Source organism: Corvus hawaiiensis, chromosome 5 (assembly GCF_020740725.1).
Source record: "Corvus hawaiiensis isolate bCorHaw1 chromosome 5, bCorHaw1.pri.cur, whole genome shotgun sequence".
Classification (NCBI taxonomy): Eukaryota; Metazoa; Chordata; class Aves; order Passeriformes; family Corvidae; genus Corvus; species Corvus hawaiiensis.
This window is the reverse complement of record NC_063217.1, coordinates 25,815,039-25,887,127: the sequence shown is the minus strand read 5'-3', so window position 1 is coordinate 25,887,127 and position 72,089 is coordinate 25,815,039. Positions and strand designations below refer to the sequence as shown.

General features: G+C 38.6%; 2 protein-coding genes across 7 annotated transcripts; one reads left to right on the top strand and one right to left on the bottom strand.

The window, feature by feature from the left end:
* The first annotated feature begins 29,418 nt into the window (after nucleotides 1-29,418).
* On the top strand, nucleotides 29,419-37,128 carry GNPDA2 (glucosamine-6-phosphate deaminase 2). Of its 4 annotated transcripts, XM_048302854.1 has the most exons (7): nucleotides 29,431-29,570; nucleotides 30,967-31,130; nucleotides 31,439-31,540; nucleotides 32,010-32,192; nucleotides 32,507-32,691; nucleotides 32,785-32,959; nucleotides 36,112-37,128. In XM_048302854.1, exons 2-7 carry the CDS (start codon nucleotides 31,007-31,009, stop codon nucleotides 36,168-36,170), a joined length of 828 nt encoding a protein of 275 aa, XP_048158811.1. In that variant the 5' UTR covers nucleotides 29,431-29,570; nucleotides 30,967-31,006; the 3' UTR covers nucleotides 36,171-37,128. The 4 variants fall into 4 exon arrangements, with proteins under 4 accessions (XP_048158809.1, XP_048158812.1, XP_048158811.1 ...); XM_048302852.1 differs by having other exon boundaries at nucleotides 29,419-29,570; nucleotides 32,507-32,959; XM_048302855.1 differs by lacking the exon at nucleotides 31,439-31,540 and having other exon boundaries at nucleotides 29,428-29,570.
* Nucleotides 37,129-40,309: 3,181 nt separating this feature from the next.
* GUF1 (GTP binding elongation factor GUF1) lies at nucleotides 40,310-60,935 on the bottom strand. Of its 3 annotated transcripts, XM_048302849.1 has the most exons (17): nucleotides 60,665-60,935; nucleotides 58,988-59,099; nucleotides 57,949-58,097; nucleotides 57,663-57,743; nucleotides 56,158-56,235; nucleotides 55,257-55,340; nucleotides 54,733-54,797; nucleotides 52,732-52,935; nucleotides 51,075-51,214; nucleotides 49,745-49,868; nucleotides 49,238-49,370; nucleotides 47,702-47,845; nucleotides 46,639-46,772; nucleotides 44,695-44,796; nucleotides 42,594-42,713; nucleotides 41,669-41,705; nucleotides 40,310-40,645 (listed from the first exon to the last, which is right to left on the bottom strand). In XM_048302849.1, exons 1-17 carry the CDS (start codon nucleotides 60,797-60,799, stop codon nucleotides 40,508-40,510), a joined length of 1,980 nt encoding a protein of 659 aa, XP_048158806.1. In that variant the 5' UTR covers nucleotides 60,800-60,935; the 3' UTR covers nucleotides 40,310-40,507. The 3 variants fall into 3 exon arrangements, with proteins under 3 accessions (XP_048158806.1, XP_048158807.1, XP_048158808.1); XM_048302850.1 differs by lacking the exons at nucleotides 58,988-59,099; nucleotides 60,665-60,935 and adding an exon at nucleotides 58,690-58,957; XM_048302851.1 differs by lacking the exons at nucleotides 52,732-52,935; nucleotides 54,733-54,797; nucleotides 55,257-55,340; ... (3 more) ...; nucleotides 58,988-59,099; nucleotides 60,665-60,935 and adding an exon at nucleotides 52,245-52,327.
* Nucleotides 60,936-72,089: the final 11,154 nt, after the last annotated feature.

Here is a 72,089-nt window from a genome sequence, read left to right as displayed (position 1 = left end):
GACTCAGAATTCCAGCTCACTGTGGCTCATTTTTGTTTCTTTTGCTCTTCATATTCTGTTTTGTAGTCTAATGAGTTTCAAAGATATGCATTCCAAACAAAATATCCTTATCTAATAGGTACATGTTTCAATGATAGCCAGTTCACTGTATGTCTTCTATGAAGGTGTCCATCTCCCTTGATACTGCTCAAATTCACTGCAGCTTTTCTTTTGACTGGGTAAAAAGGTCTGTAGGTATACATGGATGCATTGTACCATTCTGTCACAAGTACTTTATGATTTAAATAGGCTATAAAAAAGTCAGTAAGCTCTTAAAACGTGTTCTACAGCATGTTTTTCAATACTTTATTAATATCCCTCTGCACTGTTAAGTCCAGTACCACTAAAAAACCAGGAGGGTTATTTCTTCTTTTCTATTAGTGAATATGTGGTTCTTCTCTAAATAATATTTTCTGGCCCTTAAAGAACAGTATTAGTTCAAATGCCCACTTGCCTTCTTCCTCTGGACCAGAAAGACTCTAGGGTGAGCAGTAGTCAGGCATTTATTCCAGAGGTGATAAGGACTCAAATCCAGTAAACTTGCTTCTTGCTGTTATCATCAGTCACATCTGTGAGGAAATAAATTAATGTCACAAATATACGAATGTCCCATAAAACAAAATGCAACCCATTGAACAATTTTTTTCCAGGTATCAAAAGATGAAATTCAGCGAAGACTTACAAAATACAGCCCTAATTCTAACCTATGCACAATATCTTTGTGCACGATAGTTTAACTGTGCCTGAGGAAGACAGATAAACAGTATTCTGGGTTGGATACAATTATTAATTCTTTCAGATATTTATCTGAGTTATCATAAAGCAGCACAAACTCTTCAGCTTAATGCAGTTTTCTACTGGGAGACATCACTATGTTTTGACACAAAGTACCTGGAATGAAGGAGCAGTGTGACACAGAAGGGGAATAATGCTGAAACATGGCAAAAATAAATGAGAAAGAAAATTACAGGGGGAGGAAGATGTCGAAGCGATAAATATAAATCAAAGGTGAGAAAAAGAAAGGAGTTAATGTTTAATGGTATCAATTAGAAAGAAGGAAAATGCTTTCAGTTTGGAATTGAGATTTAATCTGACAGCTCAATTCCCAGATAAAATACAATCACCACTGTAAAGCACAATATTTGTTCAATGCACAAATTATTAAGGAGTGAAACACAGATGTTAAGTAGTTTCTTAAGATTTTTTTAATGAGCTTGAAGTTTTCAAGACGTCATCTGCTTTATTTGTTGCTGATGGTAACTGTGATTTTCATCTTGTGTTGAGTTTAATGTCTTTGAGGATATACTTTCAGAAGATTGCTAATACACAAAAGCAGATATAAGAGGCTGCACTTTAAGATGGATTTTCCTTCCATCATTTTGCCAGCTGGTAGTGAATTTGCATACTCTGAAGCATTTGCTTGTTTCTTCCACATCTTTCCCATTATGAATGCAAGTTGCTGACTACTGGCAATATAACTGCAGGCTGGAGCACATACTACACAAAATCCAGACTGAGCACCTGGGACACTATGTTTTAAGTAAAACAAAATATAGAAAATGTGCATTTCAGGAGCATGGCATATGGCAAAGGACTTTGGCGCCTTGCCAGCATCCAGATTTCAGTTTGGATGTGGCCACCATGTTCTGAGGTGAAAGGATTTTATGTCTATATTTCTAAAATAAAGGGAGAAAGGATTGTATCCAAGGATGTTAGCTGACATGTGCTGAGGAGCCAGCATCCCCTGAAAGGGATTGCTTACCCCTCAGACCCGTATGCCTTTCCTCTACTCAAGCTGATATATCACAAGGCAGCAAGGTCACATCTCTGGTAGTTTTTTTAGAACTGCCAGACAAGCAAAGATACCTTTAACATATACTTATCTGAAATTAATTAGAAACAAAACAACCCAGAGTGCATATATGGTATCACTCTGTAATAAAGAGGCAAAGTCTATAACATTATTGCTTAGTTTGACATCAGTACTGGCAAAAACAACAGACCAAATGATAAGGAAATTAATCTGGAAACACAAGACAGTACAACTGCTAAACCAACAACAACAGCATGGGCCTGCATAGAGCAGGTTTTTCCTCATAAGCCTGAATGACTTTTTTGTTCACACCCTGGAAAGGGGGACCAAGCAGAGAGGTGATACAAACCAGTCAGCAGAGAAATGGAGTAAACTTCAGAAAGACCTAACAAAGACAGCCAATTAGATAATATACCAGCAGATTATCACTGTGTAAAATTTCACAGGGGTGTGCAGAGAAAGAAGCAATTTCACCTGCACAGATGGCTTTTGAGGTACAAATGCCTTGCTGTGAGTGTCACTGTGAAGAACTCAGTAGACCCTAAGTTAACTTAAAAAAACCCCAGCCCCCAAACTAAGGATAGTTGCTACTCACAATAGCAATATCCAGCCTTTCTTCTTATTGTTCATATATCTACACCTAACCTCAGGAGTTTCATTTTGGTAAAATAAAGAGATTTTTTACAGTTAGAACAACTATTCTCTAGAACAACCTCCCCAGGGATGTGGTGGAGTCTTCATCAACAGAGATTTTCAACTGGACAGGGTGCTAGATAATCTCATCTAGACTCCCTTGCCCATGAATGTTGGAATGGATGATTTTTTGAGGTCTCTTCCAACCTGAGTGTTTAATCATTCTAACTCACATGCCTTTAATTAAATTTTACTTTAACTGAATTGACTCTAGCATAGGGAATGGTATTTTCTGCTTAAAATTGTAATTATTCTCCAACTGTTCTGACATTTCAAAGTGTATTAGAAGACCAAGTTTAGAATGTGACCCTGTCAAAACAGACATCAACTGACTATAATATATTTGACTTCAATACCTGCCTTGTTATTAATTTCTCTCTCAGTCTGAGAGAGCTTGGACAAAATAATCCAGATACTCCCTATTTAAATATCAATCACCTCATTGTCACCTCATTGACAAGTCATTTCTTCAGAGTAATACTAATAATAACTTCTTCTGGCTGTGCACTCCTGTCACCTGAGAACAGACTGGCCTCAAAAAAAGAGCAGGGCTCGCTTCTGGTAAGAGGGCAGTTGCTTTGGCCAGCAGATCAGAAAGCCCACCCTCCCCATTCATTCCCTCTCCCTTTTGCCACCATTTGTTGTTCACTCCAGAGCTGGTACAGAAGGCTGCCTTTCAGCAAGGACAGAAACAGTCTGCCACCACACTAAACACTGCAATCCCTTCCATGGCTTTGATGCTTGACCAGCTGCAGCAGTGCCCAGGGCTGGTGGGTGTTTAACAGCTTCACAACTCTGCCAAGGCCTGCTGCTGCCTGGGTCTGAGGTGAGGGCTTTTTCTCAGCCACAAAATGAGGAAAAGGGACCTATTTACTGTGTGCAAGCACATCTGTGGAGAAGATGACACATTTATTGGGAGTGAGGTCAGTGTTAGCCTTACATCTTATTTATCCAAGTACAAAAATTTCTAATAGTTACATGAGGTTTACTGAGCTTTGTTGAGTTACCTTTTCTCACTGTTTGCCTCTTAAAGTGTGCAGTGCTCTCCAATAAATTCACCTGCTAATATCTGTATCTAAAGTCACCTTCCAGTTACTGGGAGGGGGTTGGTATGTTTTAGGAGCAGGTCAGGCAGCTCTTATAGCTATCAGAACTCCCATGTCTGCAAAATAAATGTTTAGATAGCATAACATACGCTGCTCTGAGCCTTCCAGTTTCTAAGTGCAGATAAACAAGATGTCATAATAGTTGTCATGTGAAATATGACTTTTACCTTCTATGTGGGTGCACTACCAACATCCAGACCTGGAGAGCCTTGTAATTTACTGATTGGGTAAACAATGGAAGAAAATAAAACTTTTCCTTTACAGCTAGACTTTCTCTTGCAGCTTCCTTAGCTGCACAGGAACCACTGTGGCTGAGAAGGTTTGTGCTCAGCTGCATTAACAACAACATCTGGGTGCATGAGGAATGCCTGGGTAACTCTGCACCGAGGACAGTAAAACATGTCACTACGAGCGTAGGAAAGGGATTTTTAATGCCATGAAGTTAGAAACATAAGAAAATATGGGTTTTATCTTAGATGAATTTGACTCTCTTTAGTCAAATCCTCCTTTTGAAGCCTTATGAAATCACAGTGCAAAAGGTCTTGTAATATTTCTCTTCATGGGTGTTTAATGGAGCAGTGAAAAATACAGTGACTATAATATTAAGGCAAGTGTGTAAAGGATAAACTTGACCTCTTCTTTATTGGTAAGGAATCAGTATGAGTGTTTAGGGCACAACTGCAGAATCAGAGCAAAATTTTTTGCCCAGTTTCTTACTAATGCCACCCTCAAAGGTATGCTACGTAACAGCCCCTTTTTTGAATTTGCTGACATCAGCTTCCCTGACAGAGGGCTGCCTGGGCATATGGAGAGAATATGATGGATAACCTATATTTCAAAAGGCAGTGATCAATCTAGCAACGAGCTCCATGCATCATCCAAGTTTTGCAGAAATGGCATAAATCCTTTTGTCCTCATTGTAAGCACATTGATCATGTGTCAGAGATCAATGAGGGGGTTCATCCAGGTAGCTTCACACTTCACAGTTTCCAGGACAATTCCGTTAGTTATTTGGAACTGAAGCCTTATGAAGGAGGAAAGAAGGACGTTGGCCTTTGAGGTAGTTGTCTGATGATATATTTCCATATGCTGCAATCTCTTGCCATACAGTGAGGAAGAGAGTATCTGTCTAGGTGATCTTCTCAGAAGCATCAGAATTTTCAGACGAGCATTTTCAGAAGTTTTGTTTCTTCTGCTTATTGCTGGCAACAATAAGACCAAAGGTGCTCTACAGACTGAAGATGGCATTCACTTCCAGAAAAAACCCCAGATTTTTATCAAGTGTCCATTTGGCTCCTCCAGAACATTTACCATTTCTGAGAACAAGTATGATTGTGCAGTTAATTCTCTAGTACTAAAAGAAATGTGTCAGCACTGTGAGCTGTCCTTGGTTGCAGAAAAGGTCTCAAGGAGTTGAGGTATGTTATAAATTCCTAAACAAGCAAGGTCATTCTCTCTTCCAGACACTGACCTGTCTCTTTCATAATCAGAACTGTGCCTTTGTGTACAGTTTTATGTGCTACCTTCTGAGCTGGTTAAGCCATGATTGGTTAGTGTTTCTCTAAACTTTGGTGTAGAAAAGAATTAGCAGTGTCATCATATGCAGTGGTATTTTGGGTTTTTTTAACCTGTTTGCAAGAAGACAATTACAATGCAGAAAGCTGGTACTAACTAGTCTGTAGCAAGGTTCTGAAGGTCCAAATCACCTTTGGACACCAGACTGCAGGCTGGTTTTTCAAGAGCAGAGCTACATTATCCACATTACCCCCATTCACTCACATACTCAGGAGAGATAATAAGTTATCCTGTTGGATGTGGCTGTGAGAGAGACTTGTGAATGCTCTGCCCTTGACAGCACAATTGAGGGTACACCCATGTGCAGTAAAATCAGGTTAGGATGACCCTGAGCTCACACATTTTCAGTCCTACAGCAGTCATCCTTCAAGGCTGAGACATTCACACTCCCAAGCTCAGCTGCAATGCTAGTTGAAAAATATTTATGCACTACAAAACCAACCTTAATCACAAAGGATTTCTGTTTTCTGTTGGTTTTTCAGCATACAAGATATTATAATGCGACTGGAGAGGAAAATCTTCCCTCCACACCTTGAGAGTGCTGGTCAAGACTGGAATCCCAGCAGGGGTTACAGTCTGCCTTACCAGGTTCTCAGTGACACATCCTGCTCATCCCCCCTTTTTCCAGACTGTTGGTTTTCCTATGCTGGCAGACTAGACAAAAAGCCCAGGACTGCCAGGCCCATACACAAGCCCAGTAACAGCTGAAATAAAGACAGATAAATACTGGTATGTGATCCCATGACAATTTCTATATGGGTCTTCTAACACTAATGATCCGGAGCAAACTGCCCCTTTACAATCCCAGAAAGCTTCAGCTTTTAATTTAACCCAAAGCATGTAATTATCCACATAGAAACAGGAGCTTCAGGGTCTGGGTTTTTTTGTTTGTTTTTTTAAAAATTAACATGGTCACTCAAGCAAATCTCAACTTATGTACTCTAATAGAACAGAGCAAAGAATGCTGGGCACAAAGCTGTCCATTATTTTCATCTGTGATTTAGGAATAAGCAGTAGAACCTACATAATTTAAAATGTAATGCTTTCAAACACAGGAAGAGTGTGAAATCTTTTGGAATGGTTTGTCCTTTACAAAAAATCTTGAGAATTTAGCAATCTAAATACATCTTAATAGGATCAGATTTAGTTCAAGTAAATCTCCTTCCAGTGCTTCAACCATCCCTTTTTTTTTGTTGTGTGAAAAGGCTAAATTATTTGCTGTAGCGAGATTTTTTTAAACCTGCAGTAATTTGATAGCAGGGATAACCTCCAAGCCCTCTTGCTCTACAGAGACCAAGCTCTTACAATCCATTATCTGTCAAACAATTTCTAAATGCTGCCAAGCAACTAGTGTCTCATTTTGTCTAGCCAACAGTCAGAAACAGACACCATGTGCATCTGCTCCAAGCACTGAATATGAGACAGCATCAGCTTTGCCATTAGTAGGTGAATCATGTCATGTCACATCATTTATTCAAGCCATCACATAAAAAAAAAATTAAAAAATCATAGTTCTGTCTCAATAAATCAAATCTGTTAAGTCGAAAACCCAGGAAGTTAATCAGTGGCATTGAAACGTAATGGTTCCCAAAGGAAAAGCTTAATTTTTCCAAGCCTCTAATGGGCATAGTAATTTCTTATTTCACAGGCTGTAGCAGATTTGCCAGCTAAATTAAAAGCACATATTGCTGGACTATGAATGACAATAAAAATATTGGCACTGAAAGACGAAGGAAAGTCATATTGTCTTCTTCTAGACAGAATCTAAACTCTTGCTCTAAACAACTGAATTGATATTCTGGATTGTTCATATACAACCAATCTATGCAGGAGTGTATATCTTGTATGAACTTAAGGAAAAAAGAAACCAGTTTTGCCTTTAAAACAAAACATTATTAAAGGATATAAATTTCTAAACCATTTCTCTGTGGTGATCAATAATAAGCTGATCATTCACATGCTTACCAGTGCTAGAGACAGCCCATGCAAGTCATCAGAGCGAGCAGTTACCAGATGTTCAGGGCTACCTACAGGTACACCTACAGATTGCTTAGTCAAGTTCATTCTAAAACTAAGCTGAAAGACCATTAACCTATGCTCCAAATCAATAGCATAAATCAATGCTTTACTCCAAGGAATTTTGGAAGTGACATAGTGCAAGGCAGCAGGGGCCCATTCCCTCCTGGAGCTTTCTCGTCTTGGTGGTGCAGGTTGGATTCCCATTGTTCAAATCAGCTCCGTTCTCAAAAGTGCTTCTTCATGCTCACTCATGAAGGGATTAACCCATGTTTTATGATTTCTTAGATGACTCTTCCTTCACAGATCTGGCATGATTTTTTAAGTGATCTGATTTCTTTCCCTGCCAACTGTCATAACAACATGCCTGCTCAGTTTTAAAAGATGTATTACATTGATAAAATAAAACTAAAATCAGGATTAAAGTCATCTACAGAATCAGTACTTGTATAAAAATATAAAGGTGATAAAATCAGAAACACATATGTTTTGCACACATATACATATATAAAAATATTCTAAAACTATTCCATCCTAGCTTTATCAATACATATATTACCTTGAAAGTTTACATTGGTAATATCTCGATACTTAGAGTTACATTGCCTAATAAATTAGATGTTCCACTCTCCCTTTGTATGTCACTTTTTTTCAATCTTGAATTGCAAAGAACTAGAGGGATGTGAACTATCTCATTTTCCAAACTGCAGTTCAGATACAAGTGTGGCTCTGTCTTGAAGGTGTTTACTTTAACTCGAGCATCTCTTTTACAAGGAAAGGTTGAGGTAGCTGGGCCTGTTCAGTCTGGAAAAGACTGAGAGAGGACCTCATCAATATACAGAAGATTCTGCAGGAAGGGATGGATCCAGGGTCATCTCAGTGGTGCCAAGCAATAGGAGAGAGGAAATGGGTAGAAACAGATGAACAGGAAGATCCACCTGAATATGGGGAAGAACTTCTTTACTGTGGAGGTGACCGAGCACTGGAACGGATTGTCCAGAGCACTGGAACAGATTGTCCAGAGAGGCTGTGGAGTCTCCCTCACTGGAGATATTCAAGAACCATCTGGACACAATCTGTGCAATGTGTTCTGGGATGACCCTGCTTGAGCATGGAGGATGGACCAGATGACCCACTGGGGTTCCTTCCAACCTGATCCATTCTGTGGTTTTGCAACTCTGCTGTTACAAGATTCACACAAGCCTGTAACGGGGACAGCACAAATTGGAATCTCCTGATTCTGCTGACATAAAAAAGTACATGTGACCCTACTGTGCACTGGTCAGGATTCAGCAGCTTACTATTTTCTAACAAACCATTTAAAAAAAACATAGATTTTTGTTGCCGTGCCTCATGTTTTTTAATGCTGATGCTATCAGAAGAAAAGTATGTGAACAAATTTAATGTTGGGTGGGAATTCTTCTCACTTCATCTGGAATTCTTGAGGAATTCTTGAGTAGTGACACTATTTCTAGAAGTCTAGAGAACTAAAAAAAATGCTAGCCTGCAATACTGTGAATAAGAAAAGCCTCAGGTGTCACATAATACTTGTGACAGAGAAAGCAGGGCCATACATGTGTGATACTCAAAATACTAGTGGGACAGTACCATTTTTAGGATTTCACTCAAGTAGCAGATGGGAGACTTTAAATTTCTATTTATATTGAATGTACTCAGCCAACATAGCCATTGAGGGAAACCCAGAGAAGTAACCTTGGGAATATGATTTGGGCCCCATTTATTACAGAGGTGGTGAATTGAGGTTTTCTGTTTCCAAAATGAGTGAGTGGGTACTGCAGAAGGTACAACAGCAGGCAGGAAAAATGGATCTCTACAATCACTGCCTGTCTGGCTACTGTTAAAACTAAAGAAGTATGTATCAGTTTAATTAGTCATTTTCTGATCATAATCCCTAAATGAGATGTTTGTGGGCATTTGTACCACATAGCCCCACATGCAAATCTGACAACAGTTTCAGCAGGACCTAGGAGCTTAGCTACTCAGGACAGCCACAGCTTAATGCATTTTTAGGCCTAAAATGAAGAAGCCTAACAAATTTAGGATTATACAGTTCCTGTGGATCATTTGATTGATAGAAAATAAGAAAAAAAAATTCTCTTCTAGATGCCAAAGCACTTTTGCAGTTAGAGTTTCTAAAATGAGATTGCATCATTGCATAAAGTACCAGGCAATAACAATTTTGCTTGTCTTAGAATAAGGCAGAGATTTTTCTGCGCATATTTATTAAACTGTGTGCCACACCTGTCTCCTTGTACAATTCCTAATTCAAAGGTAAGTGCTTCAAAATTAATGGTTTTGCCTCTCCATGTTACATAGTCATTATATTCTGATATGTGACCTTAAATAGAACTCCTAGGCAGATACTCTGAGAACAACTAAACTGATTTGTCAACTCTGAATTTGTGAACACTTTTCTACTCCACACATTCATAGTTCTCAATTTTTCCCTCTTATTTATGACCCTACTGCTTTAGAAGTTCTACTTCTTCCTTTAAGATTATCTGAGCCTGGCAGCTGAGGACACTGGCCCTGAGCTTCACCTTCTACGTGTACCTGCCCTCCATTTAAGCAGCTGCTGCCCCTCTCAGCTGTGGCCACTGCCAAGTTCCCTCTCCTGCCCCCATTGCAGGGGGTGGATGGGAGATGGCCAAGCAGATGCTGTCCAAACTGGCCCCAAGACAGCAGGCAGGGAGGCTCCACGTTAGCCCTGCTTTTCTCAGTGCTCAACAGTAGAAAGAAAAAGACAGAGTCAGGATCACAGTGCTGCAACTGCTCTGAGCTCCCAGTCATGCCTGGACTCATGTCTATTACACTGGGATGTCACCACACCTACTGTGCCAGTCACGCACACCTGGAGAAAAGGACCTACACACATCTCCCCACTACTTTTGCAGCTGTGGCAGCAGCTTTACCAAAGGGTGATCCTTGCTTAGCAAAATAGCATGCACTCTTCTTTGCTCATAAGCACATGAAAAATCTTATCCACAGTATCTGTGATTTTCTTCCAAATCTGTGGTTCTGTTCTAAGCCCTGCCCACAAAGCGTAAGAAACGGATGTCAAATGACTTCCTAAAATTACTACTGCAAGTACATAGGCTGTAGTGCTCATTACATTTCTAGTGACCCACTTGGGATTATTTTTTTCAAGTATTGAAGGTCTGTTGTCTTTACTGATACAATGTGAATCTGCAGAGTACCAGGGCTGTTTTCTGAAACAAAGACCTAACAAACATATACCTAAAGTCTTGCCTTTTAAGGACAATTTCCACACAGAAACTCAAGCTCCATGTTATTATTTTCTTAGCACTAGACACCGGGCAAGACCTTTCATCCCCATCACTCATTCTTGACTTACACAGTAGATTTATCATTTTTATGGGATGGATTCTCTGGCAGTACTGTTAATGAAACCTGCTAAAAGAGCCAAATAAAACAGGTTGGGTGAGACAGGAAGGAGTAATGTTTTTTTTTTTAACTTTCTAAATTGATTATTTAGCAATCTGGATGCAATCAAAGAGTTGAATCAGCCCAACTGAGGGAACTGATATCATCTCAGAAGTGATGATGAAAAAGGCTTTGGAACCTCTTAAACTAGGTTGGTCACTGAAAGAGTTGTAACATGGATCTGCAGTTTCTTTAATGCTTCTGTAATACAGAATGAAATAGTGCCTCAGACAAAAATTATGGATAAAGCAGTAATTTATATTCATAGGGTTTTATTATGTCTTTGTAGATGTGTGTCAGTCACTCAGTGATCCCTATAAATTACATTTCAAAAAGTAGTTGGGCGTGCAAATAGGCTCTCTAAGGGGAACTAGTAGCACAGCTTACAGATGGCATTAAGTGAAGCAAGTAAGGAAGCTATTACTAAAGAAATCACTACTTTTTAACTGTAATATTATCCACCTCTACATGCAAAGATAATGTGTTAGATTTCTGTGGCTGAGAGCTGCAAAAAAGCAAATTGAACACTATTTTGAGATTTAAATGTACATATTCTTGTAGCAGAATGACATCTTCTCCCAGAAGTCTGAAAATGTCTTCTGTTTATTCTGCTGTATATACCATGGGATTAACCTGAAAAATCCCATAAAAACACTAAAATGCTCTTATTTCCTGCTAAAAGGCAGTGTTATCACTATATATTGGTGTGGAATTGCCCCTCTGCAGACCCCAAGTGGCAAGGATACAGCTGCCTAACTTAGGCAGCTAGAGCTGGTTTGAACAGCCTTTCCCTCACGTTACGGCTGCCCTCTTAGGACACGTACCTGGAAGTGGAGATTCTTTCTGATCATATTTCACAATCCTCTCCTTCACCCAGAGAACATGTATGTTGTGCCTAACATGTGATTAACAGTTCCCAGCCATCTTCATTCGTGATATTACTGTTTACAAGCCATTTTTTCAGGTGAGCCCAGATCACAACCTGGCTACCTAAGAGGTCAGAAAGCCCAGTTCTGGATGCAGCACAGCACTGCTCACCCGGTGCTGTAAAAGCATGAGCTTTACACAGCAATAACCCTAAAAGATGACATGACACGGCAAGCTGCTCTCTAAAGGTCTTTTGTAATACAAAATATTTCTACGCAGTTTTCTTCATCAGTGTGTGATGAAACAGTGTAGAAATGCCTGTGAGTTGAACTCAGGTGTCTGGCTTAGAAATACACTTCGTTCAAGTGCCAAAAAGTCCATGAAGTCTAGCAAGGAAGAAACCCAGCAACTGCATGAATCACTTTGTACTGAAATCCCAAACTAAGTAATATGCAATGGGGTCTATGGCATGATCTCTCCAGCAGGGGAGAGTTAGTTATTAAGGCCTGAAGTTAAGATGTAACTTGAATAATTCTGGAGAGAGAGTGTGAGTGTGGACAGTGCTTCTCAATGCTAATAAACTATAATTTAGGACTGGCATAGCTGACAGACAGAATGGGAAAGTGTAACAGCAGATATACAATATTTTTCTTAGATTCTCAATTGTATGCAGTCCCTGTAAGTAAAAAAAGTCTTCCGTTTTATCTCCTTACTCGCTCATTTCATTCTCTTTCTCAAAAATGTTCTGAGGTCTTATCTTGCTACCCTTTCAATCCTTCTAAGATGCTGTTGCTATGTAGGTGCTGCACTGGGACTGGACCTTGAAAGTTGTTCCCTACATTCTTAGTCCCATTTGTTTCTTTGCTTTCTTTCCTGCTTTATACAAACCACCATCCACATTATGTATTATTCTGTTCTTCAGTTTGGCCCTCTCCCTGACGGGATATCTTCATCTCTAATGTTTCTAAAAATTAATGCTTCTGTAGTGCTTTGTAATATATTTTTCTCCATTCCTGGACCTTCATTAGCATAATGGTAGGATAGATGCATATTGAACTAGAAGTTGATTTAGTGCAGTGCTCTCAATTCCTATTGTAAGGTCACAACTGGATTTCATTAGAGGCTATGAGTAAAGCTGCTGGCATAGACTGTCATTGTTTGGTTCTTATTTAAACTTTCAAAAACAAAAATTAGCATTTAAAATACTGAAAAGTGTAAATTACTAAGCCCCTAGGCACCAGAAATATCCACAGAGTAGGACTCAAGGTAGGTCAGCCTTGCTGGCTTACCCTGGATTACCTTGGCATCTGCATTAGTGATACACCATGCCGTGGGATTCTTCCCACACACAACTGTGTCGATGTTAGCAGCCAAATAATTATGCTTTTGCACAGCAATGTTACACTCAGATTGGATTTCCTCCAGCCAGATCCAGGGCTGGCACTGAATCACTACCACAGTGTGGCTGTTCCTGAGGAAATCTCTGTTTCACACATCAGTACGACCCCCGTATCTAGAGGTGATGACACACCAGTGCCGAATCTTCCACTGACCTCAGGAGCTTTCAATTTACTTTTTCTTTGTTTCTTTCAGAATACAGGGAATTCTCCTGTTAGAAATGTAGTATAAATAGTGCCTTAATAAATATTTCTGGCTTCTATTTCAGGCTTTAGTATTGTCCAGTTACTTGTTTAATGGCTTTGACTTATGACAAAGAGATCGGTAAAATGTCTCATCCTTTTTCATGACCAGGTAGTAGCTCATTGACCTTATAAAACAAAACTGAATCATAGAATGGCTTGGGATAGAAGAGACCTTAAAGGTCTCATTCTAGCCTCCCTGACACGGGCTGGCACACCTTCCACTAGACCAGGCTGCTCAGGGACCTATCCAACCTGGCCCTGAACACTTCCAGGATTGAGGCATTCACAGCTTCTCTGGGCAACCTGTTCCAGTGCCTCACCACCCTCACAATAAAGAATTATCTAATCTAAACCTGCTCTCTTTCATTTTAAAACCGTTACCTCTTGTTGTATCACTACAAACCCTTGCCAAAAGTCCCTGTCCATTGGCATTTCAATGATTGGCATCTCAATTATAGCTTCCTGCTGCTGATAGCTTGAGAAGTCTATGCTGCACCTTGCAGCATCATGATGAAGAGACACTGTCAAATTGTTGTCAACAGTCTGCCACTGTCCAAATATAGCCTCATTATCCAGCATGAAAGTGGACATGCAGGTGCTGCCATGAAGCAGACTGTCCTGATGACAACATGTATTGCCCTCAAATTCTGAATTCTGGAGCTGGTGCTCCCCACCTCCTGCCCTAAGCATGGTACAGACTGGAAGATTTGGCCCAGATTTTGCTGTTCACATGAGATTAAGCAAGCTGTATGGCCATATATTCAAACCATATGGAGTCCTTGATCCAAGACATAAGTTTGCATAAAGCCATAATATTATTCATGACACTTGATTAAAAACTCTTGCCAGTCTTCCTATAAAAGTGTTCTGAGTCTTGAGGATTAGGATCAATTGGATCCTTGAACTCTCTAATCACAGCATTGTCCTGAGCACATGGGAGCAATTAAATACCTACATAGTAACATCAAAGTGAGGAAGACAGCAAAGGTGAGTTTTCCTAATGCTCAAGAGACTGAACAGACTGCAGAATACACCAGAAAGGAAAACAAGCTCTGGCTAGAGAGACATGAGTCAGAGGCTGACTGCCTCTGAGCAAGGCACACAGATGACTGCTTTGCATTGCTTGTTACGTGGAAACACATGGTGTGCACCCAGGGCAGCTGCTGGCACACACTTCACTGTTGAAAAATGTGCAAGGAGAACATAAAGTCCCCAGATCAAAACAATTCTCACATAACTGAACACAGGTCATTCCACTGCCTAATGCACCCTCATTGACACACTGCCAGCTGTTTAGTACACTACTCTTACTTTAAATATTGGATTTTTGGATTGTTTTTAAACAGAAAGGACTCCACTACAAGTTGAAGTACATACATCAGAAGGAACAGAAGTTTCATCCATTGCAGCTTGCACGCATTCATCATTTCTAGAGCACAGAAGAGTTAATTCTTCAACTTCTTTACTTAGATCTGCAAGCTGAGTCTAAAGGATTAGTAGATTTTTAGGAAAACCTGGCATATATTACTTTCTTTTTTTGCAATTGTCAGTGGTCTACCAATTTTTTATTTTAGAACAAATCCCTGACCACTTCTCCAATATGTACACGTAATTCACATTTTAAGTTTTCAAGGATGATTCATTTCTATCAATATACTAGAAATACCGTCATTTGCTTATTTCGAAATAGATCTTAAACTCAGTTCAATGCAGTTTTGTTAGTAAAGGACTTAACTAAATGGCAAAGGCTTCCATCAGAAACCTCAGCTCTGCCCTTCAGAACAACACAGTTGATGAAAAGGCACTCTTTGATATATCTGTGTAGAAATAAAACATTTGTTCCATCTTTCAGTACTCAATCATGATCATTTTCACTGCTAGTGAAGTGGAAATACCTGGAAATGCTTTTCTGATGGTGCGAAAGAGTGATTTCATCTTATCTGAGTATCACCCATTACTTTCCCTAGCTTTGTAGCTATCCTGAATCATTTCCTTCTATTCTGTGCTTTCACCAAAATTAGAGAAATGGAAATACTTTGAAGGATCAAACTTAAACACCTTGCACTGATACTTGCTGTTACAAAGCTTAGAAAAAGAACTCTCCTATCTATTTGGCACTCACAGAAAATTCCTTGTGTCATGAAGTGGCACTAAATTTTCTTTTCCTTGCTTCTCCCCCTCTGGCTTTGTTGTCTTTCTGACATACACTTTTTAACTCTTCAACAGTTGGAGAGGAAGAAAAAACATTGTGGTTTTTCATCACAAGGTCAAAAGCACTATATTTCTCCTATTCTTTATAACAGATTTGCAATTAACTTGTTCTGACTGAAACTTTCTGTAGCTTAACCATAACTCTCTTGCAGAAATGTTGCCAAGAACCAGAATAGTTCCCACAGAAGACAGGAGAGGGATGGGTAAGAGAACCATTTTAGTGCTGAGGCTGTACTTACCTCCCTCTGAGATATCCCATGCACTTCTTTTCATTTCACACACAAATCCTTCTTAGATGTTAAACTAAACTCTACATCCAAAGCTTGTATGTCCTAGTTTCTTTTACTATGACTTTTGAGCAGTTTCTGCCTCTATCCTGCCTTTGTTAGGTGGGTTTCTGACCCACTCAGAAAATTATACCAAATGGTTATTGAACAGAAAAGGTGAAACATGATTAATATTCTGAACATGCAGTTAGCCAGAAAAACGGGAGAAGCAAGCTGTTTTCTTCTCTTACACAGAAGCAAGGAGAAAAAAAATCTATCAAGACTGAAAGACTGTAGACTGTTTTGTCTAGGGATGGGAGAACTGAGAGGAAACATCAGAGTGGTCTTCAAAGAGAAGAAAGGCTTCTACAATGACAAAAGGAATCCTTGATGCCACGACCTTTGCGTAAGAAGCAAATGTAATTGTATCAAATTATACAAGCTGGAAATTTAGGTTAGACATCAGAACAGACATTACAATAGCAAGGATAATTGAGCACTGGAGGAGACTATGAAATAACCACCAGAGAAGGTTTTAAAAAACAGTCTAGACAAGAAACTGCCTGGAAAGATACGGCTGCAACTGAAGTTGAGTAATGGACTAAACGCTCTCTTAAAAACCAGTGCTTTTTAATGACTTGGTGATTCCCTATAGACTTATGGCCTATTCATGCCCTGAATATTCCCTGGAAATAAAACTAAACACCCAGAAGTAATTAATCTGTATTTTAGAATAAAACAACAGATACTGAAATTTTTTCTCCTGACCAAAAACGTAAGTGGGAAACCTTGATCCATGTTTTGCATCTGGCAGTACCAGCAAGTACCCATCCTCTTGCTGCTCACCTGTAACCCTGCAGTGTTTCACAGTCTGCTGTGTTCTTCTGGCACAAAGACCTACCACAATGTTTTCCAGAATGTCTCATTTAGCCCAGAGTGGTCCACATTTGTTCCTAGAATGGAAATGAGGTAATTGGCAGAGACAGCAGCAGAACTGTCAACAATTTAGTCATTTTATTAGTGACTATACAAGTGTTTCATCTCATATATCATGCAACTATACTTATGATTGCCTAACTTCAATGACACCAGAAGAGAAAGGACAGCCCAATACAATGGCAAAAGAAGAAAAACAAGCTCTTCCTTTAAACATGATCAAAAGATTTTGATTTCATGGCTGGGTTGCTGTTGTCTGTGAAGAGATCCTTATCATGCTGCATGTTACATAAGCCAGCACTGGCAGCAGAAAACAGTGGACTAAAAAAAACTCTGGAAGAAAAATGCACAGCTTTCATGCACTGAGATTGCACAAAAATTTGTAGGTAGAAAAAGCATTTTAGGAGAACAAAACCCTCTATATTCAGAAGAACTACATGCAAATCTCTGGAATTCTTGCCTTGGTTCTCAGGAACTGCCAAGCACAGCCTTCTAATGTCTTGATGTGCATTTTCTGGCTGGAGCCAGAAAGTCAGCATTCAGAAGCTGTATCTCCTAAGTGCCCAGTTTTCTCGGCACACATCTGTCTGCATTTTGCGTTACTGAGGGACTCTAGACCAGCATTAACACACAGAAAAGCCCACCTAGCTTTTGAGACACGACAAAGTGATTATCTGTGATAAAGGTGCTGTGATTTTACCCAGCTGTAGAAAGGAGCATAGGATATTTCTGAGAGATCATCCCAGACAACATGTGTAACTGGGAGCCAGAGAAATGTGGGCACAGCAAGTCAAGTCTTGGTGAAAATCCTGAACTGCCTTGCACAGATCACTTGACAGTTTGAGAAGAACTGCCCCCAGCAGCCTCTGTAATTTCCTTTGTAATATTTCCCAAGGGAAAAAAATTACTTTATCAATTAAAGATCTTATCCTAGAATTTCTGCTGCATCTCCAACACAGACAAAAACCACCAATATGAACTTGCCTGTACCTTCAAGGAGTCTGAGTAAGTTCCCATGTGAAATAAGCCTCCAGCAACAGTGTCTGGAATGCTTTTGCCTTCCTACCTGCAAAGCAGCAGGAAGAGTGGTGTGTGATTACGTGACTTTTCACTGGGCTGTGGCCTTCCCAGCTAGGAGCACAGGCAAACACAAAAAAAAAGGCCAAAGCTTGGGTCAATTACACCATGTGTGATGGTCTCAAATGACTGTGACATATTGTGTATGATATGTAACTGGGTCAAGAAGAAAGTGTTTTCCTCACTGTCCAATATTTGGCTTCCACAGAAGTTCTTAAGTTCTGGCCATTTTTCTCTAACAGCTGTGAAAAAACCAAACCAACCAAGCAAAAAAAATCCACTCTTTTTTTTTATTGCCACACTTTACTTCAGAAATATCCTCCTAGGATGATGTGTGCATTCCACTTTTAGCCAGCATCTCTGCCATAATAATATCACAGTGACATAGCATTTATTGAAAATGACAGTCTGACAGATGGTAGGGCAAACCCTTTAATCCTAGTTCTTGACAGTGTAGTACATTGCACATCTGATGCCAAAGAAAGTTCTGCTCATGTATGCAAAAACATGTGCTCCCTGAAGCCTTCAAACTCCTAAAGAAATGATGGAGGTGTTTCAGTTGCAAAAAACACCATGCACTCTCAGATGATCAATAAAATGTCTTTGGTTTGATAGATATTACATGATATAGCACCTTACTAGCTGAAGAGTTAGACAGAAGAGGGAAAGAAAAAGACATATTTTGAGAAGTTTTCAAAAAGTTCCTTCCATGCAGCTGTCAAGACACAGCAGCTGACTGCTGTAAGAGGCTACAGGAGATCACACAGCACATACAGGAGAACTGGGGGATCAGGTCCAGCCAGCATGAGTTCATGAAAGGCAGGTTCTGCTTGACTGACCTGATCTTCTGTGACAAGGTGACATGCCCAATGGATGAGGAAAAGGCTGTAGATGCTGTGTACCTGGACTTTAACAAACCCTCTGACACCATTTCCCACAGCATTTGCCTGCAGAAACTGCTCATGGCTTGGACAGGTGTGCTGCTCACCAGGTAAAAACTGTCTGGATGGCCGGGCCCAGAGATGGTGGTGAATGAAGTTACATCCAGCTGGCAGCCAATCATGAGTGGTGTTCCCCAGGGCTCAGTACTGGCACCAGTCCGGTTCAATATCTCTATTGATGATCTGGATGGGGGCCTCAAGGGCACCCTGAGTCAGTTTGCAGATGACACCAACTTGGGTGTGAGTGTTGATCTGCTGGAAGGAAGGTAGGAAGGGTCCATGGAGGGATCTGGACAGGCTGGATTGATGGGCTGAAGCCAACTGTATGAGGTTTATCAAAGTGAAGTTCCCGGTCCTGCATTTGGGTCACAGCCCTCTGCAACACTACTGACTTGGGGAAGAGTGGCTGGAAAGCTGCTCAGCAGAAAAGGACCTGGAGACGCTGGTCAACAGCTGGCTTAAAATGAGCCAGTGTGTGCCCAGGTGGCCAAAAAGGCCAGTGGCATCCTGGCCTGTATCAGCAATAGTGTGGCCAGCAGGACAAGGGCAATAATCGCCCCTGACACTGGTGAGGGCACACCTAGAACCCTGTGTTTAGTCCTGGGCCCCTCACTACAAGAAGGACATTGAGGTGCTGGAGCATATCCAGAGAAGGGCAATGGACCTGATGAATGTTCTGGAACATAAGTCTTACCAGGAGCTGCTGAGGGAGCAGGGGTTGTTTAGCTTGGAGAAAAGGAGGCTCAGAGGGGACCTCATCACTTTCTACAACTGAAAGGAGGTTACTCCCAGGTAAAAAGCAGTAAGACAAGAGAATACAGGCTCAAGTTGTGCCAGGGCAGGTTCAGATTAGGTATCAGGAAAATTTTCTTCATTGAAAGGGTTTCCAAGCACTTGTCAGGAAAGTGGTGAAATCACCATCCCTGAAAGTGTTCAGAAAACACATAGATGTGGTACTTAGAGACATGGTTTCATGGTGGACTTGACAATGTCAGGTTAATAGTTGGACTTGATGACCTTAGAGGTCTTTTCCAACCTTAATGATCCTATGAGTCTATGAGATAAAATGGTCTTTCATGGAACATATTTCAGGTCATCAAGTGCCAGAATTAAGAAATCAGAAAAATAAGACACACAAGCAATTTCTCTCTTCACTACAGAGAAAAATGCAAATTTTTCCCACATAACAATAATTAGGCTGAAAGGAAAAAAAAAGGTAAAACCCAGCAACAATACCCTGTTTAGGGTTTTTTTTTTCTGCTTATTTCCATATAAAACAATAAGGATACATTCAAAATGTAGGGTAGAAAATATAAATTACAAATGATTTGACAATCCTTTCTCTGAATCAGAATTTTACTTCACAATTACTGTCCAAATTAAACTTACATGCTTAAATAGCACAACATAACATATCTTTGGGATTCTATGCACTGGAGGATCATCAGAGGAATTTCCAAGCCAAGTAAAAGGCTTTGCAAATAAATTGCATGTGCATGACTGAAAACCTGTAAGGAGCCACCATGTAACTTAAACACTGATATAAAATTTTTTTGGACCCCTGTGCACAGAAATGACATCGAACTCATGTAGGATGGGTTCTCTGTTTGGAGGCAGTAGAACCATACTTTTTCTCTGTATCTCTCTAGTGGTTCTCTCCCACAAGCCCATCTTCAATTTTCTCCTAGGTTCTCTCAGATTTTCTTTGTATTTCCAGCTTATGATGGTTTTCCATGGCATTGACCAACAGTATGTTCTTCTCACCTGGCTTCTTCTGTGTCAGGAATGTTCCCCATCTGCAGATAAATTTGAAAGCAAGAAAATTTTAATTTTCTGATTAAATTTTAACTTTAATAATATTAATTCTATATAATAAAATATAATATTTATATAATGTTATTTTTAATTAGATTTTAATTTTATAGTTAAATATTTTATAAGAATAAAAGAACAGCTGTAATAGATCAAAGCAAAGGTTCATCTAGCCTAGTATGTTCTACAACGGGAAGAGGAATTTAGCATTGTGGGTGCTCCTTGTTTTTGAATTAGAAGCAGCTAAAAGGATGGAGGCAACTGTCCCTTATTCTTAGTCAAAGAGCATGTGACATATCTCCAGAATGAACAGAGAAGGTCTTCTTTAAGCAAGCAGCCATCTGTATGCAAAAAACCATCCATGTGATTTGTCCTCAGTACACCCCTACCATACATCAGTGAATCAGTTACGAGCTGACTCCTTCCAACCGTTTGCGGCTTCTCGTTTGTGGATTCATGCCTTGCCTAAATTGAAATCAGCAGGAGCATCTACTCCTAGACATAATCTGGCTGTGTCAGTTGCCAACAGCAATTACAGGAGCTCATGGGGAACATTGGCTGCAGGTTACTGAAACAGATGTCAGTTGTAACAACACAGGCATGAGACTGAATTTCAGAGTGCAGGAGCCCAAGGTGCCATGTGCAAGCTCCAACAGGTCCAGCCACAAATCAGACCACTACCTAAAAATCACAATTTGCAACCATCATTCAGATTCAGAGCAAGCCCTACTTTCATCTGCCTCATGGAATCACAAACATATTGAAGTATTAAAACGCTTTTCTATTTCCTATTAAGGCTTTCTAACCTTAACAGAGGTATAAAAAGTAGATAGGTGGAGATGAGACAACAAGCAATTAGAAACACAGGCTCATTGCCATTGCAGGAGGACAGTCACTCTAGGAATAAAGCTAATAAAATTTAGAGATTAATTGTACTGGAAGCCTTTTTTAAAAATTTATCAAATTTTAAAGCAAATGCCAAGAAATGTTTCTGAAAGGTTTTGCTATTATCACTCACAAATGTGCACCCTTTATAATTCATGTCTCTGCTCTGCATAGGTGAAAAGAGGAAAACATTTTGAAAATGACAAATATGCTTATCCAAATAATCAGTACAGTCCTGTCTGCCTCATGTCCACGTCTTCCCTGAGCCTGCCTGCCCCACTTTGTTTTCTATTCAATCTTATGGCCACAAGCAGAGTCCTCTGTCCTTCCAAGGTAAAAACCACTAAGGGGAGAGCAGGATCAACATAGCAGAGTGAGTTTTACCACAGCTTACACTGTAGCACAAGTCAGGCCTGGGTCTACAAGTTCTTCAAACACTTTACAAACACACTGGTCGTCCCAGCTCCCAAAGTATATTCTGTACTCTCTCAGAGTACCCCTTCTCCCCTAGGGAAAGCCACAGGAGGCGATATGTAGCCTGTTTTCTGCATTATCTAAATACCCTGGGGGAGTGCTAGGACAGCATGAAGAAAACAGCTCCCCACATACTGGCTGTTGTCCCACTACACACAGGCAGCAACCAACCTGAAACTTCTGAAAGGAGTTCAGCACAAAGTACGTTTTCCACTAACAGCCAAAACATTCATATCACTGATAACACACAAATTAACTGAAAACTGTCTTTAGCTTCTGTCTGCATTGTTCAAACCAAGTCTAGGAGAGGCCCTATCCTTCCTGCCAGAGAAGGACTTCAAGCACTGTAAAGCCTCGGCAGGGAAGGACTATGAGAGGAAGGTGGAAAGAGTGTGATCTTTAAGGATGACAAACTGAGCATGGAGAGGCAAACTCATAAAGCCTTGTGTGCAAACCCTTAACCAAAGAGCAGTGGCACCCTAACTCCCTGCTCTGGTTAGGTGTATCGCCTGTGCCACACTGACATCCATGCCCACAGGGAGAGAGGTTACTCTTGTTGTTGAATTGTCTGCAGGTGCAACTCCAAGTGTCAGGAAAGCTCAGCAAACAGCAGCCATCCTAAATATTTGCCCGTGCTTTCCAGCTTTTTCTACTTTGTGACTATTTGATTTGTCCCCCTGTGCTCCTGGAAAATGCAGGAGATGCTGGAGTGGTGGATACTTTCTGCCTGCTCTGCCTACCTAAGTCAGATCCTGGCACAGTTTCAAGCTTGCCCGAGTGCCTGCTAAAAACATTTAAACCCAAAGGTAATGTCAACCACAAATGTATTTTCTTTCACAAACTGCACTAACTTTGAGGTGAATTAAGACACGTACATTTTTTCAAAATCTGTGCTAGTATTATCCCACCTGTAGAGTATGAATAGATTTTATAGGTTTTGAAGTCAATGGGTTGCATTTTGTATATTTTTAGATCTAAAAATATAAATACGTATTTGGAAAGCCTGAAACTACAAGGACTTTGTTAAAGAAATACAGGATACAGTGTTAGAGAGACAGGGACAAATCTCAGGTTTTTCACCTCCTCTGCTGCTGATCACCACCCTCTCTTGGCAACAGAGATCTGACAAGTCAAATAAAATAACAAACTATTTTACACACACACACATATATGTATATATATGACATACATGCCAAACCATTAGTTTGGTACAATAAAATATACTTTCTGGAGGCGTTATCATGTCCAAATAGTCTCTCATCCCACGTTTTATCATGACTGTCAAAAGCCAAAGTAGTTTTAAGACAAATCAATTTCTAAAGGGAATATTTAACTTTGTTACAATTTATCTCTCTCAAAGTTCAAAATTACACTAACAAGTTTATGAGAACGATGAGTGCTTTCCAGTGACAAAGTATGAGGTAAGTTTTGATTGGTCCCAGGATAGGGGTAGAATGGGTGGGAACAGCAACACACCTGCATTCCCATAGGAGATTCCTAAGTCATCATAAGAGCACAAAAATCCCACCAAAAAAGCAGTCAATTATACACTAAGAGAGAAAAAGGGTTTGTAATGGGAGTCACCTGGAGATCAGCTGTTTTGTCTCTGAAACAGGTGCATACACAACCTCAAATTGTCAGTCAGCAGAGAACAGCCCACCCTCTGGTGACAGGCAGCTGCTCTTGTTTGTAGAGATTACAAAAAAAGGAATTCTCCTGGGAGAAGAATTTGTTTAAGCCTTCTCTATTTTCTCAGCTCTTTTGTAACGCCCCCAGGTTGGGCAAGAACCATTATCTTCCATTTCAGGAAACAGTGAACCAGGCAGAACCCACACTTCAGCAGCTGCACTGTGCAATAACCGTTTTCTAAGCTCTGCTTGATAGTGGGCTGCTGCAGATAAGTGTGAGTAGACTGGAAAAGTCTCTAGTTAAAACGGTAACACAGAAAATACCAAGTGAGGCCAGATAAACACCCATCTGATCTGCTCAAGCCATGCCCCAGCCTAGACAGAGAGCATGGCCCCCAAGGCAGAGGACACCAGCAGAATTTCAAAAAATAAATTTCTATGTATTGAAAGAAATTAGCTGTAAAAAACCAATATATGAATCCCACTTTACTGGAGTCTTTGATATAGCTATGGATACTAATTTATTTATGTTTCAAGGAGTCTGAAGGTGATTCTTTGTGTTCGATGCCAGCTGTTGGAACGCAGAGAGGCGGCGGTCGGGCCGAGGAACACGAGGAATTCCGGGGCTCTCCGGGCGCTGCGCGGGCCGCTGCTGGCACCTGGCGGCCGCGCCGCGCCACCGCCCCGGCCGGCGCAGCCCCAGCACTCACCCTGCCCGAACAGAGGCACCTGGGGAGCAAAAAAGGCTAAAAAACCCCCCAGAGCTGCTGTTTGAAACGTTTACTCAATACACTGATAATAGGTCCAAATTACATTTCTTGAATATGTTTTATAATTCTGATCTCTCCAAGCTTTTCTAAAAAAAAAAAAAAACAAAATAAAACAAAAAACCAAACCAAACCAAAACAAAACAAAAAAACAAAAAACAAAAAACAAACCATAATGCAAAAGGCAAAGTCCATTGGACAAAAAAAGCAACAATCTTAAATGGGATGCAACATGATTTTCTTTTCAAGTATTAATAAAAAAACATTTACTATGACTTCTCTGGTTAGCTCCCATCATCTTCGAATACCTAGCATGAAACTTTAAATCCTAGTTTACTTTTGCACAAACACAGTCAAATGAGAGTATTTTCATGAGCACTAAGGACTCACAAAGTTTCTTGATACTCATAAATAACATACACCCAGAAACACGCCTAAGCACTCAGCTGACTGGCATAGAATGGCCTGGCTGCAAAACCAGGGAACCTATTTTCCATCTGGGTGGCTGGAATAGCATGGAGTATTTAACACATCCTGTATATTTCTGTGCCCAGTCTAAACTATGTACTCTGAAAGGAGCAGGCTTTAACAGCAGCTGAGAGCATCATCAGCAATTTCTCTCAACACCCCTGCATACATCAAGAATGTTCCATACTGCAGGGGCACAGCCAACCCGTTCATGCACCCATACCTATGAGGCAGCTGACACATCAGTAAAAGGGAAAGATCTGATCTGGAGGGAGTGTAGCAGGCACCCCTGCCTGCTTTTTCTGGCAGAGAGACTTGTGGAGAAATATCCTGGCACTTCAGGAGCACAGGAAAATAATCAGCATCAGATCTCTCTACATGGCAAAATGAAGTAGGAGCAAGTAGCAAACTCCCACACTGAACCCCTACTCCAAAGAAGAGTTCACCAGCAAAAAGGTAACAGGCTGATGATAAATACTCTCCTCATCACCTTTATTGTTTACTCTGTAGTGACCAACTGTTATGTTCATAACCAGTTGGTACTGAGTGACTGCTTTGGTACAGACTCCACCAGAATCCATGGAGGTAGCACCGACACTTTTCAAGAACAAAAATGGAAAACAAAAGCATAGGGTACTTACCTGTTACTACATAGAGCTTCACAAACTGACTCAAAGCCTCGCCTATGAAAATTAAGATGGTGCTAAATATTAGACAGATGCTTCACTTGTGTCTCTGGTGACACAGTCCTGGCATCACAGAATCTAATGTTTCCTATTTCACTGAAAAATGGTTCCACTGGGATTGTTGCAAACAATAAACCCAAAAGACATCACATGCCATGTACCCCCCAGCTCATAGAAACACGGTGAGATCTAACCAGGGAAGTTTTGAAGAAAGCTGTGACAAGTACAGGGATGCAATGCACATGTCAAACTACCTTCAGTCGTTGTGAGAAATAAGCAAAGCTGCCAAGTGGATTTGGTCCCCTCAGGCTTATGTCCAGAAGACAAATGAAGTTACCAGAAATTCAGTCTGCCTTAATGGCAGGAAAACAGCAGGCTATTGACCCTGTGGCATTAAATGAAGTACCAGGCTTAACAACCACTGTTTTCACATTCTTTCAGAATTCTGAAAATTAGGAAAAAAAAAAAATCTTCACAGCAGTTTTTCCCGGTCTCCCCACAGTTATCACCCTCTAAAAGGCTTCAGCTGCTATGTTATTTTGTATCCTTATTCTTGACTGCACAGGTGTTACACAGCAGAACTGTGGTGGTCGACCCTGGCTGGACGCCGGGTGCTGACCAAGCCATTCTATCACTCCCCTCCTCAGGAGGAGAGTGTGGGAAAAAAATAAGACGGACAAAAAAACCTCATGGATCAAGATAAAGGCGGTTTGATAAAGAAAAGGCAGGACATGGAAGCGAATGAAAACACAAGATTTATTCTCTACTTCCCATCAGCAGGCGATGTCCAGCTATTTCCCAGGAAGCTTCAGTGTGTGTACCAGTTGCTTTGGAAGACAAACACCATGATAACAAATGCCTGGCTCTCTCCGCCCCACCCCCTTCCCTCTCCAACCTTCTCTTAGATGTTGTATCTGAGCAGGTATCTTACAGAATATCCTTTGGTCAGTGGGTCAGCTGTCCTGGCTGTGTCCCCTCCCAAGATCTTGCCCACTCCCAGCCTCCTGGCCAGGGGGAATGCTGGAGAGACAGCCTTGATGGTGTGGAGGGCTACTCAGCAGCAGCCAAAACACTGGAGTGTTTGTTATTGACACCTTTCTAGCCACCAATGCAAAGCATAGCACTGCGAGAGATGCTATGGGAAAATTACTCCACCTCAGCCAGACTCAATAAAAGTGTTCAATTCAGCAAGGTAATAAGCATGAGTCTTTTTCTTAAAGTCTTTTCATCAATTCCTTGTTTCTCAATCTCTACATTTAAAGCCTTGGCAAGTATTTTCATTGCAACCTTTTTGTTTTGTTCTCAGAGTCTTTCTTGCATGTCAACGCCCATTTGAGTAATTTTCCTTCATAGGAAAGGTCCCAGCTTTGTCCAGGATCCTTTGTTCTTCCAACTAAATCAGAGGGAATCTAAAGGAACAGCTACCTTGCTAAAAGTCTGGATTCACCTGAAATTGAGGTGGTCCTCCTCAGATAAAACTCTATGTAGTTTGGGTACTATTGAAGTACATCCAGTATAAATTCAGTCACTTAAACACAGGTTTAAAAAAAGCAGCACAAAAGCCATCTGGTCATAGTAGATGTATACAAATCAGATCACCACGAGTAAATTAATTAATACTTAAAAGAAAGGGCCATTTAAACAACAAAAGAAAAAAAAATATTACAGAAAGACTGTTTCCAAAAGCAACAGATACTGATAATAAATATTATAACTGTGAGAGTTTGAAATCTCTATTTATGCTACTCAATGAAATGTAATAAGGAACTAACTTGGGTTTTTTTTAGCAGCATCTTAATTAGCAATCGTTAGCAACAACATTCAGTGCACATAGAGCATTTTTCATCTGCTACTGATTAGAAAGGAAAATCTGAAGAATGACTTGGAAAATCACATCCTAGATATTAGCATAATAACAATGGGAATAAGAACTGAATGTGTTTACAAAAGACAGGGAATTTCTCTAATAGAAGCAGTTGATAACATTGTCAAGTTTGCTAAAAGGCAACAGACAAGCTGCTATTTCAAATTTAGAGGCAGTAGGAAAAAGGACAAGTTCCACTGGGTGTAGAACAGTACATCACATATTCTCAGACCTCCAGGAGAATAGGCAACAAGGGGGAGCCTGTTACCTGAATTTTAAGAGTTTTTATGTAGTGACAAAAAAAAGGATTTTCAAATCGTGGAAATCAACAGAGCCTTTGGGGGAGGGGTGTGATTTCAGGCCTGTAAGTACTCAGGTGTATAGTAATACCAAAGAAATGTGTTAACTAGTCTGCTGTATGCAGAAGTAGTTTACCACTGAGGTGTTACACATGATCCACAGAGGTAGGAAAAAACCAGAATTGAAATCTAGAGGTAAAACTTAGATTGTTACATAGAATCTGAAAATCACTTCCACTGCAAGTATACTCTGAAACAATGAGAGCAGCAGAGGCTCAGAGCATTACTCAAGAAATTGTGCAAAACACTATTCTTTAGGACCTGGTAAAATTTCTGAGATAAAGACTTTATCAGAAGAACATGCATGAATTAAAATTGTTTATATTAGAAAGTTAAATTCAAATGAAAGGTGGGTTTTGAAACAAAAGGTATTTTTATCAGTTGCCTGCTAAGCCCCAGAGAACTCAGAAGGACATATTTTTCCCCTCAAGCTTGCAAACACACCTTTCATGCCCTTGGCAAAGTATTTCTCAATCTTTCTAAAGCTTGCTAGACAGGCTTGCAGAATCACAGCGTATACTGAGTTGGAAGGGACCCACAAGGATGGATCTTAAGTGAATGAACTGTATGGGGATCAAATCCACATTAAAACACTGGCATTATTAGCATCATGCTCTAATAAACTGAGCGAATCTCAGTCTTGCCAAAAAAATGTATCATTATGCTCATGTAGGACCCCATATTTCTTCTCTTTTTTCTTTTTTTTTGAAATAGAGTCTACTTTATTAGCTTCCCTTCTTCTACCCTTCAATCATGTTTTTCTTCAGACAATTACACTTCTGCCCAGTAAACAGATTGATCCTGGTCTTCTATTACACATCTGTTTAATTATAGCTTAGCTAAGGCTATGGAATTACTTGACTGCTTTTAAAGCAAAAAGAGAATCACAGAGCCACAGAATTGTTAGGGTTGGAAGGGACCTCTGGAGATCATCTGGTCCAACCCCCCTGCCGAGGCAAGGGTCACCTTGAGCAGGTGACACAGAAATGTGTCCAGGTGGGTTTTTGGTCTCCAGAGAGGGGAAACTTCATGACCTCCCTGGGCAGCCTGTTCCAGTGCTCTGTCATCCTCAAGGTAAAGTTCTTTAGCTCAAGGTGGAATTTCTTGTTTTAGTTGATGGCTGTTACTGTTTGTCCTTCTGCTGGGCACCACCAAAGAGGATCTGGCACCATCCTCTGACACCTGCCTTTGAGATATTGATATGCATTGATGAGACCCACTCCCAGTCTTCTCTTCCAGAGACTAAACAGGCCCAGCTGCTGCAGTCTCTCTTCATAAGAGAGATGCTCCAGACCCCTCATCCTTTGTGGCCTCTGCTGGACCCTCTCCAGTAGCTCCTTGCCTTTCTTGCACTGAGGAGGCCAGAGCTGGACACAGCACCCCAGAAGCGGCCTCACCAGGGCTCAGCAGAGGGGTGGCATCACCTCCCTCGACCTGCTGGCCACACTGTTCCCCATGCATCCCCTGGCTTCCACTGGCCCTCCTGGCCGCCCGGGCACTGCCGGTTTATGGTCAGCTTGTGATTCACCAAGACGTTGCTGCTTCACCTCATTAATTTTTTCCAGCAACTACGCACAGCTTCTTTCGTAGCTGCATCACGTAAATATTTAAGTTATAGGGGAACCTTTTCCCATTAAGATCTCAGAGTGCTCCGCAGCAGGGAGGCTCCAAGAAGAGGTTGTGCACAGCCGTGCTGCAGGCTGGAGCGCCCCGAGCCCCGGCAGCTCCCGGGCTCCTCGGCTGGAGTCGGACGAGCGCTCCCGCGCTCCCGCCCGCAGGCGCCCGGAAACGGAGGGGGAAGAGGAGCCCATTTCCCGTCCTCGCCTGCCGCTTCCGGGTCGCGCGCCGCGTTCCGCTGGAGGCGGCGGGGCGGGAGCTGCGGGGCGGGCGGCGGTCCCCGTCCTCCTCCTCTTCCTCTTCTTCTTCATCTTCCTCCTCCTCGTCCTGGTGCCGCTCGTGGCCGCCGCGGGCTGTGCCGGGTGAGCGGGGCCGGGCAGGTGCGGGTGCCCGCGGGCGGGGGCAGGGGAGGCCGCAGGGCCCGGGGCTGCTGTGCCGGCGGCGTTTCGGCTGCAGGTCTCATCCTCTACCAGTGTAGGTTTATCTTCTCCCCCCCATCGCCAAACAAAACCAAAAAATAAGTGGCCTTAGCCAAAATCCGCGGTGGTTCTGGTGCTGTCCGCGGGTTCCTGCTCCCCGTGTTCCCACGTAAAATTGCTGGGATTTTGAGAGGCCGCCCTAAAGCCGCGGAGTCTATTCCTGCTGGCCTGCTTTTCCTCCTCGGGGATGTGTGTTAACTCCTTTGGGTGTCTGTGGAATAGCGTTTCCTCGGCAAAGGTGAGTGTGACTTGTCACGGCTCAGCTGTCCAGGGAGAGGAAGCGGCAGAGGCAGCACACGGTGATGATCACTTTCTTCCTTGTTTAGTGGGACAAACATGGTACCTTCTTAAAGTACTTTAATTCACATTTGTTTTAAAATCACTGGGTCAGCTAAGAGTAGCGTGTACATAGTTGGCCCTAGGCTTCTGGCAGCTGTTGTGTTCTGGCTAATGCCGAGCACACCCACACCTGGGAACAGAAGACTAACACATCACAAACTGGTGAAAGAGCCTCAGTCTTTCGGGTAATTACCTGACTTTGTTAAACAGAAACTCGTGGAAAAAAGAGTTTCACTTATATGCAGGAGATGCTTTTATACTTCTAGCAACCAAGCTTATTTTCTGGATATTAATCGTAAAAGTTGATACAGTTGCACTCAAAATAAAGTCCTTTAAATTTCTGTTTAAAGTTATGTGACAAAGAAAAAACGTGACCTCATGAGTATTTTTTTCTGTGAATTGCAAACATTTCAAATATCTCTAACGATTTAACATTTCTTTTTGCAGATTAATAAAGTTACTGAAGCGTTGTTAAGGAGCTAGAATGGGAGTGAAAGGAGTCTTAATTATTTAGTCCCAGTTAGGTATTTTGACTATAGAAACATGGGATTACTCTGGGTCTTGTTTTGGAAGTTTTAGGCATTCAGCTGGTCATAAGAAACAGGAATTAATCTTGGTATTTGAGTATTTCCTCTTTTATAATGGTAACACTTGACCAAAATACTGAAGTTTAAAATGGCTTGTTCTCATCTTGTTTTAGCTTTTTCTTATAAATTGCTTTAAATTAGTTTGTGGATTTTAATAAATATTTTGACTGTAATCGATCATTTGGATTCTGTGGCTTTTCTTTTGATTGTCCAACTTGAACTAGAACTGCAAGAGTGTGGTATGCTAATGCAAGTCATCAGTATGAAAGATGATTTTTTATCTCCTCTCTAATCTAAGAGTTTTACAACTACTCTTGTGGTTCTTATTTTTAAAACTTCAACATTTTCTCCAGGTTTAAGTTTATTTTATCATACAAGTTCCTCACTGCCACAATGAGGCTAGTAATTCTTGAAGATTATGATCAGGCTAGTGAATGGGCAGCCAAATACATCTGTAATCGTATTATCCAGTTCAAGCCGAGTCAAGGAAGATATTTCACGCTTGGTCTACCAACAGGCAAGTTTTATTCAAAGTCTTTGTAAATAAATAAGCCTAGAACAATGTTTGTATCACTGCTAGCAGATACAGTAATTAAAAAACCATAAGTATTATTTTTGGTAATGTTCTAAATTTTTCATTTTTAAATATGGATTTGATTTCTGTGAAAAGTTGTGGTAGTTTGAGAAACTGATAAATACTAAATGAGAAACAACAGATTGCTTGTATGTTGAAAAGCATTGTAGCAAAATTTGACTGTGAATGCATTTAAATACACCAAAATGTTGTGCAGATACACAGAACAGTAGAAAAACTTTATTTAACAGGGAGTACACCTTTGGGATGCTACAAAAAGCTGATAGAATATCACAAAAATGGAGATCTCTCTTTCAAATATGTAAAGACTTTCAACATGGATGAGTATGTAGGTAAGATGTGCTATTATTTGAGAACACACTGTACTTTTTCTTTTGTTCTCCTTATAAAAACTGTTAAATACTTTGTCAAAGCACCAGTTTAGTCTACTATGTTTGTACTTCTATATTAGACTGCTGTCCAAGCATTTTTCTCTATTTCTTTATCTACAAAAATGCAAAAATAAACACTGGTCTAAATTCAGTGTTTCACAATACTTCTGTAGACATTATATTGTCATGTAATATTGTGACTGCATTTCTATTGAAGGCTTTACAGTCTGTGTTAAGATGTATGTGAAGGGAATGTAAACCAATTACCTTGTACATGCCAACAGGAAACCTTCGTTCTTGACATAGTTTCAAATCTTGCTTTATTTGCTCAGGTTTGCCTTGCATGCCTTACACCAGTTACATACAGACTAGAATTAAGGCTGTTTGGTTAAATCTTGTCATGTGGTAATTTCACGCTAAATGATTTCAGGGCTTCCCAGAAATCATCCAGAGAGCTATCACTCCTATATGTGGAATAATTTCTTTAAGCATATTGACATAGATCCGAATAATGCCCATATCCTTGATGGGAACGCACCAGACTTGCAGGCGGAATGTGATGCATTTGAAAAGAAAATAGAAGAAGCAGGGGGGATTGATCTGTTTGTTGGAGGTATGAGGAAATGCTCTATGGTTAGTTACAATTCAAGCATGTAAACCAATTCTTTAATCACCATTTTCATAACTTGACTAAAACTCAAAGATTTTTTCAATTATTGTGTAACAAAGTTCTGTAACTAACAAAGAATCAGTAAAAATACCAAAACAGAATGGTTGGTGTCCAAGTTTCTAATGATTTAAGTAAGTTTTTATTGAAAATGGGGAACCAAAAGGAAAGGATGAGTCCTTTTTTATTCATTTATAATGTTTGAGGATATGTGTTGATTCTCAGGCCTGGAATGATTTATTTTTTTTAACTTTGAAAAGGCATTGGTCCAGATGGCCACATTGCATTCAATGAACCCGGATCAAGTTTGTCTTCAAGAACAAGATTAAAGACTTTAGCAATGGACACCATTTTGGCAAATGCTAAATACTTTGATGGAGACTTATCTAAAGTACCAACTATGGCGCTAACAGTTGGTGTGGGTACAGTGATGGATGCTAGAGAAGTAAGAACTCATTTAGTTCTAGTTGCATGTGTGTTTTCAAGATTAGTTAGTATTGCTACTGGGATTGAAAGTAAAGAGACCTTTGTTTTGCAGGTGATGATTCTTATAACAGGTGCGCATAAGGCTTTTGCGCTGTACAAAGCAATTGAAGAAGGAGTGAATCATATGTGGACAGTTTCTGCTTTCCAGCAACACCCTCGCACTATCTTTGTGTGTGATGAAGATGCTACTTTAGAACTAAGAGTTAAAACTGTGAAGTACTTTAAAGGTGAGCACTGAATCAGAGGTTACATGTGTTTACGCAAAACCAACAGCTTTGAAATTACATTGATTTAAGTTTGAGCCTTCTGCAGTCACTAATGTATAATGTTATATAGCCAAAATATTAAATATTAACTTATTTCTTGTGTTTGGAAAATTGCCAGGAGGCATAATTTGTGCTACCTACATTCCAGACAAATCTACTTGGGAAGAGTATTTCCTTTGCTCCTAGTTTTAAACTATAGTTTGGTAATCTTTAATTTCAAACTGCAGCAATCTGGTGTTCCAGATTGCAGTTCTTAAGTATACTAGAAAGTTTCACTTAAAGAAAACTCAATACATTTATTAATCCTGATACATTTCCATGCTGCTTTTGCTATGTGATGTAATGTGATGTCTAGTAAACTGTGATACAGACTTTGAAGCCACCTGAGGACATTTTTCAGGTGCAATTAGCATAACAATCTATACTGACTTTGAAAACATTTCACCCTTTTACTGTGTTTTTCGTATTTATAGTAGATATATTGGGGCAAACTTAAAGTAAGTCAGGATGTTTGATAGTAATTGAGACTTCCTATGCTGAATCTGTTTCACTGAGAGTGTAGAAGCTGAGAAAAGTAATTTCCTCCTTACTGTATTAGCACAGCACATGCAATTGTGTGACTCAGTCGTCTTTCTCACTAGCCTGGGTACCTGTAGTAGCTGAGGTATCAGAGATCAAGATTGTAATTTATTGAATTCTTTTTTAGAGCATTATATCACCAGTGCTCATACATGTATTAGATTACACTTTGGACATTTCTGTGGTTTTTACCCTGATACCTCTTGTGGCCAACTTGGTAATTTTGGATTTTTCAGTGTGCTGTTCTCTGCTATGTATTTGTGGGATAGGAGGGAGGGTTAATCTTTGCATGTATCACACTGCTCGAGAATACTTACTGTTGTTTTCAAAGATAAACTTCTCTGACTGCTTGGATAAGTTTTAAACATTATCCTGTATTTTATATAAGCAGAGGCTTTGCTTGGTAAATACAAACCTAATGTAGAATCACTAGGAATGAATGACACTGAACATTGCTTTAAAAACATCAAGGGCTACAATTCATGAATGTGTGCTATTGTGTCACTGTAATACACAGCAATAGAATTTTTTAAAAGATAATTTACTTTAAACTTGCTTAATTTTACCTACTCTCAAATCAGTGATATTTTTTCCCCTTGTAAGATGGAGAAGAAATCAGTGTGGGTCAAATTTGGAATTTTTTCTGAATCTTGATCTTCAGGTTAGACTTCTTAGGGAAGCTAGGTAGTTCTTAATACTGCTGTTTGTGGTAATGATTTACAGGGATTTTTCACCACTTAAAAATTTCAATATGAAACTGCAATATTTTTGTTTTATAATCAAGTACCACACTGGCTGGTAAACAGATCAACCTATTCAATTTTTTTCTAACTTTCTGAAAACGTATTTATTATAGATTAAAATTATCAAGTGTACTTATGGTTTTACTGTAAAAATGAAAATACCTTTCTTGAAGAATGAAACAGAAGATGAATTTTGAATTTACTAATTTGTCTGTGGATAAGTTAGTTCAGGATAGTTTTTTTCCATATGCATGCTCCTCTTAAAACTGTATGCAGAAATCTGTTTATTCACAGCATACTTGAATATACAGTGGGACTTTCCTTTGAAATAATTGTTTTGGCATCTATGAAGTCTGGTGCATTCCTTTAAAAAAATAATTTGTTTCTCACTGTTTTTCCTGTAACACTTTCACTAACACCATTTAAATATTCTTCATGAAGTATGGCAGAAGCAATACTTTGTAACCATTTTTCATGCATCTAAGAAGTGGGTAGTTATTTTCTTTTCATTTCCCCTTTTTAGAAGAGGAAAATACTGGTAGGAAGTTAAATGTTCTAAAGCTCAAAACATGTTTCTAGTCTGAGCAGTGTAAGCAGCTGTTACTCTTTCTGGACAAATGACTTTTATGTCAAATATATACTTAAGTTTTTGTCACTGTTACACTGAAAAGTATTAGACTTGATCTAACATCTGTATTTTATATTAAATAATCACATAGTGATTATTAATAGATGCTGCTAAGATGCCTTTTTTTGTGGTCACCTACAGCAATGACCTTAGATTGTATAGTTACTCAAATTTCACGTTGCTGCAGTGACACTAAGGTTGCCACCAGCTGCATCATGTAGCAAAGGTATTTGATTCTTGGCCACAGATAATCACTAAAATACGCAGTACTGCGAGATTTCTTTCTTGGTTTTTAAGAAAATTAATGTTACATATTTTAATTTTAGAAGTTGAATCTTTAGTTCAATGCTAAAGTGGACTTTTACTTTGCAGATTGTGAACACTGATCATTACTGTTATTAGTCCTTAAGGTGAAATGAGGTTAAAAACCTGCCTGTGATCCAATGTCATACATACCTAGATGTAGGTAACATTTTTACTAAGTTATAGCAAACTTAAGAGGGAAGCATCTTTTTTATTCATTGCACTTCAGCATTTTCCAGAATTAAAGGAGTTGAAGAGGAAAAAAAACCAACCCCCTTAATCATAGCTATGGAGGACTTGTATATGACAAAAAAAATGTCCAGCTAGAACAGAAAACAGTTGAACTGCTGAAATTGGGTCTGCATTAAGAGTCTGGATAATTTAATTTGATTTTGCTGTCTAGGACCACAAGTACATGATTATTATAATGATAGTATTACCAGAATGCTAGAACATTGCAAAAGAACTCAAGCTGTGGAAGTCTCACTATGTGTGCATCTGATTCTTACGGCAAATTGTGGTGTGAGGGAATTACGTTGCTGTTACGCAGTTTTAAATACACAAAAAAAAGATGTATTCAGTTCATTTGGAAGTATTCCAGATGTGCTTTATGGGTCTGTTATCAGAGAACTGTCTTGTCCCTCCTCAGCTGATACTGAGTATGTCATTAGTATGCAAGTGATACAGGAATATATCTGCTGTCTCTGATTTTGAACTACTTTAAATAGCCATTGTTGTTCTCTTCAGTGAACTATTTAAAATGTATACTTTGAAATAAACTCCAAATAAAATTATGGATAGAAGGACATGTTAACAAAGTATAACTAATGTAAAGCTGGCATTGTTGCTTTCCCCCCAAGGTTTAATGCATGTGCACAATAAGCTTGTGGACCCACTGTACAGTATGAAAGAAAACTGAAAGAAGATCGAAGAGGAACTCCATGTGGGTCAGCAGCAACAGTTTTAGGTAGCAGATGAGTTCACTGCTATGCAATATGCTGAAAACTGTTTAAAATGGGAAATCCTAGGTACTGTATTTTTAAAAAGGTCCAATATCTGTACATTCACATTCCATCTGTTTGCTGTGTTGTGCATTTTGCTTTAACATTTGGAGCTCTGCTGTTGGCTGGTACATCACTAAATGGAACAGAACAACTTGGGAGAGACTGCATGTTATGTAGAGAGGGGAAAAGCAGAGCACTTACTCTAGCAGAGCAATGTAATGCATCTGCCTCGTGTTAGAGATGATGACACTTCATTTCCCAGAATTTTTAATTTTTGGCTTGGTTAGTGTAACTACATTTTGCATTTGTGTCTCTAGGCAGAATGGTTTTGGCCTTTGTTAATACTATGGACTTGTAATAGTTGTACAATTTCTACTGTGAAATGTTCTGTTTACATATATCTAATGTACACTGAGCTTTTGCACTTGGTTGCCTTAAATTTGTCTTAAGCAGTTTTTGGGCATCTCAAGTCCTGCTGTATAGTCCAGGCAAATGAAAACACAAAAACAGTGCCTAAAAATGCACCAAATTCTTGAAAGTTACAACTTGCTCCATACTAAACTTCTACCATAGCACTTTTTCCTCTCATGTATTTCAAATTACTTTAGGATTTTTATATTTTTGGTAATCAAGCTTTATACATATGGAAAAATGTCAATGTTCCTTCCTGGAGGTACCTATTCAATTATATAACTGATATTACAATTAAATGCCTGAAAAGAGGTTAATTTACAGGACTATCATGTCTGCAAATGATCATTTAAAGCCAACTGTTAATCACTTTTTCATTGTATCATTATAAACATTGAGCTGTTACAAGGAATGTTATTTCCTACTTTGAGTATAAGTAAAACTTAAATATAAATATCTTAATTTCAAAATTGTTTCATTTCTAATAAAAATTGTCAAGAGTAAATACGTCAGAATTTCAGGGAGTGAGTAGGCACCGAAAGAGGAAGGTGAGAGTTTACTGAAGAAGACTTTTTTTGGGAAAGCCCTTGTGTAAAATACTCACTGCAAGAAAGTACAGCCCAAGTGTAACTTCAACAATTTAGCTTTTCACCTAAATGACAGGCATGTAGTCTTTTTTTACAAATCACATTATCTCCTGAGAGTCGCATCTAGGCTCACCCTTCCCATAAATAGTCTTACAGGGTCCTTTCAAATTGGGACTGTTCTCTGCTTCTGTGAGAGTACAAAAGCATGGAAGAGTCTGTCTATAGCAGTGTAGGAAGCCAGGCCTGGTGTTTCAATTCTCAATAGTACAGTGAACATCCACACACTTAAAACAGGCTTTCAGCTTTAAGGCTGTTTATGCATCTGTATTTTTGAAGCATAATGCAACATTGTAGGGGGAAAAAAGTTGAAAAGACTGCCTTGCAGGAGAATGCTGTTACAGGTAGTGTATGACTCAAAATGCAGTGTTAGGTTTGCCATTCTTACCCTTTACAGCTAAGCAAGTTTATAAACAATTATATTACAAAAAGCATGAAACTAAAAGTAGTCATGAATTTAGGTTACTATTAAAGGAATTGAATCATGTTTTTATCTTAATGATCATCATCCTTCTTGTGGCAAAATGGAGAATTCTATTGAGGAAGCAATATTCTTTATTCCACTACACATTCCAGTCATGCCTTGCTTGGCAACCTTACCTACAAAGCCCTTTGTGTTCTCAAGACATGCGAGTCCACAGAATTAGTGTCTTTTCTCCCTTTTAAACTACTGGACCTTCTGTGAAACACAGGCCACTTAAAATACTTGAGTATCCACCTTGAGTGCATCTGGGACTGTTTCTGCCTCTTTTCATGAACTGTTTTTGGCTGTTCTCCAGCTTGTTTCTCTTGTTAAACTATTTTTTTTAAATTATGAGTGCTATAGGATGTAATTTTTTTAAGTACTACCACACTGTTTCCATTATTCCACTCTTGAAGATACTTCCAACCATTTTATGAAATACCAGTTCTTCAGGAGAGTACCTTCCAAACTTTTAACTACTAAGAGCAAGTAAATCCTTTAAGTTGCATAAAGTTTAACCTGTTACTCTGCAGTAATGGCAAAGCAAGCATTTTCAAGTTCAGTAGGTCTTAAGAGTAAATTCTAAGTTAGCCTAGCACATCAACATTACTATTTTATTCTTTTTCTCAGTAAAATTTTAATGTATTTTCAAAGGAAAGGGGGAAAAGAAAAAGTGACTAGTGTTTGACAAAAAGTACCTGATTCTAATATTTCATGTACTGTAAGAGTACTAACCAGTTCATTTAAAGTCCTTGTTCTCAAAACTGATGTATGTACAAGTCCTCTCAGAATTAAGACTAAAATTTGTACTTTTTTTCTGCCTCAGGTGACTATAGTAAGGCTAAAACAGATTCTCAAGGCAGCTTTATCCATCTATGTAACTCATACAAGTAGGTAACATATACTTGATGTGTCAGTCAGTAAGGATATTATTTACTGTTTGGATACCCTCTAGCTTACCTTTAGCTTCTGCCTTATTCCTCAGGACAGAACCAGTGCTTTCTTTTAGGTCTAGTTCAAAGGGTGGGGAGCTTGTTTTAGCTCCTTTGCTCCTTGCATGTATCCCTGCATCTGTAGTTCCTTAAATGCTAGCTTTTACAGGGAGGAATAATAAATATGTTAGAACGCCTTTATCCACAGCAGCCTTCCATTCTTCAGGGTCAGTAGCAGCAGCTTAGGTACCTTTATTAGAGGTACAGGTACCTTGTTCACATCCAGATCTTTGGCTTTTCAGTACACCTGAAACAGCTTCAAATAAAAAAAAAAAAACAACCAGCTACAAACAGAGAAAAGCCCCAACAAACCACTGAAGTATCAGAATTCCCTCTTGCCTTTTTCTGTACTCTGAAACTAATACAGGTTGAAAGGGAACATGTCCTGAACGTGTCCTGTTCAATTCCATCCCTCCAAAGATTTTCCCAATTCATCTTTGTACGTAGGTCTAAATAAAACAACTAGCTTATGATTAAAGTGTAGTAACAAGCCTAAATTTAAGGGCAGACTTTCCTGGTGATTGAGTACTTTAGCAGGTATGACTAGCAATTTGTTCTCTAAAATATATTTAGTAACAAGAAATGAAGATTGTGAAGAGCTAAACTAGTCCCTGAAGATCAAAAAATAAATGCAGCTTAAAAGCTGAACTAATGGTAAACTTACACACTTCAACAAGTTTAAAATAAACAGTGTGGGACACTCAAAAAGTTTTGATTTTTTCATCTGACGTGGTTTCCTCTTAAGTTCTTTTTACTTAGAGTTTGAATTGAGATGCAGGAGATTGAGTATTCTTGTTTGGACTTAGTTGTTTATTATATCTTATCAGTAACACAGATACACAGAGAGTGCCTCTTTGTTGGAAGGGTGGAAAATGGCCGTGAGTTTTACTTTCCCAAGCTTTTTAACCAATAATGAGATATGTTTTTACTTACAATCCAATTAATAACTTTTCATGTTCTGCAGTGCGGAACTTTTGACCCAATGGCAGAACATTCAGGTTTGTGAAGAAGGAGGAGAAGGACGAAGACAAAAATCCACACCCAAAATCTTCCATGTTGTAACCTATTCTTACCTATGTATTCTAAACCTAATTTTCTACATTTCTACATATTTCACCCAGTGACATAACTTTTAATTACACAGCAACAACCTCAGTGTTACCACACAATTTAGGAAACTTTTCCCAGGGTTTTGGATTGAATACGGTGTTTCTGAGGATCACTGCCTCTCAGCACTGAAAGGCTCAAACTCAGAATCCAGGGTTCCAGCAGTTTCCCAGCATCACGATTTTCCGACAACAGCAACTTTAGAAATAGTAAAACAGGAAGCAGCTTGATGCTCTTGTGCCAACAGTTAAAACTTCAAAAGAAAAACACCAAACCATCACCAGCATTGTTTGTCTATTCATACCTTTCAGTTATTTTTATAACCTTTTTGCCATGTTTTGTCTCATAGAGACCAATGCAAAAAACCCCCATAATTATATTAATTTTAAGTATTAAAAGCATGAAAACAGTGAAATGCAATGAAAAACAATGCAAGCTTTTAGATGCAGTCAAGTAACTTTAATTTCATAATAATCTACAAGTATATGTACATTTTAAGTCCTTTCAATTCATCTTTCCCCACAAATTCATACTATTTGAAGTCAAGTATGTTCCCTCACAGTGATAAATCACTAATTAGCTCACTTTGCTACTGTCTGTAAAAAGCTGAGCAAACGATCAGATGTCACCGATCTCTATTTGTCAGTTTCTCTCTTTAGAACACGTATAAAGGCATCTCTTGGAACCTCCACATTGCCAATTTTTCTCATCAACCTCTTGCCTTCTGCTTGCCTCTTTAAAAGCTTCATTCTTCTTGTAATGTCTCCACCATACTGTGAAAAGAAAAAGTTTTACCAAGCTTAAACTACAGCTGCAACTATAGTACATTCCAGCAACACTAAACTCAAGGGCTTAAAAATAACCAGAAAGGCTGGTAATATTTGACAAAAAGATGATTTTATACTCCAAATAGTTTGGCCTAAAGGCGACTAGTTAAAAAGAACAAGGAAGCAATAAGCAGATTAATTTGGACAACTGAGGGTTGAACTCTGTTACCTGAATATATACATTCCTGTAAGCCTGGCTGACACTAGACAACACATTAGATCCAAATCCCCTTGGAACAGCAGCAGGATGCCAGCTCAGATACACTGAGGCATCTTGATTAGCATTTGATGCCTACATCTACAAAAATGAACTTAAACCCGTGTACAGTGTTTAACAGACACCATCCCACAGCTGTGCCTAGCAGAAGAATTCTGTTGCAATTGTAGGAAAAGGACACTTGTTTAATATTTTCCAATATGTTTACTTCAGAGAGTTAAATACAAGCTAAATAAGAGGCATCACAGTTTTCCAATAGCTTTGTTGTCCACAGTCAACTATTGCATATTTAAAGCTTTATTACAATGTATTACTGCAAACCTAAGTAGAAATCTAATCACAATCAAGTCTCTAAAGAAGCACATTTATACTTCCTTCTATCACCTGAAAACCAATTTAGGAAACATGAAGTTACCTATATGCCTGTGTACACACACACACATTTACTGTATGTCTACAACTATTAGAAAATGATGAGGCAACAGGAATGAACAGACACATTCAAAGTCTGTCACTGAAAAAGCCATTACTTTATCTAATCCACTCATCAAACTGCAGCAAGAGGTTGCAAGAGTTGGATTTTAAAATAAAAGCTTTAAAGTATCTATCTGTTACAATGCCACTGACACTTAAGAGCACAAGCAGAACATGTCTTTGCTAGGTTTCTAGGAAAAGATGGACCTACCATCTTAGCATGACTCTAAGGTTTGCAAATGTCAGAAACATGAAGAAAAGAGAAAAAAAATACCTACACATTTTGCCACAACATTTTTTCTGTAAGCTTTCAGCCTGCAAAATAAAATAATACATACACCTTAACATATTGGAACATCTGTATGTGAAGCTAAGTACTTGAGTTGTCAAAATGTTACTTGGTTTTCTACTAGTTTTGTAAGATGCTTTGGCATCACCACATTTCCAGGTTTTGTATACAAAAGATGAAGTTTTAAACAGAAGATGTAAATCACAGTTCTCAGTTCTAGAAATATCTCTTAGGGTGTATAATACATACATAAAGAAATCACAATCTTACCTTTTTATCTAGAGTTTCTGCTATGACTCACAGGAAGTGTTACATCCATGTGTATATACATATACAAACAAATTCTTACAGCACCTCTGCTTGAATTCTGACCCTTAATTATTTTACCACAATTTAAATTCTATTTAAACAGCAACAGAAAAATGTGATGAGAAACACAATATTGAGGAAATGGTTTGCTTTAAAGAAGTGTGTGCTAGGAAAAAGTTGTGTGTTCAGCTGCAACGTACTTCCTTTTGAACAGCACAAATCAGTTATTTTTTTGCTGACTCACAGCAAACTGTTCCACAACTACCTAGTTTTTTTCAGTGGTAAGAAAGTTTTTCCACTGCCAAAGTGGAAGTGGACTCATGGGTGTTGCAAGTTATACTTTATCCACTAAGTGCAATACTGACCACAAGTAATCTAAAATAAAAATACATTTTCTATGTATAAATTTAATTCAAAATGTTTATTCAATACTCACTGCTAAAATGTGGTTTTCTTTTTCAAGTAGCATATACAAGAAAAATACAAATTTATTGCAAAATCAAAGTCCTGTAGTGTATAAAACTAGGTAAGACTCCACAAGTCTGTACTTTACACATCTTAAAATATGGACAGAAAAAAAAGGGGAATAGAAGGGCTTCACTTACGTTTCTCTTGCAATGATTTTCTTGCCAATGGCAGCCTGGATGGCTATTTCAAACAACTGTCTAGGAATAGTCTCTTTTAAACGTTCACACAGGAGTTTACCAGCAGCACGTGCCTTATCACTTAAAAACAAAGTCAGCAACATTAAAAATATATTCACAGACCAAACTGTTTGATTGAAGGGTTTTAGTAGAGGTTTTCCTCTTCTTAACTCAGAAGATGAGCTGATCACATAATTTTTACATCTAGTAAGTAGTCTCTGTATGTCACCCATTTCATACTAACAGGTGATAAGACTGTATTAACTTCAGTATATAACATCATATAAAGTGTTTATAAAAAATACCCTGATTATCCATCACACTGAAGACATTCTGAATATTGTCACAGCTCAGCTTCAAATGAAATTTTAAACTAGGTCAAGAAGAATTTTCATTAATTGTAGGCCCAAGAAGTCAAAATATACATATTACAGAATGCTTTAAAAGTCTGGTTTTATATCACAAGAAAAAAATTAATTAACATACTCTTGTCATCTGCTAATAAAAATTACCCAACTATATTTAGCATCTGCTAAAATATGCTTCAGGTTTTGGAAAGAGAAAACAACAGAAGATCTAAAGAAGCTACTAACAGATACTTTCATAAGGCATTAGAAAGAAATGGGTCTATTCTCTTCAAAAATATCCATATTTAGCAGACATTTTTTACCAACATACATGTTTTCAGGTAGCAACAATGTGACTCCTTGCTACTTGTATAGAGCAAACTGTTTAAACATGAAGTAATCAAGTGACATTCATTGAGAATTCCAATTTTAAGAGGTACATACAGTAAAAATAAGTATCTTAATAGTGAGCTTACAGTAATCTCTGTAATACTTTTTCTATAAATATAATTCAGCATAATTCTTACAGATGCAGATTTTACAGTGGGAAGACTGAGAATACTGCAGCAAGAGCAGAATGAATGCAACTGCAAGTTTTAAAAAAACAACAATTTAAAGCTAAAAGGTTATCAATTTTAGTGAGTTAAACAGTTCAGGGTACAAGCTAAAGTGACCAAGAAAGACATGTTAAAGCAGTAACTAACTTTTGCAAGGTGGCCCACTCCATTTTGCACCATTTCAGAGTAAGACATGCAGGTAGATTGCTAAACACTGCATGCTTATGAGAACCATATAGCAATTGTATGCAAGAGAGTTCCTCCCCTTCAGCCCCATGATCCTTCTGAACAAGGCAAGGGATTTATTTTCCTATGTCAGCCTTCTGGAATTACAGAATTCCAAGGACTTCAATATTGCAGTTATGTAAAAAAATATGAAAATATACAAATATTTAGCAACTACAAATTAGTATTTTAAGAAGGAAAACCAAACAACCCACAAAAGTTTATCTAGGGATGACTGAAAAGGGATGCTGGAGTTACAGAAGGGAGCCTTGTAAAAACTTTGAGAAGAAAGGGGAGAGGCTGGAAACAGGAAAGACATTATTCTCATCTCTAATGCCTCAGATACTCATAGAAACTGAATCATTTTAGCAAAAAAATTGAGGTAATTGCATCCAGTAAATATTTACATTCTCCTAGTACTAGTCCGGAAACAAGTTAACAACAAACTTCTATGGAACAGGAATGACTGGGAGAACAAAATCATTTTTTGTCAGTATTAAGTACCATAAATGAATCATCTGGCATCTCCTAGATTGGTCTGTACTTAAATTTTTCCAGGCCTTCAGAAGATTGGCATTTTGCATTTCTTTCTCTCTGCCCTACATTTTCCACAAAAATATGATATCCAGTACTTAAGCTGAGGAGGGGAAGTAAAAAATTGCTATTAATTATGGTATATATTTCCTAATTTTTATATTACAAAATGCTTCTCTTTTTCAGTGGCGATGAAGGTGGTCATATGGCAAAATCTTCAATGCTCATACACATTTGACATATTAGGAGTAATACATACACCTAGAGTCATTTAGAATCATATAACCATTTAGGTCAGAAAAGACCTTAAGATCATCAAGTCCTACTAAGAGACAATGTTTTCATTGACTAATAATTGGAAGTCTTATTTCTTTCGAATAAGGAATCCAGTCAACCTACTTGTGTATGATAGTTGCCAGTTCTTCAACTGGATTTCCATTTAGGAGAATATCCATTTTGATTAGGTCTGCTGATTGGTAACCTGCATCTTCATAATCAAAACTAAAAAAAAGAAAAAAAGAAAAAATTAGTGATGATATTGTATAAATTATAGTCTGCATTCTTTGTTCCATAAATTTTAGAGAAAAGTTCTTAAAAAAACACTTGAACTTTTTCTAATAAGAAGGGAGGACAGTTTTTAAGTCTCTCAGTACATCTTCAGGCTAGAAATGTACTGCACATAATGCCCCCTCCAATGCAGAAAGATGTCATCTTGACTTTGAGGATCTCTTTCCAATCTACAGAGCTATTAGGAATCTACATGCTTAATGCAATCTTAAAGAACCCTTCAATACAGCTTTTGAACAGTCAATGTCCTGAATGTCACAGGAATCAAGCACTAACCCAGGACCATCTTCTTTGCATCCTCTCATTTGACAAACTTTTTATGTGACCCCTATTATCACTGTCTCTGACAACTAAGTATTTCACACAGTTTCCAAACCAGATTTCTTCTTTGGTAGGTGTGGGCCTTCCTGTCCGTGTGTTAATTTGCAAAAATTGTTAAAATGCAAGAGATGCAGAGGTGATGTATGTGATCGATCGATCACTTACTTATATGTAAGTATAAATGTGGAGGATCATCAATATCACTGTAATTGGGTCAAACCTAAAATATCAGAACAGAGGGGAAAAAATCCTTTGAGATTATTTCAAAGTACTTCTATCTTAGCTGGCTTAATAAACCATAGACGTGTAAATAGATCCACATACCAGAAACATGATTACTGAGAGCACTACATACACAAATTGTATTAAGGAGTCAGTTAGGAAATAAAAACAAATAAATAAATAATGCAACATCACTGGCAATCACCCCTAAATCAAAGGAAACCCAGCATAATTCTGCTAATAAGATAGGTTATTCATAAACAGGTTAGGTTTTATGTAGTGAGGAAGCTAGATCCAGAGAGAAAATTCAAAATTGCCATCCCTCTGTTTCTTCTACCTTGCCTCTCCACTTTTGCTTATGCTTTTACTGCATATATATATATATATATATATATATACACACAGGCAAAATATGTCTTACTTACATTTATAAGACATAATTAAAGAAAACACAAAGCAAATTCAGTCTTTCAATAAAATTAATTTTTATGTTAATAAAATAAATAATGTAATTAGGTATACCAGTTCCTGTTCTATAATGTATCTCACTAACAAGATCTCCAAATACCAGGTTTGTTATTGAGCCTCCTGGGGAACAAGCTCATCTGCCATGCAACATTTTCCATTCCATTAAACTCACAAAGGCTCTTCACAAACATCTGAGCACTGTACTAGACTCTGAATTCATAGTAGCTGCCCACAACAGAAAATTTTGTCTCAAAATACAGATGATTTTGTTTTCACAGAATAAAGCATGTATGCAAAGTAAGTACTGTTTGTTTTAAATACCATGTTGTTTTTACTAGCTTTAAATAATCAATGTGGTTATTTTCCTCTTTCCACCAAGAGACAGTTAATACAGTAAGTAGTACAGTTTCAGTGATTCCTTTTGACAAAAACTGCCCAGTGTCACTTCAGACAAGGACAGACCATCTAGGTCTGTCTTATAGAGATGAGCCAGTGCCACTCCAGAGGGTGCCCTTGAAAAATACACGCATTGCCAAAGACAATGATTCTTAGGTAGTGATGCACTTTTCATGGTTTTCAGACTTATCTATCCATTTTCACGTGAATCTAATCCATTCAAGCTGAAGAGATTTGCAGCACCATCATAAAGGAAGATTCATTTGTGCCCTTCCACAGCTGTTCCTCAGGCCTTTTTTCACCATGCCCACTCCTTCAGGGTCCAGGGTGGGGAGAGAAGAAGGGGGAACAGGGTGGGTGGGTAATTACCTTGCATAGCCAGAAGAGAGAGACTTAAGAGCATCATAAAAATCCACCACAATTTCATTCAGTGGAAAGAGGTATTTTAGCATAACCCTGTTTTCATCAATGTACAACATATCCTTCTGGACTGCCCTACGATCCTAGACAAATAAAAATTGTTTCAGTTTCCCTTGACATTTTCTACAAAAAAATACAAAGCAAATTAAAATGAACAGCAATCAAGTGACACAAGAGAATTCCTGTACTTAAGCCCCGAAGTAAGTTTCTTATTGGTAGTTTGAAGTCCCAGGATAAATTGCAGTACTGTAACAAATGAAGTGGTTATAACTTAACTAGACATACAATTCAAGCCTTTCCTCTCTAAATGCTGCATTTCTGAAATGCTTAGCAGCTTCTGCTTATTGCTGCCACAGTAGGACCTGCAGGGTCATCCTCTTTTCTCCCAGGAGGGTGTTCTTAAAGTTATTTTAGGAATTCTTTTTAATAGATTTTATTCTTCACTGTATTGACATACAAGTACTGTACTGCTTTGTATGCATTTTGAAATGTTAAAAGCTAAGAAAAATATTGTGAAGAAATAATATAAACACAATATGCATGGCAGTTAAAGCATTTTCAATTACAAGTATTTCAAATACAGGTAGGCAAATGTGTTTGGCCATCACTATCCTAAATTTACTTTCAGTGAAGTACTGAAAAAAATACATGAACACAGTCAAGTGTTGCCAGAAGCTGTATTTCCATGAATATACTTCTAAAAAAACATATACATCTTATTCCCCTGCTACAGACTCCATTCTTTCAGGAGAACAGAACTACCTATGAATTAGTGTGGTACAGACCAAGTGCTTTTTTGTCACTGAGCTTCATTACTAACTTTCAATGGATTCTGTAGTTCATAATTTTACAAATAAAAAGTTAATTATTTTTTCTTTCAAAAGTATTCAATAATTACTTCAAAGGTATTTAAGTACTAATTAGTACCTATTATACTATCTAGTGTCTTCACTTTAAGTATGAAGTAAAGAGCTTAAAAATGCAAAAGACAAAATTAAAACTATAGACCAACCTGACACAACGTAATTATTTTCCCAATATATTCATGAGGTGTTACAATAGTACCAAGAACAGTTGGCTCCAAATATTCTGATACTGAAAGTTTATCAGGAAACTGAGCAGGGTTGATAATAGTAATCTGGTCTTTTCCATACTCCTGAAAACAAACAAACAAACCAACCAGATATTGTAATTTTAGAAGTAAGTAAAATGAACAGCAAAGGAGACAAATATACCATTGAAAAAACGCTAAAAATGTTTCAATTGCCTGAAAACACTGGTGCATTATGCAACCCAAGTTTAAAATAAGGATGATTTTAGAGGAGATTTCTATAGAAATCACATATAGAAGTCCCTTATCAGCATATCTTAAATATCATTATACAGAAATAGTACAGGATTAAGTTTTCACTTGGGATATGACAGAAATACAAAAAGCTTTTCTATCCATCTTTCCAGGTCTCTCTTTCCCCTGTAAATTTAGGATCTTCCTTCTTTCTTCATCCTGATCCTCTAAGTTACTAAGACACAGCTTCAACAGAAGACCTGCTCTGAATACTTTAGAGTTCAGTGGTAGGACTTTCTTCTCTAAGTAGAACTTTGGGGTCAGGCTCCCTCACATGCTGAAGTGGATTTAGAAATGAAGTTTCTGTGTAAGTGCTTTTATTACCTACTTTTTCCAGTCCACCATCCCAATAAGGGCTGGAGTTACCCTTCAAAGGTAGAAAGGAGGTATTGCTGCTTACTGTGTAAATGCAACTTCCCTCTCCTCCACACACCAAAGCAAGTGATTACATCATTTCCACTGACAGGGACCCAGCTTCCAGCATTGCTTGAAAAGAATCCCACATCAGAAGTCCAGAATCACTTACACACCAAAGGTGTCAATTACTTCATTCATAGCTGCTATACTGCCTAAGAAACCAAAACAACCGGAGAGATAAAAGGTCTATGCCTCACACCTTGCAAGTACAGCAACCTTTCTTACACAAGTTTTTAGTAATTTACAGAATAATCAGCCAGTCAACTTGCAGCCTCCCCTGTCAGCAGGTGCTCTGAGTCGACCTCTTTTCTCTATAAAACTCAAACACAGTAATTCTATTTGCACCCAGTTTAAGGAAGTTAGCAGGTGCCTGTTTAACTATGATCAAAAAATCTCACTTTCTTTCACCAGCCCCTGCCAATCTACAGTAGCATTACAAGCTATTCCTAGAAACATTCATGTTTTCTGATGGATAAAGCCTGGAAGATTATTTCACCTGCTTTTAACACAGTCCAGTCAGGAAGAACTTAAAAGAATACAGCAAGATATGCGTCCTATACTCCCATTTTCAAGGAAAAGTATAAGACATAAAAATAGAGTGCTTAAAGTGAAAGGGGAAAGAACATCCTTAAAAAAAAAATACAAACTATTTAAGTAATATACTGGTGTTTCTGATGCTTACTATAAAATACAGTACTAGCCTACATTTAAAAAGAGACTCTAGATGTTTATTATAGGAGGCTTTTAAACTGCTATTTACATAATTTTCTAATGAATTTTACATACCTTTATCAACTTTGCTGAGGAAAGAACAGCTTTATAGGGAACTGTAGGTGCAGTCAAAATAACAGACATGTTATACTCTTGCTCCAAACGTTGATTAAAGACTTCCATATGTAGAAGACCAAGGAAACCCAATCTGGAAAACAAATACCCTGTTGGTAAAAGTATTTGTGTATCCCCTGGAATTTCACAGTGGTCTTTTTCACCCTTCAGCATTTTTACAGTGCTAGTATGGCAGTATCAGGCAGAGCAAAATTTGGTCCAAGGGACCAAATAATCCTACAGGTGAGTAATATGAGTCTTGGAGAACAAAAACTATTAATCACAAAAAATTTCATTCTCTGTGCAAACAGAAAGTAAGAAAATCAAATGCTTTTGATCTTTATCTATGATTAATGTGAATTACAGCTCCTAATTTTGAATTAATTTTAATTCTACCTTCAGTTTACTTAAACATGCATTCTCAATTTATGAACAGTTTCAAAAGTGAAAGCAGCACAAAAACCTCACCTCCATCCAGCTCCTAAGGCAAGGCTACTGTCACGATGAACAGTTACACTGGAGTCATTCAATGTCAGCCTTTCCAAAGCACTTTTCAGAGTATTGTATTCTGTTTGATCTATAGGATACATTCCTGTCAAAATATATTACATAGAAGTGATGTGACAGAGAGCTTTAGCTGCTGTGTACTTAGCCTTCAGATATGCCGCTTACAAAGTAATAAAATCAGGAATAGTTTACTTGTTGCTCCATCTGCTTTTAAATGTAAAAAACAAGAGGATTCTTTTTTCCTCAAAAAAAATTAGCCAAAACGTAAAAAAGTTTTAGATTACCTCAGAATTAACATCTAAACCATAATGGTAGGATCACTGTACTCATCTAATCCTTCACTTTTGTGGAAGATTTCACAGTTGAGTTTAACCACTGTTTTGCAGTGTAAATGTATATAGCTTAGGCATGCATGAATAAGCAGACAGACTTCACTGAGATGTTCCCTCCAAGCTAAGAGTGAGTGAAAAATAAAAAGTATAATTTCAAAGTTGCAAATATTCCTCTATGTTTTTGAAATTAATAAAAACAGCTGTTTTTATAACTACTGCCTGAAATAGATGCTACTGTATCACTTCTCCCATCCTTTTATGTTCAGAAAATGTAGATTACATCAAGAAGCAACACACATGCACACAAAAACATTATTTACAAAATTACACTTTTTGACACTCACTGAGAGACTGCCTAATCTCCATGAGACAGTTCAAGTGAGTTTTTACACACTGCTCCACAACAAATCTAGAAAATTATTTACAGAATTTCCTTCTAAAGCTACCTTCTGTAGCATTTGTAGTAGTTACTGAAGCTAGTGGCAACAGCTCAACAGAACTATTCAACCTCAAAAAGTCAAATATTTTACAGGATCATTCTCAGTATTAGCTCTGGAAGTTTACCATGTTTAACGAAAATGAAACAGCTGCGAAGTTTTAAAAGAAGAAAAACCAACACAGCAATAACAGAAACCTGATTAGCAAGACGAAGAATTCCCTCAATTTTTTTTTTTAAATTTCAACCCTTCTTTTCCAGATATTAAGAGTTTACTGGCATTAGAAAAAATAATCATGGACAAAAATACATTTGTCTTGTATTCATATAAAACCAGTCAGCAATTAATACTAATCCTGTTAAGTCACAGGGAAAGCATACAAAGCTACATAAATGATGCACCTCGGCTAAAATTCTAATCCTCCCGACTCTTAATATACATATCTTCTTTTAAAAGCTCTAACAGCTCTTACTCTTGTTATTGGAAAAAAGTAACTCCACTTTATATTGATTTACTCCTCACCTGCAAAAACCATTGGCTTCGCTGACTTAAAGCCAGGCAAAGGCTCCACTGGCTGTTTATACAAAAACAGTGTGTCTCCTATTTGGGCTTCCGCTACTTCTTTCATTCCAGCAATCAGGTACCCCACCTGTCCTGCATAGCTAAATAAAATTGTTATTATATGGACATGATTCTTGGCATTAGCAGTATTTCTACTATTTTCCTACTTGATTTAGCCCAGCCAGTAATTCAAATCAATCATCCCCCTAAAAGCCTGTATCCAAAGTCCAGAAGTGAGATTTAAGTTGTGACACCTCCGAGTTGTGAACTGTCTCAACTAGTTCTATTTCTCTTACAGCTGAACAGTATATTTATGATCTTGGATTTTGAATACTACGTTACTCCCAGTTTAAAAGCTGGAGCTAGACCCTTGAGAAGCTCCTTCTAAGACAAAGAAGCCAGAACAGTTCCCAGCTGCCAGCACAGCAAGTTTCATATACCAATAGGATTAAACTAGACAAGCACTTTCTATCAGCACGTTATGCTAATAGGAGGAGAACACATGGTAAATATTGAGTAAAACATAGTGTACTGGTTTTGTCTGGGATGGAGTAACTTTCTTCAAAACAGCCCTGTATGAAGCTGTGTTTTGGACTTGTGACTAAAACAAGTGTTGATAACATACCAATGTTTAGGTATTGCTGAACAGGCCCTCTCAGTTTCTCATTCTGTGCCCCTGCAAGCAAACAGACTGGGGGGTGGGCAAGAGACTGGGAGGTGACACAGCCAGGACAGCAGACCCAAACTGGCCAAAAGGGCATTCCATACCACAGAACATCATGTTTAGCAATAAAACAGAAGTGTCATCTTTCCAAGGTAGCTGTTACTTGTAGACTAGCAGGACATCAGTCTGCTTGTGGGAGGTGGTGAATAATGGACTGTCTTTCCATCACTTGCTTTTATCTTTTTTTTTCTCCTCCATTTATTAAACTGTCTTTATCTCAATCCACAAATACCTCCTCAATTCTGATCCTCATCCTGCTAGGGTTGGGGAGTGAGCAAGGGGCTGGTGGGGTTGCTGGCTGGGTTCAACCCACCAGACACAGTAATGTAATCTGAGAACCCCCCCAATAAAGTCATTAACACATATTTGGATGCAAACTGGTAAAACTCTGCACTAATTCTAAGTACCTGATTTTCTTCCCACTGCTGTCATGAGAAGCCAGTTTCTGGAAGCTGTTGTATTCATGGATTTTAAGTTTTCCACCCTCAAAATATGCTGCAGCAATAACTAAGATGAAGCCCCATTCCCTTCCACTCTCAAACAAGGCAGTTCCTAGAAATAAATTGGACAGCTGAGTAAGAATATCGAACACTAGCTTTTAAACACCTAGCTGTCCATATGTTCCATGTACTATAGAAGAGATTCCTCCCACAGCAGTGCCCAAAAAGCACTCCCCAAAACCTTCTGCGTCAGTGTGCCCAAAAAAAAAACTGACACAGAGCATTAAATTGCAAATAATAAGTATAAAAAACCCCACCACCAAAGAACAAGAACAAAAACCTAGACCTCTCCCTAGACATTTTTACCTCTCAAAGCAAAAACCAAAAAGAAATGCAGGATTTTGTAGCTTACCCCAATATATGATTTGGTCCACTGTAAGAAGTTTTTACTTACAGCTTATGTGTTGGCTGTTCATCTGGAGTCAGAATTCCAACTTCATGAACTTCGTATCTTTTCTTTGTATGTGCTGACACAATTTTATGCCCTTTTGCAATCTCCCCACCAAAGAGGGCAATGTTAGCTACAACACCTCGGTAGTGGTCAAAGGTAGAGTCAAATACTAAGGCTTTCAATGGATCAGCAGTATTACATTGGGGTCTGTCACCAAAAAAAAGAAAATTAATATATTATGCAGTGTGTTTCCATTCAATATTGAATGAGCAAGTATACCCACCCCAAACACTCTCATAGAATCATACCAGGTTGGAAGGGATTTCAAGGATCACCTGATCTAACTTTTCTTGGCAAAAACACAGTCTTAACAAGACGGCCCAGCACCCTGCCCAAACAAATCAGAGAGTGTCCAACACTGGGGAATCCACCACTTTCCTGGAGAGATTATTCCAATGGCTCTTTGTAGCTACTGTTTAAATACCAGACCATGGCAAAAGGTCTCCCTTAAACCTTCTTCTCTCAAGGCTGAACAAGCCCACTTTTCACAGCCTTTCCTCGCAGGGCAAGCTACCCAGTCTTTTGATCACCTCTGTCGCCCTTCTGTGGCCCCTCTTTAGCCCGTCCACATTTTCTGCATAGTATATACTGAACACAGTATTCCAGGTGTGGACTAACCACACAGGATAACGATTTCTTCATCTCTGCTAGTGATGTCCTTGTTGAGGCAACCCAGCATGCTGTTGTCTTTCTTTGCTGCAGCAGCACATTGTTCCCTCATACTGACTTTGTTGCCCATAAGGACCCCCGGTCCATTTCCACAGAGCTGCTCCCCAGCTAGGTAGATTCTAGCATGGGCTGCACTCCTGATTTATGTATTCCCAGGTGCATGACCTTTGCCTCCCTCTGTTGGTTGCAATTTCATATGGTTCTTGCTAGCCTACTCTTCCAGCCTATATCTAGGTCTTCCTGCAAAGTGGCTCTCCCTTTTTGAAGTGTCTACTTCCCCTCTCAGTTTGCTATCACTGGCAAACTTCACTAGGGTACACATCCCAACTTCCAGATCACTTAGGATGATATGAAGCAGCATTGAGCGCAATACTGATCTCCAGCAGACCCTATCTGTGGCCAGTCTGAAAAGGAGATATTTACCACCACCCTCTGGGTGCAGCCTGTCAGACCACTCCCTACCCACCACACAGACCACTCTAGACTGTAACACAGTGGTTTCTCCAGGAGTCTCTGTGAAACCTTATCAAAAGCCTTAAAGATCCAGGTAGAAAGAAATCCAGGTAGACAGTGTCCAACACTTGCACCAATAGCAGGTTCCTTTGCTGTAGAAGGTGATCAGGTTTGTCAAGCACAATTTGCCCTTGGCGCATCCCTGCTTGCTTTTCCCAATCACGTACTTCATCTGACTTGTGATACCCCCAGGAGGATTTGTTCCATACCATTCCCAGGAACTGCAGTAAGACTACGGGCCTATAAATTCCTGGATCCTCCTTTAAGCTCCTCTTGTAGATGAGACATTAGCATTCTTCCAGTCTTCTGGGATGTCCCCTGATCTCCATGACTTCTCAAAGATTATGAAGAGCAGCTTTGCAATGACACAGCCAGCTCTCCTGCAATCCTCAGGTGGATACTGTCAGGGCTCGTTGATGTGTAGGGGCCAGGCTCCTGTAACAGTTCATATACCAACTCTTTCTTTGCTGACAGTGGGTCTGTGCATAAACCTGCATTTTTGCTCCCCAGGCCTAAAGCCCAACAGTGCTGGTTAACGACAGAGGTGAAGAAAATGTACCTCTGCTTTTCAGCCTCACTGGTAACTAATTCACATCTCCTGTTTAAGCACAAGTCACTATTTTCCTTCTCCTACATCTCTCTATAAAGTATTTTCTTTAGATCTGATGCATATTAAGTGTAAAACTACTGCCAATACCGTATAAATGCAACTCGTGATTACCTTAAAAGGTTAATTAGATACACAGTTAAATACAGACTTACGGTGGGATCTTCTCAATGACCTTTTGAATAACTTTTTCAACATTTGTTCCGTGTTTAGCAGAAATCTAAAACAAATCCAACAACGATTTTATAAGACACATCTTACACTTATTAATTAAATATGATCATGTTTACTTAGACAGTTTTGGTGTCCACAGATAGTACTACCCACAAAAGCACTCCAAAGGACACTCTAGAATGCTATTACTAAGAAATGTTTATTTGATTGCAAATTATAATGTTTTTTTCTTTTGTCAATGGCAATTATGATAGAAACAAAAACTATTTATGGACTGACAGAGAAATAATTTAAAATCTCTGATGCCATTCCTCAAAAAATACTAGAATTTTTAGCTGAAAGGTATTTTCTCCACTCTCACAGGAGACAAACTTTAAAGAAATTCATATGTCAGACAAAAACAGGCAGACAGATAGCACCCTCTTAATTTACTACATGCACATGTCATTCATTAGTTACAAAGCAGAGATATTATCAGCCATGTTATAAAACTTAGAGCTCTTACCCTTATACATTCATCTGTAGGGATATCAAACAGCTTCTCAATTTGTTTTTCAACTCTTTCAGGGTCTGCATTTTTCAAGTCAATCTGAAAAACAACAAACTGCTAAATATACAATTGATCATGTCTCCCACATCATCCAGTACTGTAGTTTTCAAAAGTACAACAAAGAGCCTTTTTGTATTTATGAGGAAATATTGTCTGTCTTTAGGAAAAGATCAGTATTCATCTCATGAAGTCTTCCTTCCTTGATTTCAGGAAGGATCCCATCCGTAACTAGTCTAGTTTTGGCTTGTTTCATTAGGGAAAACACCTTTGTCCAAAGTTGGTAAAAATCTTTAGTTAACAAAGTAATTTGAAATCATTAAGTGCTACCTACACTGTTTATATGTTCAAATATTAAATACAATATAAATCTACAAAAAGCAATTAACATAAAATGAGCAGTAACTAATCTTGTGATACCGATAACACAGCCCTCAAAACTGCACAGAAAATAACACTTGAATTTCATTGAAAACCAAGACTAGGCTTTTTAAATATTGAGCTCCTACTCTTGTCATTTCCTCAGTATCTATGAACTTTTAACACCACCAATTCCAACTGTAAACCCAGCACTGTGAAGTCTGCCACTAAGCCATGTCCTTAAGTGCTATGTTTTTTAAATACCTACATGTATTTCATGAAATTAACAATTTCATAGCAGTTACTGTAAAATTTCACAGAGACAGCAAATACAGAAAACTCCTTTTACATTCTAGCAATGTTATATATAAATCCAATAAATATTATAATAAATAATATTTTTTGTTATATACTTCTATTTGAGGTTACATTTCTGATCAGTCTTACACACATTTAAACAACTCAACTATTTAATAGAAAACACTAGAAACTTTATTACCTTATTTATGACAGGAATTATTGAAAGCTGTGCTTCAAAGGCAAGATAGAAGTTTGCCACTGTCTGAGCCTGAATACCCTAGAAAATAACATTATAAGATTTAACAGAGAAACCTCCTCAGTTTTGGTGTGGTTTTGGGGAGTACTTTTAGGCATACCATACAGTTTAAAATTCCTTTGCTATTCTATCAACTCTTTCATTTAGGAGATGGATAACTAAAAGGTGTTTGATAATATGCAACTGCTGAGAAAGAAAACAACTTTCCTAATTATAATTTCTCGTAATCTGAATATAAAGAAACAAACCAATAATATTGTATCTCTGACCACTTCCATGGAATTATTTATAGGCAACACAGTATTATGCATACATTATGTGCCAAGTACAGATTTTTCTGCATGCTAGGATGTTGGCTACTCAGAAGTAAGTAACAGGTACCTCAAAGAATAGACTTTTTAGTTCTCAACAAACTATTTACAAATGGACTCTGACAAAGAAAAAGAGATGTTTATGATGGTGATAAGACTATAGTTACTCCACAGAGCAGGAACGTACCTTCAGCTGACCATGCTAATGAATGAGACTATAAAGCAATAATATCACAGCTGGATCAGAGAGCACAGAAGCAGACATGGGGAGCAAGAGAAGTGGGAAAACAGAAGCTACTTGTTGTCTTTTCTTTGCTCAGAACAGATCAAGTGGAAGATTACTTATACGGGTTATCCACTATAAGGGATATCAGCCTGACATTTTAGGCAATATAAAGAAACAACAAAGAATACTTATTAAAAAAATTATAATGAAAAAGTTGAGTTTGTAAGTATTCTGAATGAAAGACAAATACAGAATACCAAGTAATCACATAATATTTAGAAGTGACATAAAAAACCAATTAAATATAAAAACATCAGTTAGGGAACATACTTATTACCAAAGCTTACTTAAGAAGGCCACTTGGCCATCAAGCTAAGAAGGAGCATGTGTTCATAATCACTGAAAGTGAGCTGGGTTTGGGGTTTTTAGATATAACAAGGGAAACAGTAGCATTCATTTGACCCTTGTACAATACAATCGTAAATATACGATAGAAGAAATTCTCACAAAGTATTTTGATGATAATGTGCCCATATTTAACATCATAATTTCATAATTCTCATATTCTAGTCTGTTAACTGAAGGTATTCAAATGGGTGTTAGTACAATAGCTAGAAGTTCTCTAGACTGCCATTTGCAAAATTCATACTCTCTGAAAAATAGGATCTGATTCTTCACTAATTGATTCTGTGCTATTTTTGCTATGTCATGGAACTGTGGTATCTGTCAATACAAGTCTCTAGGTAATTTTTAAACTCCCATTACTCCTTTTCTGCAACCTAATACTTTCATGGAGACAGTCTAGGGGCAAAAACACTAGCAGAAAAACTAAAAAAACCCACCACCTAGTTTACCTCTACTTTAAGGAAATACTGAAATACTAAACAGAAAACAAGAATTAAGAACTACACCTCATTTGCATCCACTACAAGTATGACACCTTGACAGGCAGATAGTGACCGCGATACTTCATAGCTGAAATCTACGTGCCCCTGTGGAGAAGACAAAAATTCACAATTTTAGGTACTTCTAGAGTCTTTTGCAAAGATTTCTGTACTATGTTGTTTTCATTTGTATATATGTTCACATTCTTATAAAAGAAGAATTGAATAAACACAAGAAGCCAGAAATCTCCTGCTTTTAAATATAAAGACATTTAGATTTGTGTGATTTCAACACTGCTTATATTTAACTTACTGGCGTGTCAATAAGATTTAAGAGGTAGTTTATGCCTTCATGATTGTAAAAGAGAGATGCAGATTGGGCTTTAACCGTAATTCCTCTTTCACGTTCCACTTGCAGTTTATCCAGCACTTGCTTATTACGGTCAGTTTTAGAAATTGTTCCTACAAATAAGAAAAGAAAAACCTTTATTACCTAATTTACTACATAAATCTTGAAAATGCTATTAACCAAGAGTTAACCAAAGCAAATGAAGCTTTCCCATATGATTAAGCTAAACTAAGATTTCCAATCCAAAACAAAACTGTACATCAACTCTTTACATTTGTCAAATAAAGTTTACACATAAAGTTATATACAATAATATCCTGAATAAGCAGAATAAAAAACATCATCTAAGAAATTAAGAAAAAGCAAAAATTTCTTTGAATTGTAAATGATTTTGATATTTAGGGAAACTTCACCTCCTGTCACCGGAGAGGAGTGGCCCACAGGTCCAAGACCAACCTCAAGTGCAAGATGATCATTAGCCTACAGTGACAGACCTGAATTCAAAATCCCATTCTACCACAGGCATCAAACAAAAATGCTCACAGTGATACATGGGAGGTAATCATAAAAAATAGCTTTGATCAAAAGCTTCTCTTCCTGGTTTTGTTTCGTTCACCCTTAAATGAGAGTCCAGAATTCCCAGGTCTTGACAATCCCACCCCTTCTGTCCACCCCAACCACTGGCAGTAAACATCATAAACTTGCCATGTACTGATCTAATGGACGACTGGTTGGAATGACAGAAGTAACATCTTGAACAAGGAAGTAAACTTCTTTTCAGTCTCTTTCCAAAATATGTATTTCTTTTCCTTATGCCTACACGTAGGCAGATTTCAACCACAAAGTCCATATATCTGTAACACTACACAACTGAGAGCCTAAAAGCACAAAAGCAACACTAGAAGAGCAAAAATATTAGAAATTTTAGTAATAACCAAAGGTACAGAAACTTAGGATGCCACTTTCCATGTCAAAAAAGGTAGTATAAAATGAGAATATTTACCTGTAATTTCCAGCAATCTGTCTGCTAGTGTACTTTTGCCATGATCTACATGAGCTATAATACTGAAGTTTCTAATGCTTTCAACAGGATACATCGACATATCTAATTTTTCCTGAAAAACAGAAATTTCTTTTCATAAATCAAGGTTACAGTCTCTATATACAATATGACCTGGCCTTTAAAAAACTCAATTAATTCTTTAATTGTTCTCTAGAAGAAGCACAGGTTGAGCAGAGATACAAAAACTTAAACTGTCACCATTGTTTAAAATGCTGGCATTTCACTTTAGTCATATAGATATATACTTTTTTAATCACTAAATAATCATGAAGTATGCTGGAAAGTGTGTGAAAGGTACTATGTGCTTACATACATAGGGAGCTGGAAAACTTTGGTTTACAGTTTTAAGTTTGTGAAACTACTAAACTTAAGGATTAAGAAAACTGGATTCAGGGGGCCATTAAGGACATCATTCCTCACAAGCATGATATCAATACAGAGCCATTACCTAGAGACTCAGGGAGTGGTGACCTTATCATAAGGAGCAAGCAGACTGCAGAAAAGGATGCCATGGTTAACACTTATCTCAGCTAAATTTTAAAAAATGCAGAAGACCAGCCTGACATAGAAAGGTCCAACACTAACTTTTATTTGTGTTATTCATGCTCATTCCTAGTAATAACACATTTTGAAGAAAAGTAGCTTCCTTGATTTTCAAAGCTTTGAGATTCAGAAACCAGGAGACCCCTGAGAGCAATCAGCAAAACTTCACTGAAAAACTCTGGCTGCCAATTTTAGCGACACACAGAGCTCATCTCTCTAATTCAGGCTCTGCACACAGCTCTGGGCCAGCAGGGAATTAGTGAGTGTGGTGTCATTTGCTAGCATCAGTACACAGCATTCAGCAGCGTTTTCTGCCATGTCCCTCACAGGTGTCTTGGCTTGAAAAGGCAAGGTCTGCTATTGCCACAGGGACGCAAGGCCCCTGCAGCAGGAAATTCCTACTGCTGTTCCAACACAGATTCTTTCACACAGTGTGCAAGGGGCCAATCCACACACAAAGTCAAAGTATTTGATTTATTTAGACTTCTGTGCAGAAAGGGACACTGGGTGGAAAATCCACAAAGCCACCAAACAACTATCAGAACTTTATACTATTTATACATTTCATCAAACAAAGGCATTAATGTTCACTGCCTAAAAGTTGCATCGCTGTCTTATTAATCAGTATTCTATCGGTTACATGAGTCCCTCACTTTTAATGCTAGTCAGCCGGCATGGTCTCTTTGAGTCAGTGGGTTCCTTGGGCCAGCGGTCATGATCTCCCCCTGCCGGAATTACCTTTTTACTCAGGCAGAGCCGATTTCAGCACAGGTGCTGAGTTGGCTTTGTTATCCTGGGAGTTCTGGCCAGTGTCCTCCTGGCCCGTGAATTCTGCATTCCTAGTGTCCGCTACCAGCAGTACACCCCTCTCCCCAAGCTTTGTTAACCTGCCCCTAGAACTGAGATCACTAAAACAGGTCAAGCACTAAACCTTAGCAAGGCAATTCTACCAACAAGTAACGCGTCCTTCTTCCACCTGGACGCCAACGTGGCCTGCCTGGAAAGGCCGCCTGCCCCACGCGGGCCGGCAGCCGGTCAGCCTCGGGCAGGTGCACCGGCGGCGCTGACACTCACCTCGCCGCGGGAGCTGTACCGCCGCCCGCCCCACGCGGGCAGCCAGGCCGCACGGCACAGCGGGGCGGCGGCGGCGCCGCGGGGGCTCGGCAGCCGCGCCCCCCACCGCAGCACCGCCCTGCCGCCGAGGGCCATGGCCCTGGGCAGCCGCTCCGCTCCGCTCCGCTCCGCTCAGCTCAGCTCAACCCGCCATGCGCCACTGCCCTCAGGCCGCGCCCGGCCCGCCGCAGAGCGAGCACGGCGCTCCGGGAAGGAGGCGGCGGCGGCCGCGCTGTGACGCGGCGGAAGTGCAGCCGGGGCGGCGGTGGGAGCGTGGGGCAGTGCTGCCGCGAAATACTGCAGTACTGGCACTGCAGACGCACCACTGCCTGGCGTGCCTGCCGCTCTGCTGCCATGTGGCTGTTGTGGCCCTCAGGGCTGTGCTTTGTTGTCTTGGGGTGACTGGCCAAACCGGAACATTTGTTAAATTCTGGAAGCGGAAAATTGTTGCCGTATTCTCAAATCCGGTTTCCGCGTGTAACTCTTCATCACGGTGTTTACGGGTTTTCCAGATGTTTTTCTAGCTTATGTCTTTCCTAGTTCAGCGTTTTTTAAGTGACTGTGTGTTCCTCTGTTCTTTCTTGAAATTTTTTGCGTAAGGATTTCATAGACGTGGGAAAACGTGCAGGCGAGGGACCCTGCTCTGTTTACATGTATTGGCTTCTCCTTTCTCTTCCTCAATTTAATTGAGATTTCAGCTGTAGCTATGTGAAATATTTCAGAAATGCCAGCAGACCACTTAGCTAAGAAAGCTGCAAATACTTAGTCAGATTCACAATCTAGAGATGTGCCAAACAAAGCAAGACACTATATTTTGAGGGTAAAATCATTTACAGGAGGTTTAATTTCAGGATGTCAGTATAAAGTTCATATTCCTTTTTAAGTTACAAGGATTTGGTATCAAAAGGCTGCATAAAAGTGATAGGTAGTGCAGCCAGCACGAGTTCCATGTAAAATGACTTGGGATTGTACGGTAGTGAATTTGCTAATGTAATTCACTGCTGGTCTGATTCCATGGAATTTAGGTAGTAACGTACAAAGAGAATCCTTTGGCAAAATCATGAAAATGTATAGGGAAGGAGAAGTATGTGCTTGAATGGTGAATGAATGCAACAGGAACCAGGAATCCAAAGTCATGATTCAGAGCAGGTGTATGAGTATAGCAGCCGTATTTGGAGGCAAACATTGTCCCTGCTACACACAGATTAAGTTTGATGCTCTTATAGGTATTGGCATACCTGTGTGCAATAGCAGAGAACACAAATACATAGCAATTGTGTCATTCCTAAGGGGATAATTGTCTTCATTGTCCTAAGGTACATCAATAGCAAAAAATCTAAGAAAGTGCTCCATTAGCAGGAATTAAGCTAATAAGCTTTTCATACTGTATTAAAAAGAGTGCACTCTTGCACTGAGTGAGCAATTTCTATAGATAGCAGATTTCAGCCATTCCAGAAGAACAGCTAAACCACACGTTCACACTACCAGGACATGCGTAGGGACGTGCAAAATCACGTCTCAAAAATACCTGAAAAAGCATAATTCAAACCAAATAGGTTGCACTTGGCACTCCATATCTGCACCTTAGAGAACAAAGACTTGTGTTTGCACCACATGCACACTAAGCTGGCTGGATTCAAGCAGCTGTGCTAGAGTAACTGAATGAGCTCATGTGCTGCATCTTCATCCTGGAACTTGTTCTTGTCCTATTGTCATTGAGTGAACACCTATGGAGTGAGTGCTGGTCCACACAGAGAGACAGCAGTCCTTAATGTAAAGCTCTTGCAGGTCCATGTATTTTAGAGTTCTGAGATAAATGAAGAAAAGCAGGAATTGAACTGCATTTCAAGCATGACTCCTAATCCTATGAACAAAATATATTAAATAGAAGTTCCGATTGGAGGTCCATCATAAGCCAGGATAGAGCACAGTAAAAATTACAGTCCTCTGTCTTTATTTTCACTTTTCAGCTAAGATAACTATATGAAGCAAATATTAAGATTTTTGGTCAATTTGATTTGAGCTCTATATGCAATGGAACACATTCACTGGAACTATTATAGAAAGATGTACAGTTCAGCAGAATAATAAATATTAAAGTATTTATGTGACAGCAAGCCAGAAGCAAGAAACATTAATTTTCAAGTGATCATTTACATGTCAAAATATGATGGATGGATGCACACATTTCCTGAATTTCAAAAGCCATTTGTCATAATGAGGGTAAATTAAAGGTACCTGTCACTAGCTGCATTTACTAATACTGAAGCCAGCCATATAAATTGTAAATTTAAATATTTACAGATTATGACTGAAATGGTGAAAACAAAATATAAGCATGAATTTCTTGTCTGGTTCCCAAATACCTTGTTTCAGCTACACTTGAATGCAGTGTTGAATGTCCTATCAGTAATCATTTAAGTTGAAGACATAATGTGATTGTCAGAAATGCAAATCAGTCAGTGTTATGTGTTATTTCCTGGCAGTTGTGTTCAATAGGAACAAATATGCTCCTTAATTGACATGATGTCATAGACTGAGTTTTAACAGGAATTGTGTTTTCCCATAAAGTGAAAAGATTGTGGAATTAAGCACCTAGTCAGGGATCTGAGTCATTTGCTAAATTTCTGTTAAATGTGACAGTCACACAGGGTGAAATAGCACACCTTAATACAGTGAATAATATAAAAGGTAAAGAAGCGTTTCCCTGATAGTGAAATATGAGCTGATAAAATACAACTAGGGTTTCGTAGCGTAAGATACGTATGCATGCAGAAGGCCAAACAGCTCCGTAATCAGTGGTATCTGTGAAACACAGCAGAGAGTGCACCACTTGCTACTCAATCATCAGTGCACGTCATCTGAAAAACATCTTTGGTAGCGTTGTGAGATTGTGGAAATGCAGAAATAAGAACAAAGCAATATTCAATAGCTGTAGGGAAAAAAAAAAAAAAGGATTATTTCTTTATTTCATTGGTGAGGATTTCCGTCACAGAACAGATTTCTATTCTCTGTACGTAGTTACTGTGCAAATGAAATAGCTGTGACAAAAGCCTTGGTTGTCACTGGGAAGCTCTGCTGCCAGCAGATGCTAAAAGGGAATTACTACCTAAAAGATAAGGTTGGCAGAAATTTTTCCATCTGTAAAATACATTCTCCAAGCCAAATTCAAAGACTATATTACACAGTAATGACCTGAATTAAAAGAACACAGTTTACCCTGAAAAAACCTAAAATCCTAAACTAAACACATTACTAGACAGGTCACTAACAGTCATCTTCTAAATAAATGTCTATATGGCAGTGTGAGCTGCCTGAACAGACACCTGCATTAACTAACCTAGTCTGCCTGTTTTCGAACTGGAGTAGTCACCCAGTTTTCCTCAGGCTATTTGAGTTTGACACGCCCTTGTTGTTCTTGGGAGGACAAAAACTAGCAAATCCTTTTCCTTCTTTCCTTCTTTCCTTCTTTCCTTCCTTCCTTCCTCCCTTCCTTTTTTTTTGTCATCAAAGTGTTTTGTGCAGTGTCCACGCTTGCCATTGTATCTGCTCTACACCTTTCTTAACCAAAGTTATGATGGACAAAGGGGCAGGAGTGACTGGAGTTAATATTTTGCCTCTTAGGACAAATTTCCATTTTGGAGCCTTTCCTTGACACTGACTTGTCAGGATGCTGCAATATATTAAGTTCTAATACAATTGTGCTTGAAAATACATTTTAATCTTTTATTTCTTGGCACTTCATGATGCTGATGGCCAGATATTTCTGTTGTAGCCAAGCTGACAAAAGTAGCAGACACATATACACTTCTTGCCTTAATAATAAAGCAGAAACAGTAATTAGCATCTTCCTGTCTAATCTTCAAAAGTCACAGCAGAAACTGAGTGAGATAGCAGTGTTTTAGTCTGTGAAAGAAGGCGTCTGAGATTATTGATGTATGTGTAATAAAAAGAAAATTTGAATTTTTCCTCATTTCTATAAATAATGACAAACTGCATGTTTCTAGGCCATAGCCTACAGAGGAAGAAGAGTATATAATGAAATACATAACAGAATAATTGTTATTTTTTTATATTGGAAACTTTTTTAATTTAAGACATGTATCTTCTATATTCTACTTACCAGAAAGACAATATTTTAGAATTATATTCTGTTTACTTCCTTGGGCTCATAATTTGAACGTATTTTTAATAAGCAGTGATTAAGAAAGTTTCTTCCCCTTCTTATCCCCTATATTCTTAGTATACAGAGCTTTGCATGTGTTTACCAGTCTAATGGAAAATTGCCTATTTTAAGATTTTCTTGGAAGGCTTAATGAATATTGGATGGGTTCCTATTAGCTTGATTTGTGTTTAAAAAATAGTTTGAACATATTTAATAGGTTCATCCATGTTGATACAAGATTGGGGATGAACAGTTTGAGAGCAGCCCTGCTGAGAAGGACTTGGGGTTGCTGGTGGGTGAGAGGCTGGACATGACCCAGCCATGTGTGCTCACAGCCCAGAAAGCCAAACATGTCCTGGGCTGCATCCAGAGCACCGTGGGCAGCAGGGCCAGGGAGGGGATTCTGCCCCTCTGCTCTGGTGAGACCCCACCTGGAACCCTGCATCCACCTCTGGGGTCCCAGCACAGGAAGGACATGGACCTGCTGGAACTGGTCCAGAGAAAGGCCATGAAGATGATCAGATGGCTGGAGCATCTTTCCTATGAGGAAAGGCTGAAAGAGCTGGGGTTCAGCTTGGAGAAGAGAAGGCTCTGGGGAGACCTCAGTGTGGCCTTTCAGTACTTGAATGGGGTCTTAAACGAAGATGGGGAAAAACTTTTTATCAGGGTAATGATGTTAAATTCAAAGAGGGCCAGCACAGATCAGAAGTTTTTGACAGTGAAGGTGGTGAAATACTGGAACAGCTCAACCAGAGAGATGGTAGATGCCCCATCCTTGGAAACATTCAAGGTCAAGTTCACAAGGCTCTGAGCAACCAGATCTAGTAGAAGATGTCACTGCTCATTGTAGGAAGGTTTGAGTAGATGACCTCTAAAGGTCCCTTCCAACCCAAACTGTTCTATGATTTCATTACTTTTACAAACTACACGTTGAGAAAAATGTTTCTTTATTTCTAATGAAATAGCTTTTTCATAGAAATGCAGCATTTTAAAATGTGTTTTCACCCTTCTATTATCCAGTTAGTTTTATTGAGAATGTTCTAAATCTTAGAGGATACTTCGTAAGGAATATACTATAGCATTCTGAATAGAAAAAGCATAAAGTTAATGAAGTAAATTGAACTCATCCAAAGTTGATTCTAGGCATTTCAAAATATTCAAGAAGCATCATGTGTATCTGGACAGAAGGGAAAAAAAGTCCTTCATGTTTCACCTGCACATAGTAAGAGTTTCTAGTACTTTCTGGTTTTAATTCTTCTTAGCACTATAATACAATTATTAGTAAAAAATAAAGAGTCTTGATTTAGAAGGCTCTTAGTGATACAGAATACTTTACATTGGATGATTACTCTAACAGCTGCCTAGTTTTAAATCTTTATAAAAGTGGAATTGTATCTATTCTGAATTACTCAACTGCCTGTTGCCAGGACTGAAAATCATCAGGAAAGATTCTCTCTTGTATAAGCTCTTGCCTGATTAGTAGCCTCCCCTTCAGGTCTTCTTTGTAAGTCAGTCTAAGTTCCCTAAGGTTTTGATTGGAGGAATTACATTTCTTTTATTGTTTTCCTTTATTTCCCAGTTAATCGATTTTCCTATCACAGTTACATTGTCCTCTACTAATGGTTTTTTAATGAGAAAAGGCTAGTAGCATAGCTTTCCCTTTCTCATTATTGAACTAGTTATGTGTTCAAGGGTAATTGTGTTGCCAGAAAATTTCTGAAGCTGATGCTGCTGCCATAGAAGTGGAAACCACTTTCTTTGTACCTAGCTGGGTAACTACATTTAGCCCCATCACAAATGCCAGGTTTGCTAATGCCCACCCTACAGTGCAATTCAGATTGCTTTGTATCAGTGACTTGTACTTCTCACTATCTAAATAATCCTCAATCTTTGTGTTATTTTTAATTGTATTAGGAATTACTTTCTTAGAGATAATAAACAGAATTGTTAAAATGTTTATAAGCAAGGAAAAGCTCTCCTAGACTTCCACTAGACACACAAGTACATGATGATCATTTCCTCTCACCAAACCTTTGAGACCTAGCAAGTACACCAATCCATTTGATGTTCAGTTTAAAGTTTTATTGCAATTTTATAATAAAAAGTAGCATGTTATTAAAGTCACATACCAAATAGAAATCTACATATTTTGTATTGAGTGTGTTATTTACCACCACTGTCAACTTAACTTGTAACCTTACTTTAAATAAGAAATCAAATTATTTTGATGCAGTATATTTTTCACAAATCCAAGTTGACTGGCATTAATTATGTTATCCTTCTTTAATTTTTAATTATAGTCCCGTAGCATCCATTCCATTATTTTGCATATGATTGGCATCTAGCTGACAGGTCTATAATTGCCCTCTTTAAAAACTGAAACACATTTCCTCTCTGTCACTGTTCTTGAACTGACAGTGTTTCAAGAATTGCTGGAAAGCCATGTTAGTGGTTCACAGAGCTTGTCAGGGAGCAGTATTAAAAGTTTTCTATGCAAATTACCTGAATACAGCTATCTTAAAATCGAACCTCACAATATTTTCTGGTACTGCTATTAGAATGTAACAAATTTAACTCTCCTTATTGTGTGACATACATATATAAAGGTTGCTGGATAGGATTTTGACAGAAAGGAAGTGTTCTCTGTAACAAATATTATTTTTAATCTAAAAAGTGCATCAACTAATGCATAAATATGATTGGAGGATTTTTCTCCTCAGGAATCGATTTTGTTCCCTGAAAATATTTGAGTCAGCAATGAATCATCTTCAAATTTCCTAAAGAACTCTCTTACCAAGAATCTGTAGTTCTCATCTCCTTATTTACGGTAATTATTACCACCTTTCACCTTCTTTCATTTCTTGATTATTTTTTTCTAATACCTCTTCTTCCCTTCTAAGATTAATGGTTTGTTGAACCAGTGTGGCCTCTGTCTTTGCTGACTGCCCTGTGGCTCTTTGGGCAGTAGCTATTGCCAGTGTTCTGGACTCCAGTCGGAGCTCTGTATCCTAGGCCCATACTTTGTTCTTTTCTTTTTAACAGGTGTTAAAGGCATAGTACCCTATAAGTTGCCTTGTTTTAAAATGTTAACAGTTGTCTTATTCTCTCAAAAACAAATCAAATTTATGAAATTGCTGTGTCAAGGCAGTCCAGCCTTAGCCGTTCTTCAAGGAATCCCAGTTGTAGGATGCTACTCTGCATTTTTTTTTGTTCATTTCCCCATCCTTTCCAAAAAGATATAAAAATACTTTTTGTTTCCCCAAAAGCCTTACTGTTTTTCCTCCAGCAAAACATAAGTGGTATTGACAGAGACAGAATTAATGAACCCAGATTCACCATGTGGACCACTAGTAATTGAGTCATGCTGAAGAATATATAGTTTGATCTAGTCTGAAGGAGATCTATTTTGATTAACTTTGTAGTTCTGTCTTCTGTGAGTGTAAGTAGATGAAGGTCAGCAAAGTACTTTTCATGAACATCTTAAAATGCCTCATGAAAACAGTGTCTCTACACCTTGTTTTGTTTTTAAAAAGCCATTAATAGCTGTAAGGCCATGAGTTACATAAACTGCAGGTATGGTGAAAGAAAACTAGTTACAAATCCTAGCAGGCACATGAGTGATTGTGACACTGTTATGGTTTAGGAGGTCTTGACTGGGTAAATGACAAAACGATTAATTGAATATTATTTACCTTGTATTTTCTTCTGTGTGATACTGACCAAAGTTTTGTAGCTTATTTAGTATAGGACCATTTCTGATCTTTCCCTTTCTAAAATCTGTTCTGCTTCAGTTAATGATGTGCTCTTTCTATAGTTCAGCCATTATTTATCTGAATTCATGTTTAATAGGAATACTGCAAGAGACATTCTGTAAGTAGGCATGAGTAAACAGAGTTAGGAAAGGCAACAGATTGGCTTGTTACTATAAAAGATTGACTTTCTGTGCATGGATACCTGGTTTGTAGAACATAAAATGTGCCTTGGTCTATCACAAGTGGTTTTTTAACCATTTAATAAATATGCTGCTTGAACTTTTAAAAAAAATAAAAACCTTTTTAAGAATGGGGCTCATAAACATTAAAAAATGCTCTCTTTTTCATAGTTCACATATTTTACTTACCGTCCACCAAGGTGGAGAAAGTGTATAACTTTTTTAGACTGCTTGCAATTGACCTGACTTTTCCCAAATTAGTGGCTCTGATTCTGCTTTTTCATGGGGACTTTCAAAAAACTTAAGCCAGTGTGAGCTAACTTGAACAAAATTCGGTTCTTTGTATGAAACCTATTTTACATCTATATCATCACAATAGACTTCCTGAATTGGAAGTGATTCAATGATTAATAGAAAGCAGCAGAAAAAAAATTATTTAAGCAAACAATCAAAACAATGCTGTACGTATGAAAAGACAAAGAATTCTGTTAAAAAATACAGCTTCAGTCAGACAGAGAGGATAAGTCACTGAAGCAGCAATATCTTTCAGCAACCACTAGTACACGAGAGTACCTACTAGTTATATATGTTTTGAGCAGTACAGCACCTGCAGCATCAAAGTGAACATTATTTCCACATTCTTTTCTTATTTCATTCTAAATCTGGAGAGAGGAGGGGCGTGGGGTATGTGTGTCCCAAGTTTGCCTTTGATATAAAATTGCAAGTGCCCCTGTAGATGTGATGATTCTAATTACCTCTGCTTCAGTGAGAATAAAGATTGCTGCTGAACTGTATTATGCTGTATGGCATGTCTACTATATGCAGGGCCTGGAGATGCATTCTCAGGATGCCAGAGGTCTGTTCAGTGATGTGTTGATCAATCCATTTTACCTATTCTTAAAGCTCCTTTTCCATGGCACTAAAAGAATAAAGTTATGAAGGGTGGGAGTCTATGGAGAAGATTACTCATTTGCAGTAGTATTTGTCCTTGAGATGTCATAGGAGACAGGCAGTTCTCCTTAGAGAAGGACAGGCGTAACAGCAAGAAGAGGAAGACCTAGTAATCACTCACTTTGATAGTCAGAAAAATATTAGTGCTATTAATTTAGAATGTCCATTAAAAAAAAAAAAAAGAAAAAATAAGATGGGATGGATTAATGGAGAAAATTATGTCAAGTTAGAAAGCTGTCTTTTCACAGGCTACTTGACCTGATGAATACAGAAGAAAAGAAACAAAGGATGCAGCTCACTTTCAACTTCAGCAAGGTTTTTGACAATCCCAGCTTCTTATAAGAAGTTGCAGCTACTTGTCAAAAGCAGCGATTCCCAAGCTCAGGTTTGAAAGCATGTGGGGAATTACTCCCCATGTTTCCATGAGCTTGTGTATTTAGAGTTAATATTGACAGCAATCCTGAGAAATGTTCCTGGTCCAGCTCCACCTTCAAAAGACAATTTCTGAACTGCTCCAGCCTGTTGAGCATTTGGCATCTTTTTGTTTTCTTTAAGACTGAGGCCTTTTAGCCGATTTGTTTGAAGTCTGAGCAAATTCTGCTTCTAAGCTCTTTAAGGAAATAGGTATTTCCTTTTTTGTTGCTGTAAATAAGTCAGTCGCTGTCTGCTGCTGTATCTAGTCCATTGGGCTTCCTTCCAAGGAGATGTCTGCTAGCTGTCCCCATTTCAGGAGTTCCCTGTGTGCTGTAACAAAATGTATCATGTGCCACATGAAGTGTGATGTGCTATGGCATAATGTCACATCCCTCTTATTCCCCACCCTAAGGTCTTTCCTCTCCTGTGGTTGAATCCATTCCATCCTCCTGCCCATCTTCTACCTAACCCTTTCTTTGCATTTAGTAGTTATAAAACAATTGCATTAACTGGGAATATTTGTGGGAATGCGATACTGCAGTTGTTCTGTTTCCCTCAGTTAAGGATGTCTCAGGGACTCAGTACTTTCCCATGACAGCCTAGCAAAGAAATAACATTTTCTGAAAACTAGTGTTCGGTTTGGTGCAGCCAGCTTCAAAAAGTTTCTGACTAAATATAGGAACTCCAGAGTATAGGAACAATAAAACTAAGAGATTTAGAAAATAAATTTTCCAAAATGTTAAAAGAATGAGTTTAAATTTTCTAGTTTCCTAGAAAAAGGAAAGCTACCAGCCTGTGACTGGCATGGCCTGTGTACTTAGCAATGTAGCTGCCCTTGCAGAACCCATGTCAATGGGCTTGCATAGGGCAAAAGTCATGTTTCATCATCAACTTCCACCATCTCAGCTGCCCTCACAACTATATCATACTTCTCAGCACTTTAGTGGACTGGGAACTGCTAGGTTTTTCTCTCAAGAAAGCATTGGTCACATCTGGCAGCCCAATGCATGCTTTGCAATACATTGAGCAGGGGTAGCAGCAAGTGGAGATTGTTGGGAACACCAGCCTGTCTTAAAGTCAAAAAAATCAAAGAGGGTATATGCAGCTTAATATGGCTAATTTCATTATCCATAAAAAAAAGTGGCCTCACTTTAATTTCTATGTACATATAATAGAAAAAGACCTTACAAAACTCGGCAGACCTGACTAACCTCTATCTTTCCATTGATTAAATGTATACTTTAGGATAACTTACAACTGTAGCTGAAAACAGTAAGAACATAAGAAATACCTTTTTGGATGAGATGAATGCTTTGCCCAGAACAGTATTTTTCCTTCAACAGCCATAGCAGGAGGTGCTACTTAGTGGGAACATACAGGCTTGGCCAAGGCCTCCAGTGTATTCCTCTTGCCCTCAATCATGTCTCTGCTTTTTTCCAGCGTGAAGAATTCCAGCCTCCATCCTTTTCATCATTTTTCTTGACATTCGTTATATCCTCTTTAACTCCACTGGCTTGCCATTTCTTCTTAAGATCTTAGTTTTGGAAACAGAAAAGATAATTTAGCACTTTGTTGTTTAAAAATGAGGTCCCAATGACCGGGACAGTCCTGAGGATGACAAAAGAATTCATTTAGGCATATGAACCATGTCTGGAGGAACATAATCCACGTACCTTGCTGTGATTCAGTTCCCTCCAGACATAGATCAGGCCAAGGCCATTAATCCCAATTTTAATTGCTTTTCTCTCTCATTAAGTTGACTGTGTTAGAAAGCTAGATCCATCCAGCTGTAGAGAAGGGACAATTAAAATATTTTTAATGGTTATTGCCTGAAAAGAGTTGCAAGTAAAGAAAATATTTCTCAGCAGAAGAGAAAGTAATGTTCATATTGGACATATGTATCAAAGGTATTCCAAAAGGAAAGC

Excerpts from the sequence above, each read along its gene's own strand:
- GNPDA2 (XM_048302852.1), top strand. The coding sequence starts at position 31,007 with ATGAGGCTAGTAATTCTTGAAGATTATGATCAGGCTAGTGAATGGGCA. Across the intron at positions 31,131-31,438 it reads CACGCTTGGTCTACCAACAG|GGAGTACACCTTTGGGATGC; the intron begins GCAAGTTTTATT and ends TTTATTTAACAG. Across the intron at positions 31,541-32,009 it reads CAACATGGATGAGTATGTAG|GGCTTCCCAGAAATCATCCA; the intron begins GTAAGATGTGCT and ends AAATGATTTCAG.
- GUF1 (XM_048302849.1), bottom strand. The coding sequence starts at position 60,799 with ATGGCCCTCGGCGGCAGGGCGGTGCTGCGGTGGGGGGCGCGGCTGCCG. Across the intron at positions 55,341-56,157 it reads TAATTCCTGTCATAAATAAG|ATTGACTTGAAAAATGCAGA; the intron begins GTAATAAAGTTT and ends GTTGTTTTTCAG. Across the intron at positions 42,714-44,694 it reads CTGGCAACTATCATACACAA|TGATAAGGCACGTGCTGCTG; the intron begins GTAGGTTGACTG and ends TTTGTTTTTAAG.